Raw genomic sequence first — 72,089 nt, 5'->3', positions numbered from 1 at the left:
ACCATGGAAGTCTACATAGATGACATGGTAGTCAAATAAAAAAAAGGCAGAAGACCACGTCAAAGACCTGGAAGTAGCCTTTCAAATATTGGAAAAATTCAATATGAAGCTCAACCCACAAAAATGCCACTTGAGTCTCAAACAGCAAATTCTGGGCTACATGGTGACAAAAAGAGGAATAGAAGCCAGCCCTGAACAGATCAAAGCTATCCTGGAGCTAGAACCACCAAAGACAGTCAAAGACATACAAAAGCCGATTTGGAAGAATAGCGAAATGAGCAGATTCATTTCAAGATCATCGAGAAAGATGCAAATCATTTTATAACTGCTAAGGAAGAACAAGGACTTTCAATGGACCCCTGATCATCAGGCTGCCTTTGAAGACCTGAAAATATATATATCCTCTCCCCCCTTGCTGGCAAAACCAGTCAAAGATGAACCCCCGACAAGTATACTGTCAGTCTAACAGCTTCTTTGTCGGTGCGGTCTGGTCAGTCCTGGTCAAAGAAGCAGAAGGACAATAGCACCCTGTCTATTATGTAAGTAAAAGTCTACTGGATGCAGAGATCAGGTATGGCCTACTAGAAAAATATGTTTTAGCTTTAATTATGAGTTGCACAAAATTAAGACCATATTTTGAAAGCCACCCTATAATAGTCAGAACCAATCTTCCTATCAAGTCTGTACTTAGGAAACCAGAATTGTCCGGACGAATGTGCAAATGGTCGGTCAGCCTAAGCACATACAATATAACATTTGAACCAAGAACAATGCAATTAAGTCACAAGCATTAGCTGATTTTGTGGTTGATTTTAGTCCGACCCTAGAACCCGACCTAATAAAAGAAGTGAATAAAGCGACCCGCGACCAAACAGGACCTAGAATGGACCCTATTCGTCGATGGTGCAGCCACCATGAGGGGCACAGGATAGGGTTAGTACTAAAATCGCCACGGGGATAAGATAGTACAGGCTATAAATTTTGTGCATTTGAGGCTACCAACAATGAGGCGAGAATATGAAGCCCGATAGCCGGATTAAAGGTATGTATTGACCTTGGTGTGCAAAACCTAAAGTACGTACGATCGATTCCCTTCTTATCTCCAACCAAGTAAATGGGATATATACTGCAAAAGACCCCAGAATGATGCTTTATCTGGACGTTGTCCAAATTTTAAAAGGTAAATTTCGAAAGTTTAATATTGACCAAATTGTGGATTTGAATACCAGGCCGATGCTCTAGGCCTAGGATCCAACTTTAGTCCCCTTGACTTCGACAAAATACCCATCGTGCATTTATTAGAACCTGCAATAAATAAACAAGATGAGAGTTTCCCAATCTACATTGCTAATTCTTGGACAAAACCTTACTATGACTGGCTACAACAGGGAATCCTTCCCTTAAATAAGCAAGATGCCAGAGCACTAAAAATAAAAGCTGCTTCATATACTATTATTGACAACGTGCTTTTTAAGAAATCGCAGGCCGGGCCGTACCTCAGATGCCTGGAACCACAGGAAGCTGAGCAGATATTATCAGAAATCCATGAAGGATATTGTGGAAATCACAAAGGTGGAAGAAGCCTGGCAAGCAAAGTACTCAGAACAGGTTATTATTGGCCTACCTTGAGAGCCGATTGCCTGGATTTTAGCTCTAAATGCAAAGCTTGTCAGATTCACGGACCATATATCCATCACCATCCGAGGAACTACATTCCATATCCGCACCATGGCCATTTATGAAGTGGGGCATGGATATAGTAGGAAAACAACCTCAAGCACCCGGACAAAAGGTTTTCATGCTAGCAATGGTCGATTATTTCTCCAAATGGATAGAATTTGAATCATACAGCAAGTCAAGGAGAAGGATGTCATAGCATTCATTAAACACAACATCATATGTAGATATGGCATCCCCTCTGAAATAGTATGTGATAATGGCACGCAATTTATGGGAAAAAGAGAAGAGCCTTCGTGCTCAATGGAACATCAATCCGGTGACATCCACACCAGGATATCCAAAAGCCAACGGTCAAGCGAGAATCCAAGTAATAAGGTGGTAATCATTTGCATAAAGAAAAAGTGGGAAAAAGGAAAGGCAGATGGGTCAAGAACTCCCCTGGTCCTTTGGGTGAACCACACCTAAAACATCCACAGGCCAAACCCCTACTCCTTGGTCTATGGATGTGAAGTCGTAATCCCACCGAGGTGGACGTTCCATCACCGGGATGCGACTGAATACAATAACAAGCAATATACCTCTAATGGAGGACAACCTGGACCTAACAGAAGAGCTAAGAGATGCGGCCAAGATCAGATTAGCAAAGATATCAAAAAGAGTTGCGAAAAGCTATAACAAGATGTCAAAGCCGGGGTATTCGGGGTAGGAGACCTTGTCCTCGGAAAGTCTTCCAAAACACAAAAGAAAAGAATCTTTGGCAAATTGGCCCCAACTGGGAAGGTCCCTACCTAATTGACTCAATAGTCGGCCGGGAGCCTCAGATTACAAACCCTGGAAGGCGAGATGATCCCAAGAGCTTGGAACATTGCACACCTAAAATTATTTCACATATAAAATAAATCTCCGGTTCGGGTATAATTTTCGTGTTCACATTTCTGCCTAGCTTGATATGAAATTACATGTATGATACTTGCCATTACGTGAATAAATGTAATATATGATTTCTTCAAAATTGCGTGCAAAATCTTGATCTATGTTCCCATATCTCTACCAAGTAGAATCTTCAATACTTGTTTTTACATACCGCATTTTATTTAAAACAAATCTTAAAGATTGGGGGCTACCCCCACCAACATTTAACTAATACCCAATCGATATCCAAAATTGAGTTGCAAAACAGCCTTATAATATCGAGCTCAACATACAAACCTGGAAAATCTATTCTCGGATCAGATGACATAAATGGGTCATAAGCCCTCCGGCGTGCAAGGGACATAAGCCCTCCAGGCAGGCAACAACCCCACCCATAACACATTAAATCTGGCAGATCAACATAATAAGCGGCCTGATCGTCGAATAATCGGCGAGATCAAGATAACAATCGCGGATCGATCGATCGAATAATCGGCGAGATCCGATGAAGCGATCAACATCACCTTTTCAAAACACAAGAGGAAAATCTGACCAAATATTTATTCATCCAAAATAATTGGCCTTACTACACACCATCCATTCCAGGGACATTCCCCCTGGATGGGCCAAAAAATGTTTCTAAATATTCATTCCAGGGACATTCCCCCTGGATAGACCAAAACCAAAAAGAAAAACAAAACTAAGTTATTTTTGAGCCGAAGAACCGACTCACAACCATCCACCATTTCCGATCACGGACTTTGCCTTGGAAGGAGGAGAATCCACTTCTTCTTCTTGACCCATCTTGGCCAAATCGGATCGAGCGTCCAAAGCTATCTCATCCGGTTCGGATTCTAATTAGCCCGATCAGATTTCGGATCTCTCATAGCATCAACCCGGCCTTTCCCGAAGAAGTATTGAAAGATCGCCCAACCTCGCCTCCACAATTCCTTTTCAAAGCAGACAAGCTCCTCATTCTTTCTCAATCGATCCCGCATTGCTCGCTTCTCACCTCCAACTCGGCTGATGACCTTCTCGGCATTTTTCGCAGACCACCTCACAAACTATAGCGGCCCTGGTTGACTCCTAGTTGTCCCCAATCGAGATTCAAGTACCACTTCATTACCCCCGGACGTGTGCAGTCACGATTAAGTTTATCCAGTTTTTCCTCCAAACTAGAAACCCTAGCACAGGCGTCCCTAAGGCGACAAGCGAGCTTGACCCGACATCCAACCCCTACATACATACAAAATCAATCGACCAAATACAAGGCAAAACAAAAAGCACATAAACAATTAAAAATATCCCTTTACAACTAACCTCCCTAGCCTGGGAAGCAAGTTCGTGACCCTTGTTACAAGAGAAGTCGAATAGAAACCACCCGGTAGACGACTCAAGGGTACTAGCAGACAATAGCCGGTCGCTCATCTTTGCGAGAAAACTCATCTATCCCGTGCGGGCATCATCCATGTCATCAATCCTAGCAGGCACTTGCCTTATACTCTGAGTGGTCGAGCCGGGATATTTGTTTCTCTCCTTCCTCCTCTTCCAGGATAACATCTTCCCTCTTTTATTTTTGAGCCTGGACAATCTCCAGTGACATTACCCTGGGAGGATCTTGAGGAGGCTGAACCTCAGAAACCAGGATATCAAGCGTTTTGTCACTCCCACTAGCCTCCTGGCTCTTGGACTGTTCAGCAATCCTAGCCACCCCAGCCTTCAAATCCTTTGCAGAAAAGCTGGCCAGCCTAGCAGAAGACCTAAATACTGAATATATAAAAAATATACGTGAGTATCAAGCAAAGAACGACAGGAAGATAACGGCCAACATAAAAGCATACAGAAGACGTACAGGAAAGAGCAGTAGAACTAGGCTTGCCTTTGGGTACTCTGACCCCAGTCAGCTTGGTCTTCATATACCGGGGGCAACAACTCCCGCCCAAACTAGTGGCCAGGTCCTCTCCTCCTCGGGAATAGCAAGGAAAGCCTCTATCCCGGAAATGACCTCCTCATCAAGAGGATCACAACTCCAATCAGGAGCTGCAAAAACCGTCAAAGTTACACAGGTAAGAATCAAAATCCATTAATTCCATGTAATATATATTGCAAAATAAAAAGTACAAGGAACCTACCACTCTCCAAGGGAGGATATCTCAGATAATCAAAGCCTGATCCCAAAGTCTCAGTCCGGACAAACAGGAAAGTCTTTGCCCAATTTTTATCATCTCCAGAGTCCAGGTTAGTAATTAATGGAGACATTTTCGATTTTATTCTCAAATTAAAGCGACCATCAACAGGATTTTTCATATGATATACTGCCTTGATATCATTGATAGTAATTACAAGATTATGTTTAGCACATAAATTTTCAATAGAATGGACAAGTTTCCAAACCATTGGCATAATCTGAAAAGGTGACACCTCCATAGCACGAATGGTGTCAATCATTAAGGGAGTAAAAGGTAACTTATAGCCTGCTTTGAACGCCCATTCAAAAATACAGAACCAGCCAGGTGATACCGTTAGTTAGCCCCGACCGGACAAGACTCGGGATCCATACCTCGTTGATTCAGAATTATTTTCTTCTCCCTTAGAATCTTGTCATAGTTTGTTTTTAGTAAGTTTTCCTCGGGAAGGAAGAATCGAGAGATTGAAGAGCAAAGTAAAAAAGAATCCCGATACTTGAAAGCCCAAAGACGAGCAGGGAGGATCAATTTCCCTCACCTCTTCCTCTTGGATGTCTATGGGTTCAGGCTCAACAGCAGCAGCAGCTTTCTGGGATGCAGGACGTTTCTTGGCTCCCATATCTCTGATTGTTCGATTTATTGTGATAAAATTGAAATTATTGAGAAAGTATAAATTAGCAGAACAAGGTTCCTGGGAAATAGAGGAGAATTTCAGAAGAATACTTAGCAAAGAAAGTGGGGGAAATTTGGTGAAAAATAACCTCGCCCTAAATACCGTATTTATAGAAGATCTATAACGGTATGAAAACCCTAGGGATTGCAAAACTCTCAGCGTGACATCACCTAGCCGTTATAGTGTTCAACGGTAACTAGGAGTCTAAGAGTCATTGATTAAGTATAAGTCTCTTTATTATTCAACCCGGTAAAATTGACATCTCACCCCTGGCCTGATCCAGCACGGGTAAAATGTCAAGGGGCAATTGTTAGGCCCAGATTAACCTGGCCTGACCATAACCTGGCCTGACCTTACAAGGCTGATTGAAGAAAACGAAGACCGGACAAATCTAACTATTATTTAGCTGTTGAAGAATATTATGGCAAGCAGGCTACTAAATCCTGGAAGAGAAGCCACGATGGTCAAGTATAGAATAGCTTGGCGAGTATTAAAGCGGGCGGATTAAGAAGATAAACAAGAAATACGATTGTATAAGTCAAATAACCGTGTCCTATTCTCAAGGAAGACCAAGACTAATTACGGGACTATATCATCCATGAACTTAGACGTGCAAAAGGGGAAAAGGCTAAGAATCAGTTGGCGAAGAACCAGTCAACCGAATTAATAGGGAATGTGCCTTATTAATCCGGCAACAACCCCGACAAAAGAGAAGAACGTTGGAGATCAATACAACGTTCATGATTATGACTATAAATATTGTAATCTAGCATTTGTAAATTCATTCATGATTCATCAATATAAGATTACTTCACTACTTATTATTTTACGATCATCCAATTACCAAACTTGTATTCAGTTTATTCAAATAGCATAAGCATTATTCTTTTTACATAGTCTTTCTTTGTAATTCATTTATAAATACTCCAAACATATAGAGCTAGATACCCATCTTATTCTTCAATCAAGCCGGACCCATTCAGGGAAAATCCTGCTAAAATACCTATCATGAAGAAGAGCGTCCTTCCTTTACTCCTCATGAAGACCACTTGACACCTATCATGGAGCCAATGATCATTGAAGAGGATATGGTAGATCTTCTTCAAAAGGCCAAAGTATCATACAAGAGCTACTTGGTGAAAAAGCTCAAAGAGAAAATTGCTTGTGAAGCCACTTGTGAAGATTTGGCGCTCACAATGACAACTTCTAGAGAATCCGATCATCAATGTTATGAAAATTTTCCTTCTACTCATAAAGTATTGATAAATTCAAATGCTATCATCATCACCGAAAGTGAAAGAGAAGGTGGTAAGTGGAAGTCTCCGGACGAAAATAAACCATACTTCATACCTAGTGATGAAAGGAATCATGGGCTAATTGGGTTGAAGCATCGTGAATATCCAAGTGCCAAGAAGAGGAAGAAAACAACAATGAATGACAAATTCCTTTGGCCAAGCTTCGTCTTGAAGTTAAGCAAACCATACTTGTGCTTATTTGGAGCTTGTTCACAAGCTTTTGATCTTCTTTTAAGAGCCTTGAGCTCTATGGATAAGAACTTCTACGATTTGAACTAATTTGGTGGAGTCCTATCTCAAACCACCATTTGTAAGATATTTCTTGGACCTTTTACCTTGTATAATATTGTACCTTTTTGCATTTGCATTTAATTTCATGCATGAGAGTGGTGAGAGAGAGAGTCATCTTATATTTTTAATGAGCAAATTTCAGAAAAAGATAAGGAGGAATAGAAAATCGGTGAAAGGTTATGTTATTGCACGAAAAAAAACGAAAAAGAAGAAAAGGGAGCTGAAGACGCCCGGATTTAGAGGAAGACGCCCGTCCAGGACCCACGTCAAAGGAATGGTTGGCGCTGTAGCAGAAGACGGCCGTATTCTACACAAGACGCCCGTCCTGGGACAATACGTCCGTATTCTTTACAGGACGCCCGTCCCGTATGTCATTCAAAACAAAATCTTGCGATGCGCTAGAAGACGGGCGGATTTAATCAAAAACGCTCGTCCCGACACAGACGCCCGAACCAACTCTGAAGACGCCCGTCTTTTTCCTGCTCTCAACTGAGAAAAATCCCTGCACTAGAATCCGCCCGGATTCAGGCCAAGACGCCCGTCTTCTATTCTCACAATCCGCCCGTCCCGAAGGAAATCCGCTCGGATTGTCCTGTTTTTTCCGATAAACCGGATATGACCCACCCTTATCCGTTCGGATTCCCCCTTTCTTCTATATAATCACCCCCTTTCTCCCTCATTTCTTCACCTTATCAAACCCTAAAACACTCATCTTCATCCTCAAAATCACCCCTCCTCAAAAACATTCACTTCCCCCACATCAAAATGGCACCATTGATGAACCTCAAGGGAAAGGCTAAGAAATTGGTTGAATCCACCGGAAAGAAACGCAAGGGATCATCCTCTTCAACTCCACGGGAGGTAGTGCTACCAAGGAACTCCCAACCCTTAATGAGGGGAGGAATTGAACAACTTGACTACTTCCAAGAGGTGTTATTTGAATCCGATGACCACCGCATGAACTTTATCAAATTACTAGGTAAGAACTACGAACCCACTCAATTCGTAAATACTAGGGTGTTGGAAATCCTTAAGATAAGGTACCCTACCGAGATGTTCTTTGATGGTCTTGGTATTGGAAAACTTTTCCATGCCCATGAGGAGACGTACCTTAGTCTCACCCTTGAATTCTTGAGTAGCCTTCGCATTGTAACAAATACCCACACCAATGTGGGCATGGAGTTTAGGTTGTGCAACCTAGACCATCACCTTTCACTTGAAAAATTCGCCTACGTTTTCGGTCTTGTAGTGCCCACCAACTATACCGAAAAACCCGATAATTTCGGTGTGGACCTTCTTTGGAAGGCTATCTCCGAGAGGGATTTTATCCATCCAAAGCAATGCTATACCTTCGCCATCCAACATCCGATGATTCGATTCACCGAACGCTTTGTGGCCGGTATCATCAATGGGAGGTACGAACAAGATAGGTGTACTCTCATCGATTTAACCTTTCTTGAATCCTATTTGAATGTTCGAGCGGTGAGGCGTTATAACTTCAATACGCCACTTGAGATACTTACTAGGTTCAATGATTTTGCTCAAGGAACCACTCCACTCAAGACCTTCGTGATGGGAGGTCTAATTACTATTTTGGCTCACCACCTTTGTCCCGGGTTCAATGCCCGAGGAACCTATACTCCTCTTGAGGGGAGGACTTTGATTGATGAGCACACCATCTTCAACCATCACCGATGGTGTAACTACACTCGAGACGGGAGTGTAGAGTGGCACACCAAAGGATGCACTTCAATGATCCTTGAAGGTTGGAAGATACCGGGCATTGACCCAAGATTGAGCCCATACTCTCCTCCACTAAGCTACCTCCTTGATATCCAAATCCTTGACAATCCCCCTCAAAGGGAAGAGCCGCACCGCCAAATACCTCGTGGAGGACCGGGAAGGCTTATTCGTCCACACTCCTATGTACCTATCCCACCATACCCTAACCCGTATACCGAATTTCGGCCAGCAATCCCCAATACCCCGGGTATTAATGATTTGATGGCACTCATGAATAGAGTGGAACTCGGGGTACATGAAGGCAGGGTCGACAACTACTTGGCCCTTTACCCCCAATACTATAACATGGCTCAACAAGGGTATATCGACCCCAATGGTCCTAAGTCCTCTTGGGCACAACCGGAGCTCTTATTCCCTAATCAAGGGAACCAAGCTTGGGGTCGCGACGGCGGAGGGCATTCTAGCCAAGGTGGAGGGTACTCAGGTCAAGGGGGAGAATTTGACCAAGGAGGGTATTGGGGTCAAGCAAGCGGGTATGACCAAGCCGGGAGCTCTCATCATTATGGCTATGATCAAGATGAAGATGACGAGTGAAAGAGGCCTACCTCACCACCTCCATTTGTATGATACCCATCTCTCCCTCTCTCTTTTTTGTATATACATTGCATTTAGTGTAGTCTTCGCATGCATTTGTATTATATTTCATATTGCATTTACATTAATTAGTTCATATAGAATAGTTGCATTGTAATATATCTCACATAATTCATGTAGATAGTAGCACATAGACTAAAATTCATGCATAGTTACTAATGGCCAAACCTATTCATTTCTACACTAGAAATAGCGTTTAAATCGGTTTGGGGAGGTTTGATTATAGGTGACCATAGTTTACTAGAAATCATGCATCATATAGTGTAGTTTAGATTGCATTCATTTGTTATATATGTCATATAGAATTGCATTTAGTTAGAGTATGCATTCATTCATGTCATATCATTGCATTTGTACTTTATTTCAAAAAATCAAAAATCCAAAAACATGTATTTCCTTTTTATTCCTACTCCTACATGTACATTGAGGAAAATGTCCAAAATAAAGTGGGGGATGGAAATTTATATTCCAAAAAAGCATAAAAATTGAAAAATTTCAAAAAATCACAAAAATATGTCATTTATTTTCACAAAAACAAAAACCATAAAAATTTGAAAAATTGGAAAAACCAAAAACATGTTTATTTCTTTTGTAGTGTAGTCATGTATATATTGTTGTATATATTGTGTTTGTTCTATCCTTGTTCACATTGATTGACTACGCCACATCCGAGACATGAGGATCATGAAGATCGCATGGTATGATCTTTCCAATCTCCTTTTTCCTCTTTATGTTAATGACTATGTGGTTTATTTTGATTGATGCGGTATAACAATGTGAATTTAGGACTTGCATTTAGTTTATATGTCATATTAGTTGATAGAATCACTTGCATTAGAATGTATATAATAGTTGCATCATGGCATGTAGTTGCATTTAGATAAAACATTTTGAAAAGTGCCTAATTGAGAACTTTGACAAGAGAAACTAAGCCATTACAAATACTTTTTCAACTTAAGACTTTGCCTACTAGAATGGTTGTAAAACACCCTAGGTTGTGTCATACTAGTGTCTTTTGACCCATGACCCAAAGCCTAGTCAAGGGTTTGCATGTGAGTCACCTATCCAACCCCGTGATGCGATGTGGACTTGGTTAACTTGTCTAGGTGACCTTGATTGACCTTGTGGTAAGGCAACCCAAAAATACTTTCTATCAATAAGCTTGAAGTGCTCATTTTGAAAATTTTGTTATGTGGAAGTAATTTATTACTAAGGAAACCTCAAATGTTATGAAATGTTGAAATGTTGAGAAATTTAGTTGTTTTGATGGAGGCGTACCACTTCGATGTGCTTTGGAGAGGGATCCATTGAATTGGGCCCCCACACGGTTGTGAATTCGACCGCCCAGAGACAGAGTGACTATCACCCCGAAAAGGTATTGTCTAGAGGTTAACCGGTTGCCTAATAAGCGATTGGCGAAAGCAAAGGACACTAGCCCGGAAGGGATAAACCCCATCTTAAATTTTTGAAATGTGAAAGTTGAATAAGGTCAATTTTTGAATACTAGTCATATCCACCCTTTGGTTATAACGATTTGAGCATTTCATTCCCAAAAAGCCTTTTTGTCAAGCCATTTTGTCGAGCTTAGGACGATCCATGACCTTTACTTTTGTAGAGAATTCGAGACTTGTCATGTCATATGCTACTAGCATCATAGGGATCATCATTCCACCACCATCCGATCGCTCTTGACGAAAGCATTTGGAAATTGAGGACGAAAGTAGTCTAGTTTAACACCATTTGGAGGTGATTTAGTGCCATCCTCTTAGCCTTAGTAATTTGTCGAACTAGTATTTGTGAAGGATTATATGCTCTTAAATTTGTTCTCTCTTAGTTGCCTCCGACACTTGATGAGGAAGTGGCTATTCCTTTTGTAGATGCATCCATTATTTGATTTTGTGTGCTTAATGTTTGGATGTGTCGCCATTTTGGCAAGACCCACCTTGCCTTTCAAGAAGGCATCCTACCTCATGGTTGTCTTGTTGTGAGTTGAAGGGGCAGAGTGAGACCCGCTAATTATCTCATATCGGCTATGTTATTAGGTTAGTTTAAATAATGGTCCTAGTCTTTGTCACCTCTTTACTCGGGACGAGCAAAGGTTCGGTTTGGGGATATTTGATGTGACCATAATTAGCGCATATTTAGCCCCCGAATTAGCCTTGTTCCCATGCTTTTTAGTGCATATTTGGGTCATTTATTGTCTTTAGTTCTTTGTTTTGCATATTCTTTGAGATTTTGATCCCTTGGTAGGAAAGGAGTAAGAATCTTGCATTTTCATGGCAAAACAAGACTAAATTGATTGAATTCAATGACCAAGCATCAAGGAGAGACAAGATTAGAAGGCCTTTGTACATATTATAATAGTTGGGCAATGACGAGAAAGGATCCTTGCATCCCCGAGGAAATCCCCAACGGTTTTATGAAGAAAAGGGAAGAAAAGAAGAAGAAAAAATGTTGAGCTACAATCCGAGCGGCTTCCCCCAAATCCGCCCGTCCTCCACAAGCACAATCCGTGCGTCTTCCTTCAAATACGCCCGGGCAGCAGCCACCAGAGAATCCGGCCGGATTCCCTTGAAGACGCCCGTCTTCCCCCGCCTGAATCCGCCCGTCCCGACACCAATACGCCCGGATTCCTCCCCAGCACAATTTCGTCTTCTTCAAGCTTGAAAGAAAGAAGCCCTTCCTTCGAAAAATACCGGCGTCTCCCTGCCCAATCTAAAAAGTGTAATTACTAGTTTAGCCCTAAGTTAACCCTAATGCATCCACCTAATTTCCACTATAAATACCCCACTTGTAAATAATCAAAGGGAGAGGGGGGGGGGGGGGATCTTATCAAGTTTTTAGAGTAGAAAATCCTTCTTTAGTTTAGATTAGGAGTAGATTAGAATAGATTACTCTTTAATCTTTCTCCAAATCTCACATTAATCTCTCCTTAATTATTGTTCAAGTTTATTATTCAAGTTTGTTACTTTTGGATAATTGAAGATTATTGGGTTATTATTGGAGGATTGACAACCCTTCATCAATCAATCAAGTTTCTTCTATTATTCTTTGCTTTATTATTTGGATCACCTCAAGTTTGGTATAATTCCTTTACCCTTTAATCTTAATTGTTCATTTCTTCATTCTATTATCATATTTATACTTGTTGTGATGTTTGACACCATTAATGACATATTTCCCATGATAATGAGTGAGTAGTCCTTAGCTAGGATTAATGGGTAATTAGGGGAGATAAACATGGGAAATAATCATGCTTAATCCAATATCTTCACATGATTAAATTGCTTGCTTGTTGTGATGTCAACTTTATGCACATGTTATGTTTGATGAAATGCCAAGCCTATGAATCCTTGCATTTACAACCATCTCTTATCTACTCAACTTCACTTGTAAGATATAAACCAACTCGAGTCTTGTTAGACCATGCATAGAAGTTGAATAGGAGGAAAGTAAGTCGACTTGTAGGTGTTGTACAATCTAATCGATTCGGCTCCGGGACCCAACTCTTCCTATGAACCGTAAGACATAAACCAACTCGGTTCCTCCACAACATTAATTGCTTGCAACTTTGTAAACATGTTTGTATGATCAAAACCATGAATCCCCTATGACCCCATGATATCCTAGCACTTTTAATCATTTGTCTACATCCTTCTTTTATTGCTTGCTTTACTTTATTGTTCGCATTAGTCTAGAACGCAACTACAGACCCAAACAAATTGTGACACTGGCATAAATTGAGATAGATAGACTTAGAACCCAAAGCACACCGTCCCATGGATCGACCTCTACTTACCGCTAACTAGTTGTATGTTGAGTATTATAAATGTGTTTGATTGGATGACCCGACGACATCAACCGAATTATTAATCTTGTTGTTGTTTTTACCAATATCATGAGTAGCTAAATACCTTGTGCTAGGATTTAGGGGAACTGTAGATTAGGCGGCAGTAGAATAGTACGACCTGAGTCGCATGCCGGTCGATCGACTGCACACCCTGGTCGATCGACTGGCCACGTGGGGTTTTGTTTCGTTTTAATTGTTTTAAATTCTATATTTGACGAATCAAGTGCACGCGACTAGTTAAATGTTTAGTAATTGACTGACCCATTAGATCGAAAGTTAGGGAAGGTTGTCAGACTACCAATTAAAACGACTAAACTATGCTAAGATCGAAAGATAGGTAAAGTTTAGATTATTAGTCACTTTCAGGACGAGAGTCAGTACTAGTGATATTAGGGACCCGTAGCGAGATCGAAAGACGCTACTTGTTGAGAGTGGACCGAGAGGACCTCTTGTTTTCCCGCCTCATGTGTTTATTTCAGACCTACTTAGTATGCTGCCGAAACTATAGTGAACCGACCATCTTAGTACCCCTTTTATATTTGATTTTATACATTTCTTTAGTTCATTACTCATTAGTTATAGACCAATTCAATCAAACCCCCACATCATTGTTACCTTGGACTGAATTTAGACAACTAATAATTACATCTGCCTCTCTGTGGTTCGACCCTATTACCACTAGCTTCTGTTAGTTTAAATAGGTTTATAAATATTATTTTTGGTACTCACAACGACGAGTATCAAATTTTGGCGCCGTTGCCGGGGAGGCAATTGTTCTAATTTTTAGTTGTTTTATTTTAGTCTGCTTCTTAGTTTAAGGGACATTTGTTCCTTAAACTATTCTAATATTCTTTTTGTAGTTTCCTCTTATGCGCAGGTCACAGGGTGGTGAATTAGTACCGTTCAATCCTGAGATTGAGAAGACTTTGCGCGAGTTGAGACGATCATCTAGGATATTGCTGACAGAGGAAGAGCTGAGTACTCTGTCTAGTTACTACGAGAACGAGCTGTTCGAGGAGGACCCACCTTCATCACCTATTTCTACTTCATCAGCTGAGACCGTCACTTCTCCTGATTTTCTAGAAATGGCTGAAGAAGCAACTATAGCAAGTCACTCTGAGCCGACAACTGCAAATCTATACAAGGGGTTCGAATTACCAGGGGCAGATAGGAAGTTCGAACTGAAGCCTTCTTATATCAACTTGGTTGAGAGAAACCAATTCGGGGGAGCTGCAAATGAAGATGCAGCCAAGCATATGGAGATATTTATCGATTATTGCTGTTCCATACCCCCACCAACCGGCGTGACCCAGGACCAGATAAAGGAGACTATGTTTATATTCTCACTCCACGATGCTGCAAGGGAGTGGTACAGAGACCTGGACCGAGCTGCTAATGGGATCACCGATTGGAATTCTTTGGCCTTGGCATTCTACAAGAAATACTTCTTTGCCTCGAAGACAAATGCCATTAGAGCTCAGATCACGAGCTTTAAACAGGGTCCTGATGAGAACTTTCACGAAGCATGGGTCCATTTTAAGAAGCTGGTGTGAACCATTCCGCATCATGGGTTTGAGAAATGGAGCCTATGCAATCAGTTCTACAATGGTCTCTATGACGATCAGATGGCTATCTTGGACGCGATAGCTTATGGCTGATTCCAGGAGAATACGGGGGAGACTAAGGGGTGGAAGATCATTGATGATTTGGCCACCCACAAAGCTGAGTATGGAAATTCCAGGGGAAATCAAAGGAGAGCTGCTGAATCTCCTTCTGTAGCTGCATTAGAAGCTCTCACGGCGAGATTTGACAAGTATGAGTTGGGTGGAGCTTCAAAAGGAGGGATCTACCATGTAAACGCTGTTTCAGACGGTCCTTTTGTCTGCAAAAGATGTGGAGCCAAGGGACATGTTTCAGACAACTGTCCTAATCCCTTTGAGTCATGTGCTGTCTTTCAACATTATAGGCAGACAAACACTTACTATGAGCCGAATGTCCATCCGAATCTGAGGTGGAGCAGCCAAAATGTCTTAAATCTGACTCAACCTCCACAGCAATAGTAGCAGCAGCAGAACTATGTGCCCCCTCATAAGCAACAACAGTTCCAAAAGCCCACGTATATCCCTCAGCAGCAACAACAATCCCAAAATTCTGAATTTGCCGAATTGAAGAACTTGTTGCTGAAGGAGTCCCAAGCTAGAGAGGCCGAGATGAAGATGTTAGAGAGCCAAATTGTCCAATTGCCTAGCAAGAATACAACTCGAGCTCCGGGGCATTTACCAACTCAAACGGACCAAAAGGAGACCCTTAATGCTATCACCTTGAGGAGTGGGTCTACCCTTGATGGGCCCGTTATGGTTGAGGACGTCACTGAAAAGGAAGAGGCGGAACCAAGCAAGGAGAAGGCTGTGACGAACAAAAACAAGAAAAAGACGATCAGTAGGTATGTTAGTCGATCGACTGACAAGCCCAGTCGATCGACTGGTCCGCGACAACCAGAAGCTACTGTTCCTGTAGAAGTCAGTCGATCGACTGACCAACCTGGTCGATCGACTGACAGCGCTGCTGATAGTGATTCTTTTCGTCCTCCGATGCCCGATAACTTGAGGGATCACTTGTTTCGGGGTACTACTGCCCCGAAAATATTGAGGACAGACCCGACTGCTGATGGGTCCATTCCGGTTCCGAAGTACGACCCTTTGTCGATTAATGGTTCACATTTGAGACGGTCTAAAGAAGGGTGAAGCTACAATAAGTAGAAGGTGGTGGATTTTCAGCCTAAATCCACCGATGCCGGCATGAGAGATTTAGAGGAGAGGGCTAAGTTGCTACTTTCAGCCCCCTATCCAGAGAGATTGGTGCCGACAAAGGAACAGGTATCTTTTAATAAATTTGAAAATGTGGTTCGTAGCTTAAATGTACAAGTACCTTTCCTAGAATTAGTTAATCAAGTGCCTGCTTATATGAAATTTATGAAGCAATTACTGTCTAAAAAGAAGTCACTTGAAACTGTGCATACTGTCGCACTAACTGAGGAGTTATGTTCTTATTTGAGCCATACCGCACCTCTTAAGCTAGAAGACCCGGGTAGTTTTTCAGTCCCTTGTAATATTGGCACCTTTTCTATTGAGAAAGCCTTATGTGACCTAGGAGCCAGTATTAGTGTAATGCCCTTGAGTCTTGCTAGGAAGTTAAAATTGAATAGGTTTGTAGTCACGAACATGACAGTACAGATGGCTGATCGCTCTGCGGTCCAGCCAATAGGAGTCTTAGAGGACAATCCTGTGCAAATAGGAAAGTTTTTCTTCCCTGTCGACTTCGTGGTACCAGATATGCCCGAAGATGCCCACATTCCTATCATATTGGGTAGACCATTCCTGCACACTGCTGGTGCAGTTATTGATGTTGGTTCGGGTACTTTAACCTTTAAGGTAGGGAAGCACTCCATTGTCTTTGCCCAGACAGCTAGGAAGAAAGACCCCATGTGGCCCGTCACTTGCAATACGGTTTCTGAATAGAAATCCTATTTTATGCTTCCTGATATGCATGTCTCTACACCTATTCCTGTTGTGACACCTCCGCCCCAGATCGGGAGCAAAGTGGAGGAAGATTCTTCTGTTTTAGATATTGCAGGAGCTGGTTTGGGGAAGGAAGAGCCACATGTTCCTCCAGCTGTGAAGAAGCCAATAGTTCAAAGAGGCGGTCTAGGATTCCTAAGCTATGGCACGGATGAGGAGCCCGAAGATAAGCCAGTCAAAGCAACGGAGTCTGATCTGGATTCCGACGAGTCCGAAGAGGTCATTGAATGGGAAGATGACCGACATGTTGATCCGTTGAGTTCTGCGGATGCTGGAGCTGAGAAGAGTGCAACTGAGAAGATGAGCACTATTGAGGCTACCTCTTGTAGCCAGAAGCCGACCAAGTGGGCCATTCCGTGGCCATTCTTGATCAACTATTAGTTGATTAAGACTTTTTCAAAAACTATACACTTTAATTCTTTCGTTGAACTTTTTATTGTTTTGTGTGCGCGAGACTTCGCCTTTTTATAGTTTGCATAGGATTTTAAACACTTTAGTTGGTTACTTTGGGTTCTGCGCAATTTTTGGGCGCGTATTATTGTGCATTTGCAGGTTTATAGACCTTAATAGTTCGAGTTGTTGAGCTATTTTGAAGAAAATCAGAACTTACAGCAGGAAAGTCAGTCGATCGACTGGCCTGAGTGGTCGATCGACTGAGCTGCGATTTCCAGGAGCTTCTGTTCCTGTTCACTCTGGTCGATCGACTGGATGATGTAGTCGATCGACCATCCTGCACTGCTGTACCTGTTCACGACCTCTCCCCTGCTGTGTTTGGTCGATCTGCGGAATTGAGGGAGTTTTCTACTCCACTTTATTTTCCGTCATATTTCTGATTTCTTCTATTTTCTTATTTTTGCACATAATCATCGCTTCAAAATTATTTTCTTGGTTTTATGGGTGGTATTTGTTGTCTTTTCAGGTACTTTTTGGTAGCACTGCTAGCTACTGAAACCTCCTAGCTCACGCTGGTTTGGGGAGGTTTCCTTTTGCTGCGCTTAAAGTCTTGTGAGTTCCTGTCCTTCACTTCATGTCCTTTATTTACTTTTTCTCGCAAATTCCCGTTTTCTCTTTTCTCTCATTACATGATTTTGCACAATGGGGACATTGTGCGATTTGGTTTGGGGAAGGGTTTTGCGTTGCACTTCATTTGTTTGCATTCACGTTTACATTTTGTCTTGCATTGTTCCTTATTTATTTATATATATATAATTCAAAAAAAAAAAAATTCAAAAAAAAAAAAAAATGCACGTTTATTTTAGCATATAGGTCGAGTCGGAACGGTTATATTTCAATGATGACATTGCATTTGCAGCTGTTTACGCCTAAGCCTTGCTAATTAACATGTTATTAGTAGAATCATATATGCATAGTCTACGAGTTTTCGTTAAATTTCTTGCTGAACTTGAGACTTGATTTAGATTTTTGGCAAACTACATCATTTTCTGAGATTTAGAGCCTATAACTGGTGACATCTATGACCAGTTTATCTAGGATTGTGAGTAGTTCTCCTTATGAGACATGTTACATAGATATGCATAAATATGAATTTGATCTGCTTAATACCTATATGCATTCGGTTCGTGGTTTGTTGACACATGTGGTAGAGGTCCCCTTTTTTCATTTTACCCATAAGCTCCACACTGCCAAAAATAGCCTTTTCGTCCCATTACCACATCCTACATTTAGCCTGCCCTTGTCAAGCTAGTAGTTTAGTTTTTGGGATTGTTACTACGTTTTTGGTGGCATATGCTCGTTTTGAGATGAAGTTGGGAAGTTGGAAAAAGGAAAGAAAGGAACAAAGAAAAAAAAAAGAAAAGAAGAAAAATGATTCGAAAAAGAAAAAAAAAAAAAGAGTGTTGTTCTGTTCAATGCAGTCGATCGACTGCTCTACTTGGTCGATCGACCGATGCCCGAGAAGAAAAAGAAATCAATTCGCATGATTCAAGTCTTTATTCAAATGGCGATTTTTGCTCCCATGTTTCAGTTGTATCTTATGGGGAGTTGATTATTTCGGAGATTGTGAGTTTTGTGCTTGCTATAACACCGTGTCAATTGAAGTTTGAGCAAGAAGTGGATATTGTCATATGGTTTTGTTACGGTACTAGCTTGATCACCTGTACCCCCACATTCCCATAAATGTTTTGCCTTTCCTGCCCATTACCTCACATATCCTTTATTTACCTCGGCATGTGTCATGGTCATCTGTTTGGTTGGAATGCATATGTACGGTTGTAGAGATTACCTTCATATTAGATTGCAGGCATGTCCTTATAGGTTGTAGATAGGTGAGTGTCACTAACAAAATGAATTCTTTTTATCTTTCACATATTTTCACCTGTATTTATTGAGTGATTTGAGCGACCCGTGAGAGTCCAATTTGATAAGTCTCTATAGTTGACGGTTCAGCAGTTTTTGACGACTACATAACTCGTTTGCATGATTCACATTTCTGATTGATTGTTGGTTGTTGCATTATATTGGTTTAGGCTTTACTTGTGCATTTCGCTCTGAGATTGAACTCGCTCCATTAGGTTTTTGGGTTCGAGTCTAGTTCTTGCTTGGGGACAAGCAAGGGTTTGGTTTTGAGAAGTTTGATGCGTGTCATTTATATGATGTTTTACACCCTATTTTACACGCATTTCAGAGCTCATTTATGTAGTTTAAGGCTACTATTTGCCCCATTTCGTCTATTTTCGTATTTTTATGTAATATTGCAGATTTATGCGGAAATGAGTAGATATTGAGCCAAATCCGTCCCCGAGTATCTTGCATTTCATTTTACGTGAAGTATTTACTCAAGGAACGAGCTTGGTGCGCATTTCGAGGCCCGAAACACAAATCCATGAGAAGTTAGAAGTCAAATATCAGTACTTCAGTCGATCGACCGGTGCCCATAGTCGATCGACCAACCCACGAGTTCCAGGAGCCACTGTTCAGAGTTTACCAGTCGATCGACCGGCTTCAGTGGTCGATAGACCACACCGCTACTTTGACGTGAATTAAAAGATCGAGAATAAGCAAGCCCATGGTAGTTAGGTTTTGGAAATAAGAGCTACGTTGTATTCTATATAACGTAAGCTAGGTTTTAAGAATAAGCATCCAGTTTTTATCAAGCTTTAATCTAGTTTTAGTTCGACTTTTCATAATTAGGGTTCGTGATTATTGTTCTTCGATTAATAAAGTTCCCTTCGCTTTCGGTTTGGATCTGGCTCTGCAATTCCTTTTCGGTATTCTTCTGTTCAGTTTCATTGCCTATTTTATTCATAGTACAAAATTGCTAGTTAGTTTCCGGAAGCCGATTATCGTTTATTGTTATTTGTTATTTAACTATTTTAAGCATGAATTCAATAGTCTATTTCGTTAATCTTGTTGTTGTTTTTACCAATATCATGAGTAGCTAAATACCTCGTGCTAGGATGTAGGGGAACTGTAGATTAGGCGGCAGTAGAATAGTACGACCTGAGTCGTATGCCAGGTGATCGACTGCACACCCTGGTCGATCGACTGGCCACGTGAGGTTTTGTTTCGTTTTAATTGTTTTAAATTCTATATTTGACGAATCGAGTGCACGCGACTAGTTAAATGTTTATTTATTGACTGACCCATTAGATCGAAAGATAGGGAAGGTTGTCAGACTACCAATTAAAACGACTAAACTATGCTAAGATCGAAAGATAGGTAAAGTTTAGATTATTAGTCACTTTTCAGGACGAGAATCAGTACTAGTGATATTAGGGACCCGTAGCGAGATCGAAAGACGCTACTTATTGAGAGTGGACCGAGAGGACCTCTTGTTTTCCCGCCTCATGTGTTTATTTCAGACCTACTTAGTATGCTGCTGCCGAAACAACAGTGAACCGACCATCTTAGTACCCCTTTTATATTTGATTTTATACATTTCTTTAGTTCATTACTCATTAGTTATAGACCAATTCAATCAAACCCCCACATCATTGTTTCCTTGGACTGAATTTAGACAACTAATAATTACATCTGCCTCTCTGTGGTTCGACCCTATTAACACTAGCTTCTGTTAGTTTTAATAGGTTTATAAATATTATTTTTGGTACTCACAACGACGGGTATCAAATGCTGTAAGAAATCTATATCTCATTATACTCAACATATTCATATATGTTCCAGTTTAATTTAGTCATAAAATTAATTTAGATCTTATGCATGCAAACATAAATAAATATAGAGAAGAAATCATTTTCCATACAATAAAATTTCGGATCAAAGGGCACAAGTAAGATCTCCTTTCTTACTTGTTCTTGAGCTCTCCTAATATGGATGAACAAAGATTCAAGGGTAGAATCTCTCCCAAAGATGAATACCCAAAGTAACCCCTTAAAAGATTAATATTATTAATACTAGAACAATATTAATCTAAATAAAATTGAACCAAAATATTGAATTTGGTCTCTTATTTTTTCGGTTAAGAGAAGGGAGAAGAAGGAAGTAATATTCTCTCTAAAACTCTATATTTTTAGATGTGCAAGAATGAATAATACACTAGGTTTTTCAAATAGTGTATATTAGGTAAATTAAGAAAAAAACCCTTTGGCTTTTTCACTAGGAAAACCGGGTAGGGGGAGGGTAAAGGGGCGAATGCATGACCAAGGTGCTCTTCACAAGAGTAACTAGGTATGCATGGCTAGCAATTAGGTAAATGATTATGCTTTCCACTTAAAAATTAATCAGCACAATATTTAGCCTAATACACCCTCTATTTCGGTCCATTTAAGATAAAATGGATTCCATTTTATCTTTGTCAATTTGTCAATTTGTCACATGTCACAAGTCATGTAAAATTATTATGCATTTTTAACATATTAAAAATCAACGCATTAATAAAAATACGTCATGTACAAAATCGACTTAGTAATTCATAATTACTTGTACCAAAATGATTTACCAATTATAAATCACAACATCTTGTATTTATAATAAATTATTCATTCAAATTTAATTGTTTCCGTAAACAATAATTTCATCTAAGTAATAAAACAATTCGATCACTTAGTATCTTATTTAATCAAATTATAATGAGATACGTAAATATTACTTCCAAAATCGTCCGTCAATTTTAAGTAATTTAATTAACCCGTATCGTCATACGATCAATTAAATAATCAATTAAGAGTGTTACCCTCTAGGTATGACCTAAGGGGATCAACTGATCACCACCGTCGCACGACAGTAATGTCAAACTCTAGTCAGCCAATCATTACCGATATGTGTGGACCAGTTGACAATAAAATATTACTTCCCACATGTATTCTTAAAATGAGACTTAAACATGTGATCATCATGATCGACAGTTGTGATAGCATTATTGTCGGAGGGCACATATTCCAACAATCTCCCACTTGTCCTCGACAAGTGTGCGTCACCAATTCTCTTGTCCTATTACTATCTCCCACTCAATGCAAGGTGTCTTTCAGGTCGTACTTGCAAGTGATCATATCGATAGTGGTTTCCTTGATCTGGAGAATAACTGATTGACCGGATTTATCTACCATAGATATCTTCCGAGCGTGGCCACGCATTTCCAGTTCATTACTCCTCGAGTGGCCCTGAGATATTGTTATAACCCTGACAAGGGGTGGACAATTCTTATCGCACTCATTCCGTTTGACTAGCCACAACCATCATAACCCAAAATATGCCCATTTGACCCCATTTACGAAGGTCGTAGTAACACAAATCAAAGTTAATTTGAAACTATGTCATCTTAGGCGAACAGTCTTTAGTCAAAAGAATTGACTCATTAGAATACTATAGTAGCTCTCGCCACGACCATGCTATATAAATTTGCCAGAACTCTATAAGCGGTCATAAGGCCCGACAAGGTGTTCATAACAGTCTGCCTATGTGATCGACTAGTCATCACACATGACTCCATGGCACTTGAACTTGCCATCAATCACATCACACTCTAGTCAATTCGAGACGTCACCTCATCTAATTAACTATGGGCGAATACAATGCTAATCCCTGTTCACTTTAACGGGGTTCAATTGTCTCTACAACCCGTTTGGATGTAACAAGGTATAAGGTGAGTTAATAATAACTCAAACGACGAATGTCGACATCACCTTCGGGTAGTCAATACCATATTACAACCTTGTGATGTATATCGTAAGTGTGTAAACACTAGTCGATTGCAATAGAAGTTTAACATACTATGTGTCCATGTGTTCAAACTTCTTTTATTGCATTTTCCTTTATATTCATGTTATCTTTCATAACATGAACCTTACCAAGTACACATATATAGGTTCCCAACCTTGGTTTGGGTTCTTTATCTTGAAAGAACTTTCTCGTTGTTTATCACATAACCAACGAATTTGTGGTGGATGATATAACTTGCACTGGTTAAGTGTTCTACCAACTCACAATGCACTAGGTATACGTTTTGTAGGGTCTTGCAACAATTGTCAAGATGATTAGCCTAGCACTTCTCATAAGTCCTAGTATATTAGAAAATATTAGTTTTGAGTAACATCTTGCTTTAACTAAGTATCTTTCCAAACTTCTTATCTCTCCTTTTAGCTTGAATAGCTTAGGATTTTCATAAATCCTTACGTGTGTTCGAACTTCAATATGTGCAACCTCTTGTCACATAACTGAGTGTTCTGTCCAACACTGGAATCGCTCATTAGTTCTCCTCGAGAATTCATGACGATTCTTCTATGGCTTGCCAATGATTCATCATGCTCTTATGCATATGACTCATTATTGGACATGTGCATGATTATTCTAATGGCGGAAACATTAGTAATTAATAATCATGTAATCAACCATTCTTAGGTTCAATGAATGACCATGACTGCTAATGGCAATTCCATTTTCATTGACATGAATAACCTACGTTTCTAGTTGATTCGTTGTGTATATCTCAATACCTATCCAACATCTCATGATGTGATTGTATTCATCATAGTCCATTTTCATCCAGAATTGAAAACTCAAATACTTCTTTGTGAAAGATAGTATTAGCTCATCATTCTCAATGAGTAATGAGTTATAAATTTTACAAGATGATTGCTCCCACTAAATTCCATGTCTTCACATGATAATTTCCAACTCCCACTTAATTCCACATGTTTCGCAATTGACTACTCATTCGAAACATTTCAAGAATTGAAATATATTTTGCTTTGCTAAGTTATTAAGATAAAACCAAATGTTCCCAACATATCTTTTCAAAATACCTATTTTGAAAGGTTTCAATCTTAAACTTATGGAAAAAGATTTTTAATCTCTAACGCATTCATTTTATAATGATGCGTAGCAATGTCATTATTTAAATGTGAATTTCATTTAATACACGTCCTTCTCAAAATACCCTTTTCGGAAGGAAGTTTAACCATTTCAATTTCATAATGAGGTTAAGTAATGACACTAGCGTGGTTAACAATTAATTTAGCTTTTTTAGATATCAGCATATCTTTCTTTGCAACTTTTAGTCATAAATCACATTTACTTTCGAGGATGCAACTTCGATTCATTTAGGCTCTTAAGCAAATATCAATATTGAAACTATTGGTCAAATGTTGTTCATAAACTAACCAAATCTTTTGATAAGTCTTTTCATTAGTCATTCTTCTTCCAAAACTTTCTTTTGGTCTCCTCGTGTAGTTATCTTGAGAACATATTCTTTTGATTACTTCACTTGGTCTCTTTTGTCATGTAAATTTCATCTATTCGAGACCATATATCTCATCTATTCATGTTCACTATCTATATAGGTATACAAATCATTTTTTCTTTCGTAGATCTCATCTAGTCAAGAGCACAAATTTGCTTTGTGTTCTTTGTGTCTTCATTTTTCTCCCACTCTATCTTTAGAAAAAATACACTAGAGATTCAAAGATAGCTTATGAGACACAAATAATGATTTTGAAGTATAAGGAGGACTATATCATAGATTGACTAATTGTTTTAGATTTGATAAGTGTACTTTGTGATTGACATTCCTTTCATCAACTCAACATCACTCTTTATAATTGATCATACACAAGCCTTAAGCTTGTGGACATATAATGAATCCAATAATTATAGTTGTCTATTAGATCACTTTAAGTGGATGATCATATGTTTCTATGTGCAAGCATATAAAGACGAATTTTGAGAACAAAGAAAATACGATAAAAGGGGTGACTTGGGTTGCAAACCAAGCCACCATAATCCAAAATACAACATTTGTTTATAAAGGATCAATCATTTCCATGTCAAACACGGAAATCATATTAGTTCTAAAAATCCGAAACATAAATTAAAATAAGACAATAAAAAGCCAAGCTTCATGGAAGCTACTCCTAGCTTCTTGATAATTTCTCAAGCTTGCTTTTCCTTTCCCTTGTCCTTGCTTGGTGGAGGCCCTATTTACAATAAAAAGGGGATAAATTATCACAACTTTGTATCACAATACTATAGTTGAATTAGAAACATAAAAGAAAGGACAGTCATTTACCTACTGGACTGATCTTTCCAGCTTGGATGTCACCAAGATACTTTGGAACAATTCCTCTTCCAATGTCCAACACCATTACAATAACTCCATTTGTCAAGAGGACCCTTCTTAGTCTTGGAAGTGCTAGCTTCAAAAGTCTTAGCCTTGGTGAAAGTGGGAGCTTGCTTCTTACCCTTCTTCCCAATCTTTTTGAACTTCCCCTTGCTCTTGGTGCTTATGTTAAGCACATCCTTAGGTGGGTTAACATTTAACCCCATGTCTCTTTCGGCTTGCACAAGTAACTTGTGCAACTCTTCAAGAGACACGTCCTTGTCTTGCATGTTAAAATTCACCCGGAATTGAACATACGCTTTGACTTTGGATAAGGAGTGTAGAATCCTATCTACAATGAGCTCTTTGGGGATTTCAACCTTTTGAATCTTCAAAGTCTCGACTAGCTCCATCAATTTGAGCACGTGAGGGCTAACCTTTTGGCCCTCCTTAAAGTCGAGATCAAAGAATGCCGCGGCCGCCTCATATTGGACGATCCTCGGAGTTTGTGATAACATTGTCACAAGCTTGGAATAGATTTCATTAGCGGTGCCCATTTTAAAGGCTCTCCTTTGGAGATCCGCCTCCATCGCAAAAATCAATACATTTTTCATTGCGGCGGACTCCTTGTGGTAAGCCTCATATGCTTCCCTAGAGGCGGCACTCGACCTAGCATTAGGTTTGGGTGGAGAGGCCTCGGTAAGGTAACGAAGCTTGTCGTCACCTTGGGCGGCTAATTTGAGTTGGGCATCCCAATCAGAGAAATTTGACCCATTCTTTTCAAGTTTACAACGATCCATGAAGGATCGGAGCCATGAAGCATTAGTGAGAGGTGTGGCGTTGGTGTTTGGAGTGGCCATTTGTTATGAGAAATAAAAGCGGTCTACAAAACGAAAAATAGAAGGAATAAAACATATGTCGTTTTCAAAATAATAATAATACTCGTAAAAATTTTAATTTAAACAAGTTTTATTGAATTTATCTAGTGACCTCTACCCAACTTGATAAATGATTCCAAGACCCAAATTCATATTAACTTGGGAACGGGGTAGCCGATGAAACCCTTATCAATATAACTCGGTGGATTAACTTTTTAATCGATTCTACTTTTAGAACTCTCGGTCGATAAAATTACTCTAATGTTTATCTATAGCCCGGAACACATGCGACTACGGTCACGAATACTTCCGTTGAGGTCAATCCAAATTTCGAATAAATGTGTCCATGATCCAAATTCACATTAACTTGGGCACGAGGTAGCCGATAAAACCCTCATCAACATGAATTCGGTGGATAGACATTTGATCACCCACTTCCCATACGTAACAAGGTTTGTACCTCGGGATGGCCGAGTGCACTCCCTCGCGAAATAGCTTTTCATGGTTTCAACTTTTTGGTAAGGCTATGTCTCAATTGTTTATTTTTAGCGAGAGGTCATGTCAATTTATCATCTATCACGTTTTAAGTAAACTAAAGCGGTGAACTACGATAATTGTAATTGACACTGTCGATAAACTCGATTAAAAAGATAGTGCATGTTTTATTTATGGCGATTTAGCGATGCATGCAACTTATAAATAAAATGCAACGCATAAAGAAAATCCTAGTATGGCCTTCCTAAAATAGTAAATATAATAAACTATTACAAATTCGGAAACCAACTCCATTGCTCCCTTGAAATTCGGTCTTGGCACGCATATCAAGGCAACACCGTCTTTAATGGATCACCTTCTCGAGTGGCACCGTCTTCAAGGATCTCCGGAATAAATAAATTACATAACAAATTACATAATTTCCTATTATACATTTGTACTTAAAATAAAATAAATCTATTAAATTACAAAACGGTGATACGAGATCACAATAAATTACAACCGAATCGATATTCCCATACATTTCGGGTGATATCAATTAAAAAATAAGGCCATACTAAGTAAAATTACATAATTCAAAAAATACATAAAATAAAATTATGAAAATCATAAATAAAATGCTGCATTATAATATGTATGAACATGCTCAGTTTTATGCTAAATCGCCTTTAAGGAGCCAATATCGTATATTAATCGGTTTTTACGGATTTGCGTGATTCAACCTTTTAAAAATCACAATAATTACATAAAATCATATTTATGTACTAGTTAATTACCCTAACCATCTTAGGACTCAAAATTAGTCTCCACTAACATATTGACAATAATTAACTTATATTTCTTAATATTGTTCATAAAAGGACTTAAAATTACAATATAATGCCATAAATTTCAAATAAATCATAAAAATTTCAAATAAATTTGAAATTTGAAATTTTAAACTCATGAACATTCTGGGAAAATACCATGACACTCATAATGTTCAAAAAATTAGGTTAAAAATTTCGAAATTTATCGAGAAAAACAATGTTGCGGTTTATCGGTTTTATCAATTAAACCATAAAAATGAGAAAATTTATTTTTATCAACTTTTCAATTTTAGATCTGAAATATGTGATAAAATGCAACATGTGACGTTTTTCTTTAGTCATGAAGTATGTTTTAGCAATTTATACTAATTAAAGTCACTATTTATGTTATTTTTCATCAAAAATTCACAAATCATGCATAAAGACTTCATTATAGCCAATTATTTTACACATATCTTGTAAAATTGCATGTGACAACATACTAAATTTCTATGACCAGATTCGAAATATTACTCATATTAACCTATTTTTCCATTTAAATTCGATTTTATTTTGAAAAATCCATATTTTGAGCATAAGAACTCATAAAATTATGAAAAATTACAGTACATCAAAATATAATATATATGAAAACATATCCAAATACCACTGGAAAAATTGAAGTTTAGCTAATTTTAGTCAAAAAATGACATTTTTATCATAAAATCACATTTTAATGCCATTATTATACAAAAAGAACAATAAAAATCCATAAATTAACCAAAATATCCTAAATAAATTTTAGGACCAAAAAATTGAACATGTATAATTGATTTCGTGACATATCATAATAAACACAAATTTATAAATTTTATTTGTAAATCGTATAACTCGGAAAAACTATAACCGATTTGCATGCAAACAACCTAAGGCTCTAATACCACTTGTAAGAAATATATATCTCATTATACTCAACATATTAATATATGTTCCAATTTAATTTAGTCATAAAATTTATTTAGATCTTATGCATGCAAACATAAATAAATATAGAGAAGAAATCATTTTCCTTACAATAAAATTTCGGATCAAAGGGCACAAGTAAGATCTCCTTTCTTACTTGTTCTTGAGCTCTCCTAATATGGATGAACAAAGATTCAAGGGTAGAATCTCTCCCAAAGATGAATACCCAAAGTAATCCCTTAAAAGATTAATATTATTAATACTAGAACAATATTAATCTAAATAAAATTGACCCAAAATATTGAATTTGGTCTCTTATTTTTTCGGTTAAGAGAAGGGAGAAGAAGGAAGTAATATTCTCTCTAAAACTCTATATTTTTAGATGTGCAAGAATGTATAATACACTAGGTTTTTCAAGTAGTGTATATTAGGTAAATTAAGAGAAAAAACCCTTTGGCTTTTTCACTAGGAAAACTGGGTAGGGGGAGGGTAAACGGGGCCAATGCATGACCAAGGTGCTCCTCACAAGAGTAACTAGGTATGCATGGCTAGCAAATAGGTAAATGATTATGCTTTCCACTTAAAAATTAATCAAGCCTAATACACCCTCTATTTCGGTCCATTTAAGATAAAATGGATTCCATTTTATCTTTGTCAATTTGTCAATTTGTCACATGTCACAAGTTATGTAAAATTGTTATGCATTTTTAACATATTAAAAATCAACGCATTAATAAAAATACGCCATGTACAAAATCGACATAGTAATTCATAATTACTTGTACCAAAATGATTTACCAATTATAAATCACAACATCTTGTATTTACAATAAATTATTCATTCAAATTTAATTGTTTCCGTAAACAATAATTTCATCTAAGTAATAAAACAATTCGATCACTTAGACCGTATCTTATTTAATCAAATTATAATGAGATACCTAAATATTACTTCCAAAATCGTCCGTCAATTTTAAGTAATTTAATTAACCCGTATCGTCATACGATCAATTAAATAATCAATTAAGAGTGTTACCCTTTAGGTATGACCTAAGGGGATCAACTGATCACTACCGTCGCACGACAGTAATGTCAAACTCTATTCAGCCAATCATTACCGATATATGTGGACCAGTTGATAGTAAAATATTACTTCCCACATGTATTCTTAAAATGAGACTTAAACATGTGATCATCATGATCGACACTTGTGATCGCATTATTGTCGGAGGACACAAATTCCAACAAATGCTCCTTGTTTCCTCAAGCTTCAATCAATTCCCAATCAATTTTAGGATTTTCGAAATTGTATTCAAACCCTAGAAAATTGATTCAATTTATGAGGATTTTGATGTTTGGATGGTCTTTTGTTGATAAAGGAGTAGTTTAATCTTGATTTGAGGAAGTTTTGTTTTGATTTTGGTGAATTTGGTTGAGAATTTTGTGTTTTTGAATGAGGGGATTGAGGGTTTTGAGGGAGAAAGGATGTGTGTTTGTGTTTATAAAAGATAGAAATGATTTGGGGATGGAGGGGTGAATCTCGTGTTTTCATTAAGTAGCAGCAGGGGACGAGTGGCTTCAAGTCGGGACACTCGAATCCTCAGTCAGTACCTGCTGATATTTCCAACCCATGCTGGGACGCGCGAATTCTGCTCAGGACGAGTGGATAACTTCTTGGGGACGCTCGGATCTTCTTGGGGATGCTCGGATTTACAAACAGCATGGACTTGTAAATTTGAAGCATGCCAGGACGCACGGATTGTTCTCAAGACGAGCGGCTCCAAGTCTGGGATGGGCGTCCTGAGTATGATATGCTCATATTTGTAACAAACCCCTTTCTTTAATTCCAGCATTCCCAAGACCCGCGTCCTAAGGCCAGGACGCTCGGATGCTCCTCTGGGACGCCCAGATTGTCAGCAGCTCGAGCGGATTCCCTCCTGGGACACTCATATTCTCCTCGATCTCATTTCCTTAAGTCATCCTTTCTTCATTTCCTTTGTTGAATATTGTGGGTGCACTACAAAGGCTCGGTTTCCCTAGGCATTTGCTATCTCCACACTAGATCAAACACTACACATCAAAACACATTAAAATACCTCCCTCACTTTCTCTCATGACGAAAATCTTGATCAAAGTATGAAATTGCAAATAAAAATTGACAAAGATGCAATAAAGGAAATTTAATACTAGTTAAAGGGTTAGAATATTTAGAAATGGTGGTTTAGGGAGGACTCCACCAAACTCTCATTCTTGAATGAGATGTCAAGGGGGGCAAAGCCAAGGTGTTGTTAATGTTGCTCAACACCTTGTAGAAGTAGTCAATGGCTTGTTCATTTTTATTGTAAAGATCTTGTATAGATCTTTTGCACATTATGTTCTTCATGGTGGTGACCCGAGTCAAGATGATGACTAGGATCAACAAGGCCTTGGTCTAAGGTCATAGCATTGCCAATATAGGGATTGACTAATCCTTCAAATTCGTCATCCCATATACCACAAACTTCACTAGCTTGTTCCCCAATGGTATCATGAGTTGACAAGAGCAACTCTCCTTCTTTGTTGTCATGGCCAATGAGGCCTTCTTCATTGCTTGTCATGATGGGTGGTGAGCTATTCAAGCTCTCATTGTTGGAATTTCTTGCTCTTCGGATAGAGTAACTTGAAGGTTATCCACTTTCTTCTTCCATATGGGCGGTGATTCTTTACCCATAGCTTGATCTTTGCATTGAGATGCTAACTTCTTTCTATCACTTTCTCGGCTATAGTGATCGATCTTGAAACATGGCTCATGTAGTCGGGGAGCTCTCATAGTTTTGTCAAGATTAAAAGTGATTGTCTCATCCCCCACTTCAAGTGTGAGCTCTCCATGTTTCACATCAATTACCGCTCCCACGGTGTGCAAGAAAGGTCTTCCTAAAATGATAGGAATGTTGGAATCCTCCTCCATGTCTACAATGACAAAGTGTACCGGAATAACGAATTTGCCAATTCTTAAGGGCATATCTTCCCATACCCATAAAGGTATCTTTGTTGATCGATCCGCTATTTGAAGAGTAATGTTAGTGCATTTGAGTTCTCCCATTCCTAGCCTCTTGCATACCGAGTATATCATGACACTTACACTTGCTCCAAGGTCACATAATGTTTTGTTGATTGTAGTGTCGCCAATGGTGCATGGAATAGAGAAACTTCCCGGATCTTTGAGTTTTGGAGGGGAACTTCCTTGAAGAATAGCACTGCTCACTTTGGTAAAGGCAATAGTCTCTACCTTCCGGATGGATTTCTTCTTGGTAAGAATATCTTTCATATACTTTGCATAGGCCGGAACATGATTGATCAATTCTGTGAATGGGATTGAGACTTTTAAGTTCTTCACAATTTCCATGAACTTTCCAAGTTGCTCATCAAACTTAGGCTTAGCTTCACGGCTTGGGAATAGAAGTATAATCACAATAGGCTCTTTTTCCTTAGCCTTCTCTTCATTCTTCTTTTTTTTTTAAACTTCATTGGTGGTGGGTTCTTCTTCCTCCTTAGAGTTCTCCACAACTCTTTACTTGTCACTAGAATCCACAACATCTTTATCAATTGGCTTCTTCGGACCTTCAACTCTTGTACCACTCCGCAATTGGATGGCACTAACCGACTCATGTCCTAGGGGATTACTTTGAGGTGGTAATTTCCCCTTTTGTCTTTGAGAGTTAGAAGATGCTAATTGGGTCATTTGAGTTTCCAACATCTTGGTGTGGGCTAGTATGTTGTTGATGGTGATATCTTTGGCTTGGCTATCTTTTTGCATTTGGGTAAAATATTCTTGTTGGTTCTTTTGCATTTGGAGGACCGCTTTTTGAACATCAAAGCCTTAGTCATTGGATTGGTTGTAGGAAGGTTCATTTTGATAACCTTGGCTTTGGTTGTAAAAGGGTCTTTGAGCTTGATTTCTCATTGGAGGTGGGGTGTTTGTTGGTTGAGGGTTTTGAACATTTTGGCTCTTGTTTGAAATATTTGGATGAAATTTGGTATTCTCATTATAGTAGTTGGAATAAGGGGTGCCATTCTTGTATGCTTGGAAAGCATTTACTTGTTCATTTGTTCCCCTACATTCACTTTGGTCATGCCCCAAAGTTCCACAACTCTTACATACTCCACTTAGAATTGAGGATGATGCCACCATAGCATTAACATGTTGTTTGGGTGATTTGGAAGCTTCATCAAGCTTAGCCATGGCCTTCTAAAACTTCAAATTGATGGTGTCAATATGAGCACTTAGTTGAGCACCCAATTGAGTGATGGTATCTGCCTCATCCTTTCCTCCTTTTGTGGCCTTTAGAGGCCTACTATATTGGGAGTTATGATCTGCCATCTCTTCGATTTTGGCCCATGTTTGATTGTCATCAACTTCGATAAACATTCCATTATATCCCATATTGAGAATGTTGCGGGAGTCTATATATAGACCGTTCTAAAATTGTTGCACAAGGAACCACTCGCTAAGTCCATGGTATGGAGAAGAACGACAAGTGTCCTTAAATCTCTCCCATGCTTCATACAATGATTCTTCATCCCTTTGCTTGAACCCGATGATTTGGGCTCTCAACATATTGGTCTTCTCCGGAGGATAGAATTTCTTGTAGAAAGAAACTGATAACTTCTTCCATGAGTCAATACCAAGGGTAGCCTTGTCTAGGCTCTTCAACCATTTCTTTGAGGTATCGATCAAGGAAAAAGGAAATAATACCCATCAGATTTGGTCTTGAGTAACTCCGATTTGAGCAATCGCATCACAATAGTCACAAAAAGTCTCCATATGTGAATGAGGGTCTTCACTAGGCATCCCTCCTAATTGACTTCTCTCAACTAATTGTATGAATGCGGATTTGGCAATGAAATTACCAGTTAAATGTGGTGGTGTAGGAGTACCATTTGGTAGTTCTCCTCGGTTGGTACGGAATGTGATGAGAATTTAGGCATTGTAGGTTGATTTTGTGGTGGGTTTTGTATTGGGTTATCATCCCCTTCTCTTGAAAAAGGGTTGGTAAACTCAATGTTATTTGGTTGTATGTCCACAATTTCTCCAATACCTACAACTCTTGAAGTACATCTAGCAACTCTTCTATTGTTGGTTAAGGTCCTTTCAATCTCGAAATCAGTAGGTAATAAATTACCTTGTGATCTCCTAGTCATGCAAAATATCAAACAACTCGAAAACAATTAGAACAACCTTGAGGAGATTGACTTCCCCAAGGTAAAGAAAGACACAACTAAAAACAATTAATGAAAATCAATTCAATTTAACACCGTCCCCGACAACGGCGCCATTTTTGGTCCGGTTAAAACTCGTCGTCAAAAGCTACCAACCAAAACAATAATTATAACTTCACAAACTACTCTTAGTAAAGAGGTAAGTAAAGGTCGGATCCTAAGGGACGGGTATTGATGTACGATTCTTAATTGCAAATAGCTATGTCTTAGGGTGTCACAATTTGGGTTGAGATGATGTGTAATATAAACTAATCAACAAAATGAAAGTAAAGTAATGAAAGCAAAGCAAAGCAATTAAAAGGGGTTTGTAAACAAATGATTAAAGGCACTAGGGTGTCATGGGTTCATAGGGGATTCATGGGAGTTGATCACACAAATATGTTCTCAATTAGATGCAAGCAATTATTGTTGTGATGGGATCAAGTTAGTGTATATCTTACAATCCCTAAGAAGGTTTGGGTCCCGGAGCCGAGTCGTCTAGACTGTACAACACCTACAAGTTGACTTAATCCTTCCTATTCAACTCTATGCATGGTCTAATGGGGCTCGAGTTGGTTTATATCTTACAAGCCTCATTGAAGAGATAAGGGATGGATAAAAAAATGTAAGGATTTATAGGCTCGCATTTCATCACACATAACATGTGCATAGGTTGAAAGCACAACAAGCAAGCAAATTAAATATGAAAACATATTAGATTAAGCATAGATCAATCCCGATGTTTGTTTCCCCTAATTCCCCAGTAACCCTACCTAAAGAGACTACTCACTCAGGATCAAGTTTAGCATGCTAATAAGGTTGTCAATCATACTAACAAAGCAAAACATGATGAATAAATGAAAGTGATTAACAATAATTAAATAAGATTAAGAAGGAATTATACCTATGGGGATGATCCAAAATAATAAAGCAAAGAATAATTAAGTACTTGATGATTGATGGAAGGTTATCAATCCTCCAAATAAACCCAAATAATCTTCTAATTACCCAAATGAAAGGAAGAACAATAGAGAAATTAAGGAAAGATTAAGATGTGATTAATATTGAGAATTGTATTACAACTAAATTAAGACTAATTTAAGAGAGTATTAAGATTGGATTGGGAATTGATGCTAATCTAGGTAGTACAAAGGGGTATTTATACTAAAGATTAGGTACAAGGATTAGGGTTACTAAGGGCTTAAATGATTATTAACACCCTAGAAAACTTGAGGAAATGCTACTCCCGAGGGAAATACGCGGATCCTCCTTGCTAGTCCTGCTACGATCCGCTCATCTCATGCTGAGGCACGGGTTGTTCTGTGAAGGGATCCGCTCGGATCAGGGAGGGGGACGCTTGGATCTTTGCTCCAGTCCGCTCGTCCTAGGATCAAGACGCTCGGATCCTTGCAGTGTGGCACGCTCGGATCATGCTCGGGCCGCTCGGATCCTTGGGCAGAGTGCTTCTCTTCTTTAGCTCCTTAACAATCCGCAAGGATCGTGTTGGGGATGCAAGGATCTTTTCATTATTGCCCATTTCACTTTATTTATCTACTCAGGCCTCTAGTGTCGGTCTTCTCTTTGATTCTTGGTCATTAGGTGCGATCTAGTTAGCTCCATTTCGCCTCATAAATGCAAGGTTAGCCATCCTCTCCTGCCAAGGACACAAAACCTCAAAGAATATGCAAAATGGGAAACTAAAGATAATAAATGACCCAAATATGTGCTAAAAAGCATAGGAAAGAGGTTAATTCGGGGACTAAATGTGCTCAAATATGAGTCACATAAGAAACCCACTCAACCAAGCAAACAAATAAAACAACAAAACACTCTCGTCATCTTTAACTGCATTGTCATGTACCTTCTTTATACACTTAAATGTCCTTCTAAAACTAATATAAAGCACAGTAGGCTAGATTTGAATGTTCCTCCGAGCAATAATGCTTAAATTTACACAAAACAAACAAAGAATTTGTACACTTCTAATTAATCTTAAAGATAACATAATTACTTAATGGCTTGTTAAAAGTATAGACAGGTTATCTTTTAATAACCATAATAAAAATTCTGCCACAAATTATATATGTTACTTCATAATATAAGAGGCGCACAACGTATAATGTGTCATTTAAACTGAAAAAGCGCGTGCTAAAGAATCAAGCAGTACTAGCCCACCGAAGAGTTTGATGGTAAATGACTTGTCCTTAAGTTTCAACGTGGATTCTCGTCTCACAAACAGGCTTGTTGGGGGTATAAGTGTATAACAGTTACACAGTTAGTGAGCACAGTCTTAGGAGCGAGCTGAAAGCTGCTATTTTACTAATTTCATGTAATGCACTTAACTCATTATTGTCAAAAGACATAAAATATATAAGATCCTCAAAGGCTAAAACTAAATTCAATTGTAACACCCCCTCATACCAAGGTACCTTACCAGGAGAACCCTAGCATGAAAGGCTGTTACCATCTCGGTTGTCCGAGGTTAGTACATATCAAAAGCAACTGTCCCAAACACATTTATTAAAATACTGTAAATGTAAAATGGTTACAGAGTTCCAAAAACAAAAAAAAGTGAATCCGAATGCTTACAACTACAAAATCATATGCTAAGATTCATGATGGTGACACTACATCTGGCGTGATGACTCTCCCATGACCGCCCCAAGCTCACCAAATGCAATACCTGTCACAGCCTGATCACCATCCCCGAATGGATCACCGCAAATTTCATTAAACAACAACGGGGTCAGTACTGCTCAATCAAAATAAGACAAAAGCACAAGGTAAACAGCTGATCATCCTCCATCCCCAGTCTCCCGATCTCACAGAGTAACCGACTACACACCAAAATGTGTAGCCCTGCCAGATTACCCATCACAACAGGTAATCCTCGCCGCCAGTGGGGGACCGCAGCCAATCCTCACCTAAATTCCACTCAACAATGAGCGATAACCCTGTCCATTAATGTGCACATCCCCTCCCGTGACGGGTTCTACGGAGGGCGAACTAGGGCATGAAGGCACTCCCGCAAGTGACTCCACCACAATATTCACAACACCAGCACAACACCAACACACTGGTGATCAGCAGATGACAGTAAACACAGTACAATCACATCTTAATTCAATCAACAGAAACTGAGTAGGGAAACTGATGCGTGTCATTTATATGATGTTTTACACCCTATTTTACACGCATTTCAGAGCTCATATATGTAGTTTATGCTACTATTTTCCCTATTTCCGTCTACTTTCGTCTTTTTGTATAATATTGCAGAAATGTGAAGAATCCGGCGGAAATTGAGCCGAATCCGTCCTTAACTACTTAGCATTGCATTTGACATGGAGTAAAGACTCGAGAGATGAACTTGGTGTGCATTTCGAGGCCTGAAAGACAAATTTACGAGAGCTTCAGAAGCGAATTACCAGCTACAACAGTCTATAGACTGACCTACATGGTCTATAGACCGTCAGAATGCTTCTCGACATTACAGGCTGCTTCAGATGGCTATATCTCGAGTTCTAGAGCAGATAATCGAGTGCTTCCAATTGGAGGTCAAAGCCTATCCACTTACCTTTCCAACGCCACATAGAACGCCTTATTTGACCACGTAACGAAGAAATGACAGCTGTTTTAAGATCGGTGCGCGCTGTAGGAATCGTCAGAATGCTATTCTGTACAGCACCTTTGGTCGATCGACTGGCCTCAGTGGTCGATCGACCACCACGCGAGCTGATGCGTAAATTAAAAGATCGAGAATTAGAAAGCCCATTGTACATTAGGTTTTGGAATAAGGACTACGTTGTATTCCTATATAACGTAGCTTTAGGTTTGAGAATAATCAGTCAGTTTTTATCAGTTTTAGATCACAAAATTTATTAGGGTTCTTTAGTTTATAATTTTATTAGTCAATTTTATTGTTGTTGTTATTCCTCGTATGAGTAGCTAAAGTCATTGTGCTAGGATGTAGGGGAATTGTAGTGTAGGCGGCATTAGAATTAGGAAGACCTGAAATCGCATGTTGGTCGATCGACCGCCCTACCTGGTCGATCGACTGGCCTCGTGAGATTACCTTCGACTTAATTAATTAAATTGCTATGTTTGACGAATCGAATGCATGCGACTAGTTAAATGCTTAGTATTTGACCGACCCAATAAGATCGAAAGAGAGGAAAGGGAAATAGACTACCTAATTAAGACGACTAGATTAATGAGATCGAAAGATGACTTAATTTAGAATTTTAAATCACTTTTCAGGACGAAAGTTAGCATTAGTGATATTAGGGACCTGTAGCGAGATCGAAAGATGCTACCTGTGAGAGTGGACCGAGAGGACCTCTTATTTTCCCGTCTCACGTGATTGATTTAGACTTACTTAGTATGCTGCCGCCGAAACTATAGTGAACTGACCATCCTAGTACTCTTTTTACATTTGATTTCATCCGTTTGCTTAGTTTACTTTATTTTATTGCTCATTAGCTATAGACCAATTCAATCAAACCCCCACACACTGTTACTTTTGGACTTAAATAGAACAACTATTAATTGCATCGCCTCCTTATGGTTCGACCCTGTCTGCCACTAGCTAGTAGTAGTTAGGAATTATAAATTTAACTTTGGTACACACAACGACGGCCATCAAATTTTGGCGCCGTTGTCGGGGAGGCAATTGTTTAAATTTTTAGTTGTTTTTCATTTTAGTCTGTTTTTTGCCTCAAGGGAAGACTGAGTACCTTGAGGCAGTTCTTATCTTCTTCTTTAGCGTTGTTTATTTGCAGTACTTCAGGAGAGTCCACTCATGTTCCATTCTTGGGAGCAAAGCGGTGGAGATTTGTGGGAGATGTGGCGCGAGGGGCATGATTCGTTATGTGCCGAGCGAGATATGGACCAAGTCTATGCTTACTGGCAATATAAACAAGATCATTATACGCCACCACATCCGTACTATCAGCAAGGCTTCCAAGAGCCTTCATATTCCTTTGCATCGCCTCAGCAAGACCCTCTTCCTTCTGAAGAGAGTGCGGAATTGAAGTCTATGGTGGAGATGCTTAAACTCCAAATGCAAGAAGAGAATTTTGAACAGAGAGAAGCTTCTTTCAAAAGACTTGAGCTTCTCTTGGCTCAAGTAGTGCGCGAAAGCAAAATGATGATATGTATGACTCGGAGGATGATGATTTGGAGGAAGATGAAGCGTCAATTGAAGACTTCAATGCTGTGCCACATGAAGAATTCGATCAAGCAGATTTGTGTGGTCGAACGAATGACATTGCAGAAGGGAGAGCGGTCGATCGATCGAACTGGAACCGATGGTCGATCGACCGATTATCTTTGGAGGAGGAAACTACTCGATCGAGTAGTGACGCTGTTCGATCGACCCCTGCAGCCTTGGGAATTGTTAAATCGTCACAAACGCCTATTCCGGATGACGATGAGAAGGTAAATGAAGACCATTCCTACCCGATTAGAGGTAATTCCACTCCTTTAGTCGATTATGTATACCTTCTTACTCCTCCTGTTGGACCATTTGCTGCTGTAGAATTGACGCCTCCGCCCCAGTTTGGGGACAAATTGGAGGAACATCTCTTTCTTTCTCTTTCTACAGGTCTTGACAAGTTCAATGACTCCGGAGGTGAGTTGGGTATTCCTAGCTCGAAGTCTGGAACTGCTCGGATATATGATCCAGGAGGAGGTCTTGATGAGCATATGCCGTCTAAGAAGAAGCATGTTATTTGAGGTGAAACATTGGGATCCTGGATGGATCTTTGCGAGACGTTGTTGTTCTTTCGTTGCCTTGTTGTGGAGGTAGGGAGTAGATTTGTGATTCTTTGAAGCTCTGCGTTGATCGAAGCCTAGTAGTGGGCGGTGATTTGTGCTTTTTGATGATCGAAAAGTGGGTCGAGCTGGGACCGTCTAATCTAGCGCTACCGGGAGGCAACTCGGAGTTTGAAACATTTCGTTTAATTTGGTTTTGGAACATTTAGCTTTATTTGTTTTTGTGTGCTCTAATAATTAGCTAGACTTTCGAGAGTTACTTTGGGTTTTGCGCAATTTTGGGCGCGTTATTATGTGTGTTTGCAGGTTTATAGACGACACTGGCTCAATTTATTGAGTTAATTTGAAGAAAATCAGAACTTACAGCAGGTTTTCCAGTCGATCGACTGCCTCCTATGGTCGATAGACTGCGCTGCGAATTCCAGGGGCTTCTGTTCCTGTTCATCTTGGTCGATCGACTGGGTGATGTGGTCGATCGACCATGTTCATTCTTGTACTGTTTTTCGATCATTCCCCTACTGTGTTTGGTCGATTTGCGGGGACAAGGGAGTATTCCTTCCACTTTATTCTCCGCTTAATTTCTGTTTTCTTTTGTTTTATCATTTCCGCACATAATTTTACTGTCCCAATTTTGCTTTCTCGCGATTACGCGTGGTATTTGTTGTCTTTTCAGGTACTTATTGTTAGCACTGCTAGCTACTGAAACCTCCCAGCTCACGCTGGTTTGGGGAGGTTTCCTTTTGCTACGCTTAAAGTCTTGTGAGTTTCCGAGTTCTTACTTCATGCCTTATGTAGTTAATTTACGCAAATTCCCGTTTTCCTGTTATTTCATTATATGATTTTGCACAATGGGGACATTGTGCGATTTGGTTTGGGGAAGGGTTTTGCGTTGCATTTCCTTTGCTTGCATTCACCTTTACATTTTGTCTTGCATTGTTGTTTCATTTCCCTTATATATACAGAAAATTCAAAAAATTTGAAAAAATTCAAAAAAAATTCACGTTTATTTCTAGCATATAGGTCGAGTCGGAACGGTAGTATTTCAATGATGACATTGCATTTGCACTTGTATATGCCTAAGCCTTACTAATTGACATGTTATTAGTAGAATCATTTTGCAAAATCTACGAGTTTTCGTATTTATCTTGCTGAGCTTTAGACTTGACTTAGATTTTTGGCAAACTACATCATTTTCTGAGTTATTAGAGCCTATAACTGGTGTCATCTATGACCAGTTCATTTAGATTGTGAGTAGTTGCTCCTTATGAGACATGCTACATAAATGTGCATAAATATGAGCTTAATCTGCTTAATACCTGTATGCATTCGGTTTGTGGTTAGTTGACAAATGTGGTAGAGGGTTCCCTTTATTCATTTTACTCATAAGCTCCACACTGCCAAAAATAGCCTTTTTGTCCCGTTACTACATCCTACATTTAGCCTGCCCTTGTCAAGCTAGTAGTTTATGTTCCTGGGATTGTTACTTCATTTTTGGTGGCATGTGCTCGTTTTGAGATGATGTTGGAAAGATGGAAATGGAAAAAGGAAAGAAAGAAAAAAATAGAAGTGAAAAAAAAATGATTCGAAAAAGAGAAAAAAAAAAAGAAGAGAGAAATAAGTTCGGTATGGTCGATCGACTGGCCATCTTGGTCGATCGACTGATGCCGAGAAGAAAAGAGGAAAAAAATCATTTCGCATGATTCAAGTCTTTATTCAAATGGCGATTTTTGCTCCCATGCTTCAATTGTATTTTATGGGGAGTTGATTATTTCGGAGATTGTGAGTTTTGTGCTTGCTATAGCACCGTGTCGATTGAAGTCTGAGCAAGAAGTGGATATTGTCATATGGTTTTATTACGGTACTAGCTTGATCACCTGTACCCCACATTCCCATAAATGTTTTGCCTTTCCTGCCCATTACCTCACATATCCTATATATACCTCGGCATGTGTCATGGTCATTTTTTCGGTTAGAATGCATATGTACGGTTGTAGAGATTACTTTCATATTAGACTGCAGGCATGTTCTTATAGGTCGTAGTTAGGTGAGTGTCACTACAAAATGAACTCCTTTTATCTTTACATTATTCACCTGTGCTTGTGTGTGATATGAGCGACCCGTGAGAGTCCGATTTGATAAGTCTCTACTGATTGACGGTTTGATTTTTAACGACTACATAACTCGTTTGCATGATTCACATTGCTAATTGATTGTTGGTTATTGCATTAAATTGGGTTAGGCTTAACAGTTTGCATTTCGCTCTGAGATTGAACTCGTTCTAATAAGTTTTAAGGTCGAGTCTAGTTCTTGCTTGGGGACAAGCAAGGGTTTGGTTTGGGGAAGTTTGATGCGTGTCATTTATATGATGTTTTACACACTATTTTACACGCATTTCGGAGCTCATATATGTAGTTTATGCTACTATTTTCCCTATTTTCGTCTACTTTCGTGTTTTTGTATAATATTGCAGAAATGTGAAGAATCCAGCGGAAATTGAGCCGAATCTGTCCCTAAGTACTTAGCATTGCATTTGACATGGAGTAAAGACTCGAGAGATGAACTTGGTGCGCATTTCGAGGCCTGAAAGACAAATTTACGAGAGCTTCAGAAGCGAATAACCAGCTACAGCAGTCTATAGACCGACCTACGTGGTCTATAGACCGTCAGAATGATTCTCGACATTGTAGGCTGCTTCAGATGGCTATACCTGGAGTTCTAGAGAAGATAATCGAGTGATTCTAATTGGATGTGAAAGCTTATCCCCTTAGCTTTCCAACGCCGTGTAGAACGCCTTATTTGACCAAGTAACGAAGAAATGGCAGCTGTTTTAAGATCGGTGCGCGCTGCAGGAATCGTCAGAACGCAATTCTGTACAGCACCTTCGGTCGATCGACTGGCCTCAATGGTCGATAGACCACCACGCGAGCTGATGCGCAAATTAAAAGATCGAGTATTAGAAAGCCCATTTTACATTAGGTTTTGGAATAAGGACTACGTTGTATTCCTATATAACGTAGCTTTAGGTTTGAGAATAATCAGTCAGTTTTTATCAGTTTTAGATCACAAAATTTATTAGGGTTTTTTAGTTTATAATTACTTCCTTCAATAAAAGTTACTTTGGCAATCGGTTTTTGGATCTTTATTCTCTGCAATTCCGTTCGGTATTCTCCTGCTCTTATTTCAGTTTGATCGCTTTATTTCATTCGTAGTATATAATTGCTAGACTAGTCTCCCAAAGCCGAATTATTGTTTTTATGTTAATCGTTTATTTAGTTGTTTTAATCATGAATCCTACTGTTTTATTAGTCAATTTTATTGTTGTTGTTATTCCTAGTATGAGTAGCTAAATTCATTGTGCTAGGATGTAGGGGAATTGTAGTGTAGGCGGCATTAGAATTAGGAAGACCGAAATCGCATCTTTGGTCGATCGACCGCCCTACCTGGTCAATCGACTGGCCTCGTGAGATTACCTTCGACTTAATTAATTAAATTGCTATGTTTGACGAATCGAATGCATGCGACTAGTTAAATGCTTAGTATTTGACCGACCCAATAAGATCAAAAGATAGGGAAGGGAATTAGACTACCTAATTACGACGACTAGATTAATGAGATCGAAAGATGACTTAATTTAGACTTTTAAATCACTTTTCAGGACGAAAGTTAGCATTAGTGATATTAGGGACCTATAGCGAGATCGAAAGATGCTACCTGTGAGAGTGGACCGAGAGGACCTCTTATTTTTCCGTCTCACGTGATTGATTTAGACTTACTTAGTATGTTGCCACCGAAACTATAGTGAACCGACCATCCTAGTACCCTTTTTATATTTGATTTCATCCGTTTGCTTAGTTTACTTTATTTTATTTTTCATTAGCTATAGACCAATTCAATCAAACCCCCACACACTGTTACTTTTGGACTTAAATAGAACAACTATTAATTGCATCGCCTCCTTGTGGTTCGGCCCTGACTGCCACTAGCTAGTAGTAGTTAGGAATTATAAATTTAACTTTGGTGCACACAACGACGGGCATCAAATTTTATATGATGATTACAAGGTCATTCTGGACGCAGCTGCGAATGGTAGGTTCCAAAACAATACCGGTCAGAATAGAGGTTGGAACACTATTGAGGAGATGGCAGTCCATAGAGCTGAGTTTGGGAGTTCACGTGGAAAATCACGCAAGCAAAGTGATGAAATGAGTGCCGTTGTGACACTCATTACTTCTATTACTGCCCGTCTCGAGAAGCTCAAGACCTCTGAAGCTTCTCAGGAATGAGTTGAAATTCCTGTCTATAATTCAGATGAGACCGCGAAATTGAGATAAATGGTCCGAACTCTTTTAGTTCAAGTGGCGAAAATAGAAGCAACTGGGATTGAGTCCTCAAAGAATTTTGTGAAGCAGTTGGAGAATATAGAGGCTAAGCAAGTCGCCAATTCTTCAAGCAAATGCGAAGGGTCAATTGAAACGATTAATGCCATTAATCACCGAAGTGGGTTTTCTTATGATGGTCCCGATAAGCCAAGGGGAGACTCGGAAAATGATGAAAAGGCTAGTTTAAATTCTGGTGCGAAAACGAGTTTTATTTCCAGTACTACCAGTCGATCGACCAACAACAGCAGTCGATCGAGTGGGGTGTCAGATAAAAAAGTTTCTGATCAGAATCTATTCACACCCAGCATAAGCAGTCGATCGACCAACAATGCTAGTCGAGTTGGTCGATCGACTGAGACTCCTGACGAAGAAGTCTCTGTCCAGGAACTGTTCACACCCAGCCAGATCGGTCGATCGACCACTCCTATCAGTCGATCGATTGGGTCTCCAGTGCAGGACGCAAATCCGTCAACTAGTTTGCATGATTCTACACTTATTGATGATTTGACGGAAGTTTTAAACTTATGGAAGAAGGTTCGATCCTACGGCCGGTGTTACGATCCGTATCCGGAGCGTTTAAAGAATACTAAGCTGGAGCGCAAGTATGGTATGTTTTTGGAGATGGTCAAGAATCTCGAGGTAACCATTCCTTTCACTGACCTAATTACCCAGGTACCCTCTTACGCTAAATTTACGAAAGACATTTTAAATCGTAAGAGAAACTTTCGTGATGATGGTAATGTTGCTTTTGTGGAAGAATGCAATGCTCTTTCGCAAATTAATATACCACCCAAATTAAAGGACCCGGGTAGTTTTTCAATTCCTTGTACTATAGGTAACCACGAAATTGGGAAGTCCCTTTGTGATTTAGGGGCCAGTGTCAGTGTCATGCCATATTCCGTTTGCGAAAGGTTAAATATTGGTAGACTTAAGGTGACCGATATTACCGTTCAGATGGCAAATAGATCGACTCAGAGACCTATAGGAGTTCTAGAGGATGTACCCATTCGAGTGGGTAAGTTTTTTATTCCTGTCGATTTCGTTGTTTTGGACATTATCGAGAGGGACATCAGAGACCTATTATTTTAGGTAGACCATTTTTACATATCTCTTTGAAATTTGTAATAGATGTCAAACACGAAATCATAACCTTAGAGGTAGGGGATGACACCATTGAGTTCAGTCTTGCTCGTAAGGCCACTGAACCTGCTGATGATGATACGTGTTATTCCATTGATATTGTTGACAGGGCTGTTAATTATATTTGGAGGGAATCCTTAGCCAAGGATCCCTTAGCTGATCTAACCAGTTTAGATCAGTGTGCAGGTAATACAGCGGAGAATGCTGAGGAGCCAGATGCTTTGGTAGCCTCAATGGAGAGCTACGAGCTCAACGAGGAAGAAGATGAGATGCTCTTAAGCCTGGCCAACGAGAATTTGGTAAACACTTGCTATGCCATTTAAGCTGATTCTGTCTATGCTGTAGAGGTAAAGGTGCCTAAGCGTAAGTTACTTCCTCCTAATATTAAGTATGTTTTTATAAATGATACAGAGTAGTACCCAGCTATTGTTAATGCTAAGCTTAATGATGACCAGCTGTCTGCTTTGATGTGTGTGCTTAAGAAAAACAGGAAGGCTCTAGGTTACTCTTTGGATGATATTAAGGGCATCAGCCCTGATGTTTGTATGCACAGGATAGAGCTGGAGGAAGGCCACAAGCCTTACGAGACAGGTCAACGCAAGTTGAACCCGAAGATGCGAGGAAGTTGTTATGGGTGAGGTGATGAAACTACTCGATGCGGTATTATTTATACAGTTGGCAACTCCAAGTTGGTTAGCCTTGATTCAGTAGTTCGAAGAAAGGAGGGACTACCGTGGTTAAAAATGATAAAAATGAATTAATACCGACACGAGTTGTGACAGGGTGGCGGATGTGCATTGATTATAGACAGTTAAATGCCGCCACCAAGAAAGACCACTTCCCCCTCCCTTTTGTTGACCAAATGACTGAAAGACTTGCTTCTAACAAATTTTTCTGTTTTCTAGACGGATATTCAGGGTTCTTTCAGATCCCTATTCATCCGGACGATCAGAGTAAGACAACTTTTACCTGTCCACAGGGTGTTTTTGCATATCGTAGAATGCCTTTCGGATTGTGTAGCACCCCTGCTACCTTTCAGAGGTGCATGATGGGGATTTTTTCTGATTATATAGAGAATATTATGGAGGTATTCATGGATGATTTCTCAGTTTATGGTAATGACTTTGATCGTTGTTTAGCTAATCTTGATAAAGTCATGCAGCGTTGTATAGATGTTAATCTTGTTTTAAACTGGGAAAAATGTCAGTTCATGGTCAATGAGGGAGTCGTGTTAGGGCATCTGATTTCTGATAAAGGTATACATGTTGATAATTGCAAAGGTGCAGGTGATTGAGCAATTACCTCCTCCCGTGAATGTTAAAGGAGTGAGGAGTTTCCTTGGTCACGCTTGTTTTTATCGGCGTTTCATTAAGGATTTTTCAAAAATTGCCAAACCACTTACACATTTGCTCCTTAAGGATGTTGTCTTTGAATTTACTGATGAGTGCCTTTCCGCTTTTAACAGGTTAAAGGAGGCCCTAGTTTCTGCGCCAATCATTCAGCCGCCTGATTGGGACCTCCCATTTGAGATTATGTGTGATGCCAGCGATTATGCGATCGGTGCAGTTTTGGGACAGCGGAAGAATAAAGCTTTGAATGCCATATATTATGCGAGCCGAACTCTGGATGAGGCTTAAATTAATTATTACACCACTGAGAAAGAGTTTCTAGCCGTAGTTTTTGCCACAAATTTCGATCTTATTTGTTAGGTTCTAAGGTTATTGTTTATACTGACCATGTAGCGCTGAAGACTCTTTTTCTTAAGAAGGATGCGAAGCCGAGGCTTTTGAGGTGGATAATCCTTTTGCAGAAGTTTGATTTGGAGATCAGAGATAAGAAAGGAGCAGAGAATGTGGTGGCTGACCATTTATCTCGTCTGCAGCTGACAGAAAGGGAGGATTCGTTACCTATCAATGATTCTTTTCCAGATGAGAGTCTGTTAGCTATTACTACTTCAGGGTCTTATCCACCTCCGTGGTTTGCTGATTTTGCTAACTTTGCTGTGACAGGTAAGATACCACCCGAGCTTTCATGGCAGCAGAAGAAGTGGTTTGCTTATGATGCTAGACAATACTTTTGGGATGATCCTTATGTTTTCAAGGAATGCGCAGACGGTCTCATCCGGAGATGCGTGCCTCAATGGGAGGTGAAGGATATCCTAGAAGCTTGCCACTCTTCTGCTTATAGTGGTCACCACGGTCCGTCCAGGACTGTAGCTAAGGTACTCCAATCTGGTTTCTATTGGCCAACTTTGCATGCAGATAGTCGCAATTTTGTTGCTGAGTGCGACGCTTGTCAAAGATCGGGGAATATTTCCAAGAGACATGAGATGCCACAGGTAGGGATTCTTGAGGTTGAGATTTTCGATGTCTGGGGCATTGATTATCAAGGACCTTTTCCGAGCAGTCAAGGTAATAAATATATCCTCGTAGCTGTAGATTATGTGTCCAAATGGGTGGAAGCTATTGCTACTCCCCATTGCGATGCAAAAGCCGTGATTAAACTGTTTAAAAAGATTATTTTCCCTCGCTTTGGTGTCCCTCGGGTTGTCATTAGCGATGGTGGAATGCATTTTAAAGAGAAACAACTTAGTGCTTTATTGACTAAATTCGGTATCCAACATCGTCGAGGTTTGGGGTATTATCCTCAAACCAGTGGTCAGGTTGAGATTTCTAACAGAGAATTGAAAGAAGTTTTAGCTAAAGTTGTTTCTAAATCATGGAAAGATTGGAGTCTTAAGTTAGATGATGTCTTTTGGGCTTATAGAACAACGTTTAAGACGCCAATTGGGATGTCTCCGTTCCGATTGATTTATGGTAAGACATGTCATTTACCTGTTGAGTTAGAGCGTAAGTCTTGGTGGGTTATTTGTGATTTGAATTTGGATCCTAACCTCTCTCGTGAGAAACGCATGACACAAATTTGAATGAGTTTGGAGGAATTTAGGCTGGCGGCCTATGATAATGCTAGGATCTACAAAGAGAAAACGAAAAGTTACGGCACGACAGGAGAATCATTAAGCGCGAGTTCCATATTGGCGATAAGGTACTTCTTTTTAACGCTCGTATCCGTTTATTTCTGGCAAGTGAAATCCAGTGGACCGAAGCCCTTATACGATCCACAGCAGATTACAAAGTTCGGATCGATTGAATTGGAGACCTCTGTTGGAGAAAGGTTCAAAGTTAATGGCCAATATGTGAAGCATTATCACGGAACAGATGAGTTTGTTGGGAAAGTCGAGGTATTGTACTTCGACCCGTTATCGGATGATGCAAATTGAGGTAAAAAGGTCGTGCGGGACCTCTTAAACCAGCGGTAACCGGGAGGCAACCCGGCTTGTAAATTTTTGTAATTCGGATTTTAATGGTTTTATTTCATTTAATTTGCATTAGGAGCTTTAGTTTTTTCATTTTATTTCGCAATTTCTTGGTTTGAAAAATGTGCGCCTTTGGGAATTTAGCAGGTAATTATTTTATTGCAAAGTGCGTAGGGTGGTTTACTGAATTTACATGAGAGAAGAACGGGAAATCGAAGTGGCAAAATGAATTTTTGACGATTTTGAGTTTAATTGCCAGCGTTTGCAGTCGATCGACTAAGTCACTCAGTCGATCGACTGAAGAGAAAAGTCCAGAAGCTGTTTTCAGTGAAGTCTGGTCGATCGACCGGGTCAGGTGGTCGATCAACCACAGTGCGGGTTCAGAACGCATTTTAATAAGGGAAGTTTCCTTCTTTTCTCATTCATTCATTCATATTCATAAAACCAAAAATCAGAGGACGAACCCTAGTTCCTTCCCCCTTTCTTGCGATTTTTCCTTGCTAATCCATCCCTTAATCTCGAATTTTCTTGCTTCAATCTTCAAGGTCTCATCAAAGGTATGTCTCTAATCCACTCTTAATCCTTTAAATTTGATTCTCGCTGCACTGTCATGCCAAATTTTCGAGCATTGTTCCTTTGAGACGGAAAAATCGATTTGGGATAATCGATTTAGGGGTTGATTTCTTGTAGTTTTTTATGCTTTAATTGCTTTTTCTACCCTTTTCCCTTGATTTTCGAGATAATTTAGCAACTAGGGGCTTCTTAATTCCGTTTTCCCCCAAAAATTTCGAAACCCTAATTTGATTTTTGATCTCTGATTTTTGGTTAAGATTTCATAAATTGTCAAGGTTGAGGGAAGCTTGTTACTAATTTGTTGTTTGCAGGAAACAACAATGTCAAAAGGAAAGCAGCATATGTTCGAAGGGCAGTCCAGCCAGGGAGCTGCCAAACGACCTAGGGGTCCGCCGCTAATGATTGAGGACACCACGGATAGTCTACCTGACTATCCGCAGGTTATCTTTTCTAATTCTACTCAGCGTGCCAAGTTTTCTCTTTTTGTCACGAAAATGAAAGTAACAGCCACCCGATTTCTTCACAAACCCACTTTAGAGAAATTAGGTGTTTTGAGTGTTGTGTGTCCCCTGCTAAATGGGACAGGAATGACGGGTCTTGTGGACATGGCTGAGTTCACATATTACATTTTGACCCTCGAGTTCTTTTCGTCTTATGCTTTTGACTCGGCTTCTTTTGAAGAAAATAAGAATAATGCTTGAATTTCTTTTCGACTATTCAATGTCACCTATTCCCTGACATTAGCCGACTTTGCTGGTTTTTTGGGTCTTTATTTCGAGGGTAAAACCTCGGAAACCTCTGATGTTCACCGAGTCATGTGGTCCTGTATTAGTGACTGGAACGGGCCTAAGAGGACGGGCACTTCCGTCCACTTGCCCCCTTTTCGTTATTTTCTACGGCTAATGGGTAATACCATTTTCGGCCGTAAGGAGTCGAATAATGTGAATACTATTTAACTTTCTATTTTGGCAGGCTATCTGAACATTGAAAGTCGGGTAGCCCGTATCTATAACATCGCTTATTTGACTGCCGCTCACTTTCAGACTGTTAGTGAGGGCACTTTGACCACTATTGCTTGTGGCGGGTTGGTGAGGCGTATCGCCAACCGTCTAGTTCTACTTTTCCCTCAAGAGGAGGCCCCTATAGACCCTGACCTATGCGTCATGGATCTTGCCTACGCGCAGTCTGTGAAGTGAGTCGATAGTAGGAGTCGGTGGAAGATTGATTCTTTCATCTGCGACCCCATCCCTGTCCTAGGCTACCCTCCTATCTTGCCCCTCACCACTGTTTCGGGGGCAGCTCGCCCGCCCTTGCCTAGTTACAGGCTCCCTATTGGGGCGGGTACTGCTACTGCTATCACTTCGAGGAGAGCTCGTGCCTTCTTCTTCGCAGGCACCCACTCCCTCCACTCCTGCTCCCACCGGCTTCCCGGCCACTGTCCGTCCCCCTCCACCTACTGTTATCCCTGCGGTCATGGACCAAAGGGCGATGTCACATGTGCTGGGTGACTTGTCCAGGAGCTTTGATCAGCATAGACTAGACACGGCTTTAGCCCTATACCCAGTTTACGAGGAGTACGCCCGGGGAGGGATGCTCCAACAGGGTGCCTGGACTCACCCGTCCTTCTTTGTCCCTCCGGTGGGCGGTTACCCTCAGCCTGCCAGGAGACCTCCTCCCATGACTACTATTACTTCCGCTGCTGCTGAGGCGGAAGAGGAGGAGAGCGACTCGAGGTCCGGAGAGTCTAGTGGTTCCGAGTACGACGGTGGCGATTAGATGCTTGTGACCTCCCCGTTTTTGGTTGGTTTGGGGAGGTCGTCTTTTGTGAGTTTCCTATCCTTCTTTATTAGTTTCCCTTTTATTTTGTTGTGCTTTTATTCTTCCTATTTACTTTTGGTGATTTCTTCTTGAGCACAATGTGGGCATTGTGCGTTTTGGTTTGGGGAGGGTATTTGCATATGTCTTTTGCATCTGCATTTGTTTTTTATTGCATTTCAGTCACACGTTTATTGCACTTTAGCTTGCATTTGTTTTTCAATTCAAATGAAAAAAAAAAGAAAAAAAAATTCATAAAAAATCAAAAATATCACGTTTACTTTTGCATATAGTCGAGTCGGATTTAAGTTTATTAATGATGATATTGCACTATTAGTCAAATATGCTATTCGTTGCCTTTTCACAGCTGCTTAGCGGGAATTAAAATTGATTTCTCAAATTTTGTTATGGAATTCATTTCGGGTAATTAGACTTGACTCATTACTTTTGGCAAACTACTTATACTTTCTGAGATATAGAGCCTATAACTGGTGACATTCATGACCGGTTAATTTAGGATTGAGAGTAGTACTCCCGTCATTTCATGTTTTGCACGTGTATGAGTTTTGATTGCTTATTGCCTATACGCATCGGTTTGTGGTCGGTATTACATGGTTTGAGAACTATTGCATCTCTCCCTTTCTCATTTTGCCCCATTAACTCCACTATAAGCCATATCTGCCAGTTGCCCTTAACTACATCCCATACTTAGCCTACCATTGTGCCGAGCTAGGAAGTAGTAGAGGATCTTTCCGAATTATAGCGATTTTGGTTCGTTTTGTACTGATGGAGTGAGTATTTATGAGAAGTGAAGGAGTTGTGTCATCTTGGAAAGAAAGAAAGAAAGAAACTCAGAAGAAATGAAAAAAAGAGGAGAAGTTGTTAATGCGGGCGGAGGAGAGCTTTGGAATTGCAGTGGTGGTCGATCGACTGGTGATGTTGGTCGATCGACTGCCCATTCCAGAAAAAGAAATATGAAAAAAAAAGCAGAAAGAAAGAAAAAAAAAAGAGAGGAATTTGAAAAAAATAATAAGAAAAAAAAAACGGCTGAGTCGAGAAATACACCTCATGTGCTCATCTTGTGAAATGGAGGTGTCGGTTTTTGGGATAGTGTGTTGCCTAGACTTTAAAAGGCATTGTTTATTTTTCGAGTTGGAGGAACGGGATACGGTCTCTATGGTTTGTTAGGTACTAGCTTGGCTCTTACCTTCACATTTCCATACTTGTTTTTTCCCTTTCTTTCCCACTTAGCCTCACATATCCAAATTTTGCAATAGTTCGGCATGTAATAGTCCTTGACGGTGGTTATGCGTGTGTACGGTAGCTAGAATCATTATTCATACTAGTCAAGCATACATGTTTTGTCGATCGCAGTCTAGGTGAGAGTCTGTATTTTCTTCCCTCTCTTCTACATACATTCTTACCATTTGCTTTGCTGAGAGAAGAGTGACCCAGGAGAGTCCGAATTTATGAGTCTTGCAAGGTCGAACGCCCGATTTAATTCCATGATATGTATAAATTTGTTCACTTGATTTGAGCTTTGCAGTCGTAGGTTATGTGCATTAAACGGTTTGGCATTGACTTGTAGCTAGCTCTGAGATATACTCCTTTCCTTTAGGTTTTTATTTGGGTCATAGTGCTTGCTTGGGGACAAGCAAGGTTTGGTTTGGGGAGATTTGATACGTACATATTCTATACACTTTATTTGCAGTTTTGGCACGTATTTCCATGCATAATTGTTAGCTTAAGGCTACTATTTCTCCCGAAACGGTTTACTTTGCAATTTCTATGATTTATTGTAGGAATGAGTGAAAGTGGGCTAAATCAAGCCTAAATCGTCCTCCGGAGGCAACTTCAGGGAAGCTTGGAAGAAGGAAGTTCGTACTCACTCACCTCGGGATGCGTGCATGGAGCTTAGAGGCTGTTTGGAAGAGGACAGAAGACTCTTTGACAGCTCGGTGGTCGATCGACCATGCTCACCGATCGATCGACCGTGGAACTTCTTGACGCTACTGTTCTGCTATGACCAGTCGATTGACCATGCACACCAGTCGATCGACCAGTCTGCGAGCTGAGATTAATTCTACGTGTTAGACTTTTAAAAGCCCAATTTGTAATTAACTTTTGGCATCGTTTATCAGTAGAACGCAGCTACAATTTTAGGTTATGTTTTTCATTACTCAAGAACTCAGTTTAGATCTAGTCTAGAGGCAAGAAAGGGGGACGACGAATCCCGAATTTCAATACTTTGTTCATCGATCCTTAGTAAGCTTGAATTCAATTTACTTCTTCTTTAATTTCTTGTGAATTCAATACTTGTTGTCATTAATTTACTTTCAGCAATTCATCTTTTGATCTTTTGTCTTTAATTCAATTTCAATTATGTCAATCTCGTTCTTTGTCTTTAATTTTGCAATTGACGTAGTTGTAATCATGCGTAGCTAATTGTCTTGATTGGGAACGAGGTGAGCCATGGCATAAATTAGGATTGTTTTGTTAGTATGAATTCTTCCGTATCGATCTTGTTGTCTTTTGATAAGCCTTTTTACTAGATTGAAAGATTAGTAATTTAAATTATCATTAGATTGGAATTTCCTTTGAGCGAAAGCTTTGAGAAATTCTTAGGAATTAGAAGACCGTAAGGTTAATTTGAGCATAGATCGAAAGGCTTGCTCATATTCCCTGAGACCGTATTATAGGACCTCTGCTACCTTATTGACCTTACCTTAGCCATGGTGAACCGAAATTCCCGATCTTCCTTTTATCTTATTGAGAATTTCATATTTAGCAATTAGTCATTAGAATCAACCAATTGCAACCCCCCCCACAATTTAATTGTTACTTTTATAGACTGAAAATAGCAAACAAAATTGATCTTGTCTCTCTATGGTTCGACCCTTACTATCACTAACTATAGTTGTAGTTTGGAATTATAAATTTAATTTTAATACAAAACGACGGTATTAGAAACCCTACCTTAGCAACAACAACAATGCAGAGAATTAGGCACTAGAACGGCTCCTCTACGAAGTCCTCGCCTAAACAATAATCACATAACACAATCACTAATTGCAAAACCCCATTTCCTCCAATTCATGACTAAAGGCAAACCCTAGAATTAACCATCAACAAAGATGGGGACAAAGACTTACCGACGAAAGGATGAAGGGCTGAATACGATTGCTAAGATTGTCCACACACACACAGGAGAGATTAGGAGTGATTAGAGCGTCGTACTTTTGATTAGGTTTTGTAAAATGATATTTAGAAACTGATTATCGAAATTATATAACCTCTAATAACTTCCGAATCAAACCACCGAAATATTACTCGCCAGACCGGATACTCGGTCGAGTATAGAGTATATTGGGCCGAGTATCCTCTACTCGGTCGAGTATTCATCATACTCGGCCGAGTGTTCCTCAGCAGTAGCCAAACAGATTACACGACCCACAGTACTCAACCGAGTAAGCCATAGTCGGTTGAGTAACAGCCTATAAAATCCGTAGTATTACTGTCTTCCCTCCTTAAAAAGAACTTCGTCCCCAAACTTCACACTCTACCCAAAACAAACACAACAAAATGACTTCCCGACGCACAAACCAACACAAAATACTAATACAAAACATTACAAACCCAACTAACCTAACTCAAACTAAGACAAAACACAGATATGACCATCTCCTACCCCCCTAAAAAGACAACGGTTACGTCCCCGTAACCAACCATACTTGATCGAAAAGGTTAGGAAAACGCTCTGGCATAGCCTCCTCTGGTTCCCATGTGGCCTCTTCCACATTGTGATTGGACCAAATGACCTTGAGTAAGACGGTCTCACCATTCCGTGTCTTGCGTACTTTGCGGTCTAGAATCTCCTTAGGAACCTCAACATAAGACAAAGACTCATCAAGCTCGATGTTCTCAACCTCAAGTACATGTGACGGGTCACTCACATACTTCCGGAGCTGTGAAACATGAAAGACATTGTGGACTCTATCTAAAGCGGGTGGTAAAGCTAACCTGTAGGCTACCTCGCCTATGCGGTCCAAAATCTCATAAGGACCTATAAAATTCTGGCTCAACTTGCCTTTCTTTCCAAATCTCATCACCCGTCGCATAAGTGACACTTTCAAAAGGACCTTGTCACCTACTGCGAACTCTATGTCTCTGCGGTGCAAGTCGGCATAACTCTTCTGACGATCTTGAGCTGCTTTTATCTTTTGACGAATTACCTGAACTTTCTCAACCATATCCTGTACCAGCTGTGGTCCTAAAACTACTGCCTCTGAACTGTTGTCCCAACAAACTGGACTTCGGCACTTCCGGCCATACAACGCCTCAAAAGGTGCCATCCCGATACTGGTATGGTAACTATTGTTATACGAAAACTCGATCAGATCAAACCTGTCCTCCCAGCTACCCCCAAACACCATGGCACATGCTCTCAACATATCCTCCAGGGTCTTGATAGTCCTCTCAGTCTGACCATCAGTTGCAGGATGAAAAGTTGTGCTCATCTTCAAGGTAGTACCTATCAACTCCTGCAATTCCTGCCAAAACTTGGATATAAACCTTCCATCACGGTCAGACACTATATCCTTAGGTATTCCATGTAACCGAACCATATGCCTCCTATATCCCAAGGCCAACTACATCTTGGACCAGGTATCTTTCATAGGGACAACATGAGCTGACTTTGTCAACCGATCAACAATTACCCAGATCATGTTATGATCTTGTTGTGACCTAGGTAACCCAACCACGAAATCCATAGATATCGACTCCCACTTCCACTTAGGTACTTCTAAGGATTGAATCTTACCTTGTGGTCTCCGCTGCTCACCCATGACTCTCTGACAAGTCAAACACCTAGCCACAAACTCAGCTACATCCCTCTTCATGTTTGGCCACCAGAAAGTCTTCTTAAGGTCTTTATAAAGCTTATCACTACCTGGGTGAACCGAATAAGGAGTGCAATGATCCTCTGTCAGGATCACTCTCCTCAAATCTGCATCCTCAGGGACACACCATCTCCCATCAAAACGAACACTCCCATCTGTGTGGATATAAAACCTGAAAACTGTGCCACTCTCCACTCTAGACTTCCACTCTTGGATCTTAAGATCAAGCTCTTGCTGACTCTTGATGTTCTCATACAAATCCGGCTCGATCGTCAAATATCCGATGGCATCCTCTTTCCTTATCATAAAGATCCCCATCTTAGACATCTCATCCCTTAGCTTCAGCAAAGACATGGATGTACATAGCGAATGAACACTCTTCCTACTCAGGGCATATGCAACAACATTAGCCTTACCCTCATGATAGATGATCTCCATATCATAATCCCCGATCAGCTCTATCCATCGTCTCTGTCGCATATTAAGCTCCTTCTTGGTGTAGATATACATCAGACTCTTATGATCTGAAAACACCTTAAAGGTTGCCCCATAAAGGTAGTGCCTCCAAATATTAAGAGCAAAAACAACTGCACCCAGTTCTAGATCATGAGTAGGGTAGTTCTCCTTATATGGCTTTAGCTGCCTCGAAGCATAAGCTATAACCTTCCTTTCTTGCATCAAAACACAACCCAGACCATTCTTTGAAGCATCGATATATACTTCAAAGTTCTCACATCCCTCTGGCAAAGCTAGAATAGGAGTTGTGGTCAAACGTTCCTTTAAGGTCTGGAACGCCGTCTCACAACACTCATCCAAAACAAATCTGGTCTCTTTCCTCATCAAAGTAGTCATAGGCCGTGCTATGGTAGAAAAGTCTTTCAGGAACCTCCTCTAGTAGCCTGCAAGGCCCAAGAAACTCCGAACCTCAGCAACACTGTTCGGTGACTCCCACTTGGTCACATCCTCAATCTTGCTAGGATCCACGGACACTCCTTTCTTAGATATGACATGACCCAGAAAAGCCACTTCTTCTAACCTGAACTCACACTTTGATAACTTGGCATAAAGCTGGTTCTCTCTCAAAGTCTGCAAAACGATCCTCAGGTGCTCCTCGTGTTCTTCCTTAGTCTTAGAGTAGACTATAATGTCGTCAATGAAGACAACCACGAACTTATCCAAAAACGGACTGAAAATCCGGTTCATCAAATCCATGAAAGCTGTTGGTGCATTGGTCAAACCAAAAGGCATCACCACGTACTCATAGTGACCATAACGGGACCGGAAAGCTGTCTTTGGAATATCCTCATATGCTATCCTCAATTGGTGATAACCTAACCTCAAATCAATCTTGGAAAACACACCTGCTCCACTCAGTTGATCAAACAAGTCATCAATCCTAGGCAAGGGATACTTGTTCTTCACTGTGATACGGTTAAGCTCCATGTAGTCGATACATAACCTCATGCTCCCATCTTTATTTTTCACAAACAACACTGGAGCTCCCCAAGGTGACACACTTGGCCAGATATAACCCTTGTCTAACAGCTCATGCAACTGTTTCTTCAACTCAGCTAGCTCTTTAGGTGCCATACGATATGGTGCTTTAGATGTATGACTTGTTCCTGGTTTAAGCTCCACATTAAAGTCAACATCCCTCTTTGGTGGAAACTCCGGTATCTCTTCGGGAAAAACATCATCAAAATCTCCCACCACAGGTATATCAACAGCTGTCTGCGGCTCTAATCGATGATCTCTTACTTGACAAAGAATCAAAGGACACTTCTTCCTCAAGCATGACTTTAAGGTCATCACAGCTATGAACTTACACATAGGTCTCACAACAAACCCTTTGACTTAGGTCTCACAACAAACCCTTTGTAAGACACCCGTATACCCTTGGGACCACTTAAAGACACTTTATTTTGCCGAAAATCTATCTTGGAATCATACTTACCCAACCAATCCATCCCGACAATCACCTCAAACCCATCAATAGGAAACTATAGCAGGTCTACCGGTAAATCTACCCCTCCAACTAGCATAGATACTCCCTTGTACAACTTAACAGATGACACGGACTCCCCATAAGGTATAAACACATCATCCTTTACCAACTCAAACTCCCCCAAGCCCATAGACAAAGCATGACTCCTAGACATAAAAGAATGTGTTGCCCCTGAGTCAAACAAAACAAAACATGGTACATTATGAACAAGAAAGGTACCGGTAACTACATGTGCATCATTATGCGCTTCCTTCTTATCCATCATGAAGAGATTCCCGCTGCTTTTCTGGCCTCCCCCTTGAACCGAAACATTAGAAGTACTCGGCTTGGCTGCCGAATCCTGGGTGACACTGTTGTTCGAGTGCTGATAAGATCCTCCACTGTTGTGGTTAAAACCGCCATTGTTGCTATGTCTACCCCGATTACCCCATGATCCACCCTGTCGGTTGCTAGCAAAGCTCTAACTCGGACCTTGTGAGAAGTTCCCCTGAAAAGCTTCCGAGCCTACTCCAGTCCTGGCATTCGTGCAGTCGCGTCTCTTGTAGCCTATGCCACCACATTTGAAGCAAGAAAGGTTAGAGTTGTCATTCACACTCCAACCACCACCTCTACCCCAACCTCGAGATCCCCCAGAGAAACTAGCCCCACCAGAAAAAGCCTTTACATGATTGAAGTTGCCCTTCTTGTTACCCGACTGATTGTTGTTTCCACTATCAGCCTTTGTCTTCTCAGTAGCAGTCCTCTCTGTAGCTTCCTTTGAGAGATCTACCAAGCTCTCAGCTTGAACAACCCTCACGTACACATCCTTAAGATCAGTGATGACTCCAGCTGGCAAACGGTTCATGATCTTGGCTGACAAACCTCTCTCAAATCGAAGAGCCAAACCCCTTTGCCCTAGTTGCATGTCCTCAGCATAACGAGACAACTCAAGGAACCGGTGAATGTACTCGGTGACTGTCATATCATCGGTCATAGTGAAGGAATTATACTCACATCTCAACTTGTGACGGATATGCTCCGGCATAAACTGCTCTCTCATAGCACTTTTCAAACCCGACCATGGTATAGCCCCTAAACCCTCAGCTTGGTAGTAAGCTCTAGCGTCCTCTTTGACATTTTGCCACCACACAGCGACCTCGCCCCTTAGGTAGTACACTACCTGCTCAACTATCATATCCCGCGGACACTTGACTACCTCCATGAGACTTTCTATCTCACGATGCCAATTCTAGAGCAACTCAGGTCCCTCAATGCCCTCATAGGTAGATGGGTTGAAGCGGGCGATGATGATGCTAAGTTGGGTAGCATCCACAGGTTTCTCCGCCCCCTTTCCCACATTCTTGAGAGCCTCAAGAAGAGCCTCTTGTTACTCGATCATACGAGCAATCTCATCTATGGTCATCTCAGAAGCTTGAATTTGCACGACAGTTATTTTTGGCGGCATTTTGAGCTGATAAGGAGGAAGGAAACGTAAGTATAAAAGCCTACGGCTCAAAATGTAATGACCCTCCGCCAAAGAAGCACTCGGCCGAGTATGCAGCAATACTCGGTCGAGTAATGACTACTCGGTCGAGTATCACTGATACTCGGTTGAGTAATCCACTCTAGTAGCCAACGTCAAATTCACACGAAACATACTCGGTCGAGTATAAACCATACTCGGTCGAGTATGCTCTACTCGGTCGAGTACACCTAAGTACTCGGTCGAGTAAACACATCCAGTAGACATTGCTACTCACTACCAAACAACACTCGGTCGAGTGCCTAGTTACTCGGCCGAGTACCCCATACTCGGTCGAGTACCTGCCCTGCTCGGCCGAGTCATGCCAAAACGAGCTATAAACAATAAGGAATACATCGTATCATGCTTTCTACCCAAAAATCAAACACATTACGTTATAAATCTGAATGCCACATGGTAAACACGTAACATGCCAATCATTTTCATACCAAAACCGTTTCCAATGATGTCACATAACATTCCATCACGCCTTTTTCATATTTCAATATCCTTCTCAATTTCATACATTACACCTCCTACCACATATTCCAAGCATCCGATTTCAACATACTATACACATATATAAACGAACACACAACACATTCCCCCCGTGACCGTCTTGAGTTCGTGAGGGCCATAATGTGACTCCGGGACGTTTCTCGAGTCCTTGCGGTAGCTCCAAACAACTCTCCCCGGGTTTATTTTATTTAGACTCCCTAAGTTCATTGGGTTCATTTGTTTTAGGTGCCGGAATGATCGGCTCTGATACCACTTTGTAACACCCCCTCATACCAAGGTATCTTACCAGGACTACCCTAGCATGAAAGGCTGTTACCATCTTGGTTGTCCGAGGTTAGTACATATCAAAAGCAACTGTCCCAAACACATTTATTAAAATACTATAAATGTAAAAAGGTTACAGAGTTCCAAAAACCAATAAAAGTGAATCCGAATGCTAACAACTACAAAATCATATGCTAAGGCTCATGATGGTGACACTACATCCGGTGTGATGACTCTCCCATGACCGCCCCAAGCTCACCAAATGCAATACCTGTCACAGCCTGCTCACCATCCCCGAATGGATCACCGCAGATTTCATAAAACAACAACGGGGTTAGTACTGCTCAATCAAAATAAGACAAAAGCACAAGGTAACCAGCTACATGCCCACCTAAATCCCGCTCTTCAACGAGCGATAACCCTATCCCATAATGTGCACATCCCCTCCCGTGACGGGTTCCACGGAGGGCGAACAAGGGCGTGAAGCCACTCCCGCAAGTGACTCCACCACAATCATCACAACACCACCACAACACCAACACACCGATGATCAACAGATGAAAGTAAACACAATACAATCACATCTTAATTCAATCAACAGAAACGGAGTAGGGAAACCCTACCTTAGCAACAACAGCAATGCAGAGAATCAGGCACTAGAACGGCTCCTCTACGAAGTCCTCGCCTAAACAATAATCACATAACACAATCACTAATTGCAATACCCCATTTCCCCCAATTTATAATTAAAGGCAAACCCTGGAATTAACCATCAACAAACATGGGGACAAAGACTTACTGACGAAAGGATGAAGGGTTGAATACGATTGCTAAGATTGTCCACACACACACAGGAGAGATTGGGAGTGATTAGAGTGTCGTACTTTTGATTAGGTTTTGTAAAATGATGTTTAGAAACTTATTATCGAAATTATATAACCTCTAATTACTCCCGAATCAAACCACCAAAATATTACTCGCCAGACCGGATACTCGGTCGAGTATAGAGTATACTCGGCCGAGTATCCTCTACTCGGTCGAGTATTCATCATACTCGGCCGAGTGTTCCTCGGCAGTAGCCAAACAGACTACATGACCCACACTACTCGACCGAGTAGGCTATACACGGTCGAGTATGTACCAGCCTATAAAATTCGTAGTGTTACATCCATAAACTATGCTTGGCTCACTACTCTTAGATTTCAAAAACGAGGCGTTGGATAAATGAAAACATTGACCAGCCACTTAGATATTATGAGTAATAGTTCTGAAACTAAAAATCTACTAACAGTCCTAAACGATTTGCATGTTATTCTAGTTCATATACCTCAAAATTGTTACGCTTTTCCATATTGTGAAGTTTGAGCCTAGCAGAATATAAGTAGTAATAACTTGACCAAATTTAATAGTACATATAGTCACATGAAAATTTAACAGTACATATAGTCACAATTGAATGAGTATCCATGATCCGAAAATTGAAGAAATCAAATACAAACCTTGTAACGCGACACAAAAGTAATCAACAAAAATCAGTGTATATGCCTATAAGATCCAGGTAACTGAAAAAAAATTAAATGAAAATTTAGTTTCAACCATGTAGCCAAGTACTCGTTTAACAAGAATCCAATCATAATAGTAATGCAAAACAAAATTAGGGTTAAGATTCTTAATAAAGAGATCAAAATCAACAAAAAACACAAGAGATTATAGTGAAATGTCAATGATTAAGTACATAAAATGAAGTAATTAATAGGTAATTAAAGAAAAATACAGGTAATTTGAATCGAACAACATTTGAAAGCAACGAAATCAAAAGAAACAATTACAAACTAGGAATACAGCCCTAATAACCTAATTTGAATCATGAAAATCATAAAAACTGAGGAATAAGAAAGAAATTAGGGAAATTAAGGAATTACCTAAATTGTAATGTACTCAAAATCAGGAAAATTGATGATGAAATCAGCGAGAAAGAAACAAAATTAAAGTTTGATGTACGAAGTAATTTGGTCAGAATCACAGAATTGACGCTCGAAGTGAAGGAGAATGAAGAATGGAAGCATGAGCAGAAGTTACGCGAAGAGCGAATGTGATGAACAAGGAGAGAGAGTGTGTGTAAAACGGATAATGATAGAAAACTTGAGGGTGAGACGGGTTGGACCATGCTCAGCCTTTTATTTATCTAAAATCTAAAGGCTGTGAGAGGTTCTCACGGTTATCATTATCTGAGTGGTTCTCACGGGATCTCTCTCTCTCTCTCTCTCTCTCTCTCTCTCTCTCTCTCTCTATATATATATATATATATATATATATATATATATATATATATATATATATATATATATATATATATATAGATTTAGGATCCGGTGAGAACGATCACTCGGTGAGAACGGTGAGAACGCATATCTACCATTGGATTAGACTAATATAAAAGGTTGAGATTAAATCTAAAACAATTCCCACTAAACGCAAATCATTGGCTCCTCCATCATTTCACACTTTAAAAATTCACGATGGAGGAGACTCCCGGAAGGCTCTCGTCGGGGAATCTCGCCAGCACTGCCATATGATAGTCGGAGCTCCGACCAAGCCCACCGTCTCCGCGAGAACACATATCTAACCCTTAGATTAAAAACACATAAGTTGAGACAAATTTAAAATCCAAGCTCTATTATCAACTTCATGTGTTCACAACTTCGCCTTCCTTCACGGAATGTCACCGGAGCTCCGGCTCCGGCAAGCCACTAGCAGCCGCACGCTCATTTAATGGCGAGTCTCAAAAGTCCCACGTATACGCCGTGCTCTAGTAAGCCACCATTTCTCTCTCTCTCTTCCCTTTTCTCCCACCTCTGATGCCATTCAACCACCATTGACGACCCTTGCCGGAGATATAACCTGGCTCGTCGGCGTCATATCTTCTTTCAACCTAAAATTATTGTCCAACACTCCAACCCGTTGAACTCTTCAATTTTATATTTTCAATTCCATTAATTGTCAAATTAATCTATTTGTTGAGGATATTTGTGAGATTCGAATTTTCCGCAAATGTCCAATTCCTTAGAAATCGTCGCTAGGAGTAAATGCAGGGAACAAATTTTGACTAAGCTTACATTTGACCAAGGTTAAATGAGGTGGAAGTCCAAACATTGTTATTAAGTTTAATATATATATATGGAGTATTGAGAATTAATTTGATGTATCTTAAGGTTATTCTAATGTACCTAGTAATTTTTATGTAACTAAACAATATAATTTCAAGTATATTATATATGAGTTAATATTTATAAACATAATAGAGAGAGAATTTTAATGTATACTTAATAATATTTTTAATGTACCTAGTAATATTTTTAACGTACCTAATTATAAATTTAGTGTACACAAATTTTCAGATGAGAACAAACATTGATCGTCTTAAGTTTAAGATGAGTTAAATATATCTATTTGGGATGGATAAAAAGGAGAATGCATTGGGAAGAACAAAACATTTATCTTATATATCCATGTGATATGACATTTAACCCGTCACAAACTTAAAGATAGAAATTGAGAAAAGCTAGCTATTTAATGTATCTATAAGGCAATCTAGTGTACCTAATAATATTTTTTATGTATCTAAGAATTTAACGGAGGTAATAATTTAATGTAGCTTATAATATTTACTATGCGCTAATCTCATAGTTCTCTTAATTTGTAAAACTTCTAGTGTACCTATTAGACTATTACCTAATATGTTCGTATATGCAAACAATGAATGTTTAATGTGTCCATTAAGCAATTTAAAAAGCATTGAAACAAGTATAGACCTACAGTGCATTTGCACTTTAACACACATCACTCCCTCGCAAGAGCTTTTCCCATTGTACATGTTAAAACTCATTACCAGAACATAGTGCCAAACTGCCAACAATCAGTCCATCATGAATCACCCAACATATTTTAACTTCTTCGCTCGCTAATCACACCATAACTGAACTAAAATGGATTATATTTGCCGTCAAAGATCAAACCATCAACCCAACATCGCTACCAACTGAACTACAATGGGTAGGCGATGGTTGTTCACTCAACAGCCTTCCGTCTCAGAGCTTCTCTTCTTCACTCTCGATTGCCTATTTTAATGTAACTACTCTAGTTTTTGATGTATCTAACCACTATTTTAATATATCTAAACATAGATACACAAAATTACTTACTAGGTACATTAAAATTGCTTTGAGATGCATCAAAATATAACCACACATTGATTGTCGGTGTTTGTTGCCGTTCGTAGAATATCATTTTCAAAGGATCCGGCGATGTGAGATACGACCGGAGCTCCGGTGATGCCCGAGAATTAGAGTAGAATATAAAGAGCGATGAAGGGGCGTCATCTGCTTTGCCGTGGTTTGGCGTCGCCATCTGCTTTGCCGGCGTCATCTGAAGTGACGGTAGAACTGGAGCACCGCCACCGGTATATGGAAGGGAGGAGAGATTACCGACGTTGTCTAGACGGAGGAAGGACAATCGAGACATGAGGTTCATGAATAAGGAAATGTCAGGGATCGTCGGTGGTGCTTAGTGGTGTTGCCGAAGTTGCGTCGGTGTCGGGGGATTCTCGCCGGTGCTTTTACATTTCCGGTGATTGCCGATGTGACGACGAGGCGGTGGTGGTAGTGGATGAAGATGACAGATGGTGTGCTTGTGCTAATGGAAATTAAAGGATATAGATAGACTATGGGCTGGGCTTATTTTTCTATTTAAATGTGGTGGGTAATGTCGTGCGTTATAGTTTGGTGGGTAGTGTTAAGTGCGTTCTCACCGTTCTCACCGAATGATCGTTCTCACCGGATCTTGACTCTATATATATATATATATATATATATATATATATATATATATATATATATATATTTATATTGAGTCCCTAAGTCCCTCTAAGGGCCATTGGATGACTAAATGGATGGTTGAGATGGATGGAAACGGGATGGATTAAGGACAACCAAAAAGAAAAGGAAAAAGATGTGGATGGTTGGATTGAAATGGATGGTTGAGATTAAAGGAAACAAAAAAATATTCTCACTAATCAATTTCTATCATATAATTAATTATTTTTCACTCTCTGATCACTAATTAAATCACTTTTGAGTTTGAATGATTAATAAGTGTAAATGTGATATTGTAGGAGTTTTACGAGTGTAACTGTAACTTGTAAAAGTGTAAATGTGATATTTTCAGACGGTTTTTTGTAACTCTGATATTGTAGGAGTTTTATGAGTGTAAATATAAGTTGTAGGAGTGTAAATGTGATCTTTTAAGGCGGTTTTTGTATATAAATTTTTTGAATTTATACAAATTTAAAATTTTACAAGTGTAACTCAAACATTTTAAAATTGTAAATTTGAAGTTTTTCGAGTGTAATTTTGATTTTGTTGTGACGGAAATTTTGAAGTCATATAATTTTAACATTTTACAAGGGTAACTTTGACATTTTATGAGTGTAATTTTGATTTTTTTATGACGGAAAATTTGAATTTATATAACAAGACGAATTTAAACAAGCCGAGATTAAAAAAAAAAATAAAACAAAAAAGAGATTTGAAAAAAAAATAAAACTAGTGTAACTTTAAGGAAATACGAGTGTAAATGTGAGGAAATACAAGTGTAAATTTAAATAAATACGAGTGTAAATGTGAGGAAATATAAGTGTAAATTTAAATAACTACGAGTGTAAATGTGAGGAAATACGGGTGTAAATTTAAAGAAATACGAGTGTAAATTTAAAGAAATACGAGTGTAATTTTAAAACAACAAAAAAAAAACCGTGTGAGATATTATCATCTACACATAAAAGTAGTTATATGTTAAACGTGTGAGATGTTATCAAAATTCAAACATTTATTAGTGTGAGATGTTCACGCTAGTGCACAAGAATTGGGTGATGCGAGTTCACGCTAGTGCACAAGCAGATCGGAGTTTTGTTTTTCTTTTTAAAAAAAATGAGGAAATAACTTAACCACCACCGCAAACACCACGACAAGGAGATCTGACCACTCTTTTTTGCCCCTTTCTTTCTTCTTTCACCAGATATGTGTTGGAGTGTTCTCGACAATAATGCGATCACATTGTTGATCATTTTGGGATCACATATTTAAATCTCATATTAAGAATACATGAGGGAAAGTAATACTTCTTAGTCAACTGGTCCACACATATCGATAATGATTGGCTTACTAGAGTTTGACATTACTGTCATGCGACGGTGGTGACCAGTTGATCCCCTAAGGTCATACCTATAGGGTAATGCTCTTAATTGATTATTTAATTAATCGTATGACGATACGGGTTAATTAAATTCCTTAAAATTGACGAGTGATTTTGTGAGTAAAATTACGTGTCTTATTGTAATTTGATTAAATAAGATTCGGTCTAAGTAATCGAATTGTATTATTACTTAGATTAATTTTTTTTTATTTATTGTTTATGAAACAATTAAAAATATAATGAATAAATTATTATAAATATAAGTTGCTGTAGTTTATAATTATATGACCCATTTTGGTACAAGTAATTATGAATTACTAATTATTTTTGTATGTGACATATTTAATTATATGATGATTTTTAATATGTTAAAAACACATTATAATGTAACATGTCAAGTAACATGTCACATATGTCACAATTGACAAATGACAAAAATAAAATGGACCTCCCTTTTATGGGTAATAACCGGTTTTATGGAGGGAGTATTAGGTTTGTGTTGTGTAATTTATTTATTCAAAAGAAACACAATGATGACCTATTTCATAGCCATGCAAACCTATTATTCTTGGGAAGAAAATAAGCTCATGCATTGGCTCCTCTCCTCCCATGCTGCCCGGTTTCCCAAAGAGAAAAAGAAGAGTTTTTTTCTCTTACATTTTTGTTTATTCATTCTATAAGTTGTAAAAAGATACATGATATATTTTTACTAGTGGTTACTTATACTCTACATTTTTTGAGGGAACAAGAGAGCTCATAAAATCCTCCTCTTGACCGAAATTTTCAAGAGTAAAATACAAATTATTTGTGTCTATTTTAAGGTACTTTTTATTAATACTAGTCTCATATTAATTTAAACTATTAAGGGTATTATCTTGGTACAATCCTTGGGGAGAGATTCTATACTTGAATCTTGTCCATCCATAAGGAAAGTTCAAGAACTAGCTAAGGTATGTGACCTTACTAGTGCCCATATATCCGAAACATCATATGTAAGTAACCGATTTTTTCCTTTCTCTTGTATTTGTTTTGCATGCATAAGATCTTGAATTAATTTTATGACTAAATTAATTATTCACATTTTCAATATGTAAGCAAATGAGATTAATGAATCCTAACAAGTGGTATCAGAGCACAAGGTTGTTGCATGCAAAATCGGGTTTGTTTTTCCGAGTTAAATAGTTAACAAATAAAACTTGTTATTTAGAATTTATGAAGATAAATCACGAAATAAATTTTGCATGTTAAAAGTTTCTGGTCCTAAATGGATTTTAGGTCATATGAGATGATTTATGGATTTTACAGTTCATTATATATATTATTGGCATTTAAATGTGATTTTTATGAGAAGAATTTCAATTTTGGACGAAAAATAGTTAAACTTCGAATTTTTCAGTGATTTTTGGATATGATTTCAGAAATATAATCTACTAGTTGCGTGTTAAATTTCGTGTAAAATAAAGTCATTTTGCATAAAATATGAATTTTATAAGTTAAAGTTCCAATTAAAAGGGTTATTAGGTTAATATGAGTTGAATTTCGAATCTGGTCATGAAAATTTAATATGTTGCCACATACATTTTTACTCAGTGTGTATAAAAATCTTAGGCGAATTGAACTCCTTATGCATGATTTATGAATTTTTGAGTAAAAATTCAATAAACAGTGACTTAAATTAGCCTATAATGCTAAAACATATTTCATGACTTAAGAAAAACATCCAATATTGCTTATTTATGCCAATTTTCATATCTAAAAGTGAAAAGTTGATTAAATTATTTTTTCCTTATGCTTTAATGATTTTATTTGTCAATTTCGATAAACCGCAACGATGTTTTTCTCGAAAGATTTTCGAAATTTTTAACCTAAGTTTTGAATACTATGAATGTCATGGAATTATTCCAGAACATTCAAGAGTTTAAATTTCAAATTTTGAAATTATTTGAAATTATTTTAATTTAATTTGGAGTTTTTATATATATTTTGAGTCCAAATGAACAATATTAGAAATTCAAGTTGACTTATTGTCGAAATTTTTGTGATGACTAAATTTTGAGTACTAAAAGGTTAGGTTAATTAACTTGAACATAAATGTGTTTTATGAAATGTTTCATGATTTTAATAGTTAATAATCATACAAATCTATAAAACCGAGAAAAATATACGATATTAGCTCTTTAAAGGCGATTTGGCATAAAATTAAGTATGTTCATACATATTTTAGTGCTGTATTTTATTTATGATTGTCATATTTATGATTTATATAATTTTTGAAATATGTAATTTTACTTAGTATGCCCTTAGTTTTTAATTGGTATTACCCGGAATGTATGAGAATATCGATTCGGTTGTAATTATTGTGATCTCGTATCACCGTTTTGTAATTTAATAGATTTAATTTTTATTACAAATGTATAATAGGAAGTTATGTAATTTTTAATTATTACTTGTAATTTCGGAGATCCTTAACGACGGCGCCATTAGGAAAGGCGTTCCGACAAGACGGTGTTGCCTTGGAATGCGTGCCAAGTGAAGTTCAAGGGACCAATGAAGTTGGTTTCCGAATTTGTAATAGTTAATTAAATTTTCTTTTTAGGAAGGACATAATAGGATTTTATGTTTTATATTTTGCATTTATTTATATGTTTGCATGCATCGCTAAATCGCCATAACTAAACATGCATTTTGTTTTATCGAGTCATCGACCGTGTCAATTATAATTATCGTAGTTCACCGCTTTACTTCACTTAAAACGTGATAGATAATAAATTGACAAGACTTCTCACTAAATAATAATTGAGAATTAGCCTTACCAAATAGTAGAAACCATGAATCCCAATTTCATAAGGAAGTAGGCTCGGCTCACCGAAGTGCTAAACTTGTTACTTTGGGTAAGTGGGTAGTAAAAATTTATTACATCGAAATTTGGATTGAGCTCAACGGAAGTATTCGTGACTGTAGTCGCATGTGTTCCGGGCTAAAGATAAATATTAGAGTAATTTTATCGACCGAGAGTTCTAGAAGTAGAATCGATTAAAGAGTTAATACACCGAGTTATATTGATAAGGGTTGAATCGGCTCACCGTGGCCGAATTGATATGAATTTGGATCTCAGGTTCATTTATAATAGTTGGGTGGAGGTCACTATATAAATGTTTAAAACTTGTTTAAAAATGTTTGCAAGTTTGATCAAAAGACAAATGTTAATATTTCCTTTACCTCCATGTTTGTAGTTTATATATCGCAATGGATCCTACTAATGCAACAACACCTATTACCATTGAGTCTTGTCATAACTTATTTGCCGATATTTGCTCCAACCACAATCTTGATACTACTAGAGAGCTTCATTTTGGGATCGGTTCCGATGGAAACCATAATTTCATTACTTCCACCATGCCTCCTACTATGACTAGATATTTTGTGAATGTGTCTCGGGAAGACCATCTCGCTAAATCTATGAGATCCTTATCTTTGGAAGAAAGGGATGCCGAAACTAGTGGGAGTTCTGGCAAGCAAGCTCTTGCAACTAAAGGAAAGTGGTTCAAAAGGAAGGGAAATAAAGGTAGAAGATTCAACAATGGAAACAAGATGGCTAGTGGGACTACTAAAGGAGCCAAAGTTGATGATGAATGTCATTATTGTCATGGCATGGGACATTGGATGAGGAATTGCCCCATATATTTGGGAAATATTAGGGATGGACTTGTTATTTCACTCGGTAAAATTCTTTCTGAAATTTATGGTATTGATGTAAATTTTTCTTCCACCACAACGTGGGTATTAGATACCGGTTGCGGTTCTCACATTTGTAATCATATACAGGGGCTAAGAAACGTGGAAAAGCTGAGTAAGGGTGATGTTGATCTCCGTCTTGGGAATGGAGCTTGGGTAGCGGCTACGTCCAAGGGAACTTATGTGCTTGTTTTAGCAAATGGATTTGAGTTCCATAATTGTTTTTATGTACCTTCTCTTTCTAAGAACATTATTTCAATTGCTATGTTAGATATAGAGAGTTTTAATTTTACCATTAAAACAATTATAGTATTATTTCTAGAAATGACTAGGTCATAGGCTGAGGCTCTTCTATTAATGGCATTTATGTTCTAGAAACTTCTAATCCCAGTAAAGACATCTATAATATAAAATCAAAGAAACTCAAATCAAGTGATCCAAATGAATCATACATTTGGCATTGTCGATTGGGTCATATCAACGAGAATCGCATCAAAAGATTAGTTTTCACTAATGTTATTAAACCATTTGATTTTCAATCATATGGTATATGCGAATCTTACCTCCTAGGAAAAATGACTCGTAATCCTTTTTGTGGTAAAGGGACTCGAGCTAGTGAACTATTGGGACTTATATATAGCGATGTATATGGACCAATAACTATCACCGCTAGGTGAAATTATGATTACTTCATAACCTTCACCGATGATTTAAGTTGATATGGGTATATCTACTTAGTGAAGTATAAGAGTTAAGCTTTTGAGAAATTTAAAGAATTTCAAAATGAAGTAGAAAACCAATTGATTAAAAGGATAAAGGCACTACGATCCGATCGTGGTGGAGAGTATCTTAGTAATGAATTTGATTCACACTTGAAAGGTTGTGGTAACGTGTCACAACTCACTCCACCCGGTACACCACAACTTAATGGTGTTGCCGAAAGGAGAAATCGAACCCTACTAGATATGGTTCGATCCATGATGAGTCAAACCGAGTTAACCGACTCGTTTTGCGGATTTGCAATCAAAACCGCATTCAAATCATTGAATAATAGTCTAACAAAGGTAACCGAAAAGACTTCATATGAGATGTTGAAAGAAAGGGTTCCTAATATATCCTATATGAAGATTTGGGGATGTAATGCTTACGCCAAGGCAAAGACCGAAAACAGGCTTGCCTCATGATCAGAAAAATGCATCTTTGTAGGTTACCCCATTACCTCCAGAGGATATTACTTCTACAAACCTCATGAAAACAAAGTGTTTGAGTCTAGTGAGGCTGTCTTCTTAGAAAGTGAGTTTATTTCTAAGAGGCAGAGTGGGAGAAATTTTGAACTTGAGGAACTTCAAGAGCCACAAACCGAAGTAGAGACACAAGTAGACGTTCCTTCGTCGTCTAATTCTGTTGTTATTCCTCAACCGAGGAGGTCGGGTCGAGTTTCTCACCATCTTGATAGATATGTTGGACTTATCGAAGAGGATGGGACCCTCGATGTGTTACTTTTAGAATGTGACGAACCCGCCACCTACAAAGCTGCAATATCTAGTCCTAATTCAGCTTTATAGCTTGAAGCCAAGAAATCCGAAATGAGTTCTATGCATGAAAATCAAGTATGGAACTTGGTGGATTTTCCTGAAGGGGCAAGACCACTTCAGTGCAAATGGATCTTCAAAGTAAAGAATGACATAGAAGGACATGATGATGTCTACAAGGCTAGGCTAGTGGCAAAAGGTTTTACTCAAGTTCATGGTCTTCACTATGACGAAACCTTTGCCCCCGTGGCTATGCTAAGATCAATTCGGATACTGTTAGCGATCACCGCATTTCATGACTATGAAATATGGCAAATGGATGTCAAGACCGCTTTTCTGAATGGGCATTTAGAAGAGGAGGTGTACATGATACAACCCAAAGGGTTTGTGAATCCTAAAAATCCTAACAAAGTATGCAAGCTTAAGAGATCCATTTAAACTCTTAAGCAAGCATCAAGAAGTTGGAACCATCGATTTAATCATGTCATAAAAGAAAATGGTTTTACTCGAAGTATTGAGGAACCATGTTTATACATGAAGTTCAGTGGGACCAATGTTGTGTTCCTAATATTGTATGTGGATGACATACTACTTATTGGAAATGACATTCCTATGTTGTCTTCCGTCAAGGAGTGGCTAGGAAATCATTTCC

General features: G+C 39.1%; 1 protein-coding gene across 1 annotated transcript; it reads right to left on the bottom strand.

Annotated features, from left to right (window-relative positions):
- Positions 1–55,380: 55,380 nt before the first annotated feature.
- LOC141634434 (uncharacterized) lies at positions 55,381–55,950 on the bottom strand. The gene is made up of 2 exons (XM_074446615.1): positions 55,693–55,950; positions 55,381–55,584 (listed from the first exon to the last, which is right to left on the bottom strand). The coding sequence occupies exons 1-2, from the start codon at positions 55,948–55,950 to the stop codon at positions 55,381–55,383; spliced, it is 462 nt and encodes a 153-aa protein (XP_074302716.1).
- Between the last annotated feature and the right edge of the window lie 16,139 nt (positions 55,951–72,089).

The sequence above is a fragment of the Silene latifolia genome, chromosome Y, assembly GCF_048544455.1.
Source record: "Silene latifolia isolate original U9 population chromosome Y, ASM4854445v1, whole genome shotgun sequence".
NCBI lineage: Eukaryota > Viridiplantae > Streptophyta > Magnoliopsida > Caryophyllales > Caryophyllaceae > Silene > Silene latifolia.
This window is presented reverse-complemented; position numbering and strand designations above follow the sequence as displayed.

Excerpts from the sequence above, each read along its gene's own strand:
- LOC141634434 (XM_074446615.1), bottom strand. The coding sequence starts at position 55,950 with ATGGGGATCTTTATGATAAGGAAAGAGGATGCCATCGGATATTTGACG. Across the intron at positions 55,585-55,692 it reads ATCATTGCACTCCTTATTCG|AGAGTCATGGGTGAGCAGCG; the intron begins GTTCACCCAGGT and ends TTGACTTGTCAG.